General features: G+C 49.6%; 2 protein-coding genes across 9 annotated transcripts; one reads left to right on the top strand and one right to left on the bottom strand.

The window, feature by feature from the left end:
- Positions 1-51090: 51090 nt before the first annotated feature.
- YPEL4 (yippee like 4) lies at positions 51091-63038 on the bottom strand. Of its 3 annotated transcripts, none has more exons than XM_038407783.2 (5): positions 62908-63038; positions 59440-59763; positions 59080-59123; positions 52950-53058; positions 51091-52608 (listed from the first exon to the last, which is right to left on the bottom strand). In XM_038407783.2, the coding sequence occupies exons 2-5, from the start codon at positions 59578-59580 to the stop codon at positions 52519-52521; spliced, it is 384 nt and encodes a 127-aa protein (XP_038263711.1). In that variant the 5' UTR covers positions 59581-59763; positions 62908-63038; the 3' UTR covers positions 51091-52518. The 3 variants fall into 3 exon arrangements, with proteins under 3 accessions (XP_038263711.1, XP_038263710.1, XP_038263709.1); XM_038407782.2 differs by lacking the exon at positions 62908-63038 and adding an exon at positions 62692-62888; XM_038407781.2 differs by lacking the exon at positions 62908-63038 and adding an exon at positions 60677-60888.
- CLP1 (cleavage factor polyribonucleotide kinase subunit 1) lies at positions 62853-68044 on the top strand. 6 transcript variants are annotated; one of them, XM_043515973.1, is made up of 3 exons: positions 62853-63209; positions 64235-64857; positions 66943-68044. In XM_043515973.1, exons 2-3 carry the CDS (start codon positions 64252-64254, stop codon positions 67612-67614), a joined length of 1278 nt encoding a protein of 425 aa, XP_043371908.1. In that variant the 5' UTR covers positions 62853-63209; positions 64235-64251; the 3' UTR covers positions 67615-68044. The 6 variants fall into 6 exon arrangements, with proteins under 6 accessions (XP_043371908.1, XP_043371909.1, XP_038263451.1 ...); XM_038407523.2 differs by having other exon boundaries at positions 63082-63205; XM_043515975.1 differs by lacking the exon at positions 62853-63209 and adding an exon at positions 63225-63625.
- Positions 68045-70960: the final 2916 nt, after the last annotated feature.

Here is a 70960-nt window from a genome sequence, read left to right as displayed (position 1 = left end):
AAAGGACACTAAGCTATCTAAACTACTATATGCCACAAGGGGCCACAACAATGGTTCCCGTAACCCACCCAGCAATATTGTTAATCTATCCAACTATACTCTTAGCCCAGCAGAAGAATCTGTCCTATCTCGGGGCCTCTCCTTTTGCCCCTCCACCCCCACGAACATGATACAGTTCTGTGGTGACCTAGAATCCTATTTTCGACGTCTCAGACTCAAGGAATATTTCCAACACACCTCTGACCAACATATTAACCCACAGAGACCTTCCTGCCAACACTACAAAAAGAAGGATTCTGGGTGGACTCCTCCTGAAGGTCGAAACAGCAGCCTGGATTTCTACATAGACTACTTCCGCCGACGTGCACGAGCTGAAATTGTGGAAAAGCAGCATCGCTTACCCCATAACCTCAGCCATGCAGAACACAGTGCCATCCACAGCCTCAGAAACAACTCTGACATCATAATCAAAAAGGCTGACAAAGGAGGTGCTGTCGTCATCATGAATAGGTCGGAGTATGAACAAGAGGCTACTAGGCAGCTCTCCAACACCACTTTCTACAAGCCATTACCCTTTGATCCCACTGAGAGTTACCAAAAGAAACTACAGCATTTGCTCAAGAAACTCCCTGAAAAAGCACAAGAACAAATCCGCACAGACACACCCCTGGAGCCCCGACCTGGGGTATTCTATCTGCTACCCAAGATCCATAAACCTGGAAATCCTGGACGCCCCATCATCTCAGGCATTGGCACCCTGACATCAGGATTGTCTGGCTATGTAGACTCCCTCCTCAAGCCCTTCGTTACCAGCACTCCCAGCTATCTTCGAGACACCACTGACTTCCTGAGGAAACTACAGTCCATTGGTGATCTTCCTAAAAACACCATCCTAGCCACTATGGATGTAGAAGCCCTCTACACCAACATTCCACACAAAAATGGACTACAAGCCGTCAGGAACAGTATCCCCGATACTGTCACGGCTAACCTGGTGGCTGAACTTTGTGACTTTGTCCTGACCGATAACTATTTCACATTTGGTGACAATGTATACCTTCAAATCAGCGGCACTGCGATGGGTACCCGCATGGCCCCACAGTATGCCAACATTTTTATGGCTGACTTAGAACAACGCTTCCTCAGCTCTCGTCCCCTAATGCCCCTACTCTACTTGCGCTACATTGATGACATCTTCATCATCTGGACCCATGGAAAAGAAGCTCTTGAGGAATTCCACCATGATTTCAACAATTTCCATCCCACCATCAACCTCAGCCTGGACCAGTCCACACAAGAGATCCACTTCCTGGACACTACGGTGCTAATAAGCGATGGTCACATAAACACCACCCTATATCGGAAACCTACTGACCGCTATTCCTACCAACATGCCTCCAGCTTCCACCCAGATCACACCACACGATCCATTGTCTACAGCCAAGTGCTACGATATAACCGCATTTGCTCCAACCCCTCAGACAGAGACAAACACCTACAAGATCTCTATCATGCATTCCTACAACTACAATACCCACCTGCTGAAGTGAAGAAACAGATTGACAGAGCCAGAAGAGTACCCAGAAGTCACCTACTACAGGACAGGCCCAACAAAGAAAACAACAGAACGCCACTAGCCATCACCTTCAGCCCCCAACTAAAACCTGTCCAACGCATCATCAAGGATCTACAACCTATCCTGAAGAATGACCCATCACTCTCACAGATCTTGGGAGACAGACCAGTCCTCGCTTACAGACAGCCCCCCAATCTGAAGCAAATACTCACCAGCAACCACACACCACACAACAGAACCACTAACCCAGGAACCTATCCTTGCAACAAAGCCCGTTGCCAACTCTGTCCACATATCTATTCAGGGGATAACATCATAGGGCCTAATCACATCAGCCACACTATCAGAGGCTCGTTCACCTGCGCATCTACCAATGTGATATATGCCATCATGTGCCAGCAATGCCCCTCTGCCATGTACATTGGCCAAACTGGACAGTCTCTATGTAAAAGAATGAATGGACACAAATCAGACGTCAAGAATTATAACATTCAAAAACCAGTTGGAGAACACTTCAATCTCTCTGGTCATTCGATCACAGACCTAAGAGTGGCTATACTTCAACAAAAAAGCTTCAAAAACAGACTCCAACGAGAGACTGCTGAATTGGAATTAATTTGCAAACTGGATACAATTAACTTAGGGTTGAATAGAGACTGGGAATGGATGAGTCATTACACAAAGTAAAACTATTTCCCCATGGTATTTCTCCCTCCCACCCCACCCCCCGCTGTTCCTCTGATATTCTTGTTAACTGCTGGAATTAGCCTACCTTGCTTGTCACCATGAAAGGTTTTCCTCCTTCCCCCCCCTGCTGCTGGTGATGGCTTATCTTAAGTGATCACTCTCCTTACAGTGTGTATGATAAACCCATTGTTTCATGTTCTCTGTGTGTGTGTATATAAATCTCTCCTCTGTTTTTTCCACCAAATGCATCCGATGAAGTGAGCTGTAGCTCACGAAAGCTTATGCTCTAATAAATTTGTTAGTCTCTAAGGTGCCACAAGTACTCCTTTTCTTTCTACCCTTCAGCGTATCTACCTCTCCTCCCAGTTTAGTGTCAACTGCAAACTTGCTGAGGGTGCAATCCATGCCATCCTCCAGATCATTAATGAAGATATTGAACAAAACTGGCCAGAGGACCGACCCTTGGGGCACTCCGCTTGATACTGGCTGCCAACTAGACATGGAGCCATTGATCACTACCCATTGAGCCCGACAATCTAGCCAACTTTCTATCCACCTTATAGTCCATTCATCCAGCCCATACTACTTTAACTTGCTGGCAAGAATACTGTGGGAGACCATGTCAAAAGGTTTGCTAAAGTCAAGGAACAACATGTCCACTGCTTTCCCCTCATCCACAGAGCCAGTTATCTCCTCATAGAAGGCAATTAGATTAGTCAGGCATGACTTGCCCTTGGTGAATCCATGCTGACTGTTCCTGATCACTTTCCTCTCCTCTAAGTGCTTCAGAATTGATTCCTTGAGGACCTGCTCCATGATTTTTCCAGGGACTGAGGTGAGGCTGACTGGCCTGTAATTCCCAGGATCCTCCTTCTTCCCTTTTTTAAAGATGGGCACTACATTAGCCTTTTTCCAACAACAAATGCAAGTGAGGTTTCTACTGTGCAGTCTCTGGGGGAGGTTCTCTGGACTTGATGAGCTTGCAGTCCCGTCTGGCCTTACAATCCATTAAAACATTTTTACTCAGGATATTTCATCTCATTGATTTTAAATGATATCTTGCTCACCTACCCACCCGCCGCCAAGAAGGCTCAGAGTGACCATTGTGGAAAATGTGTGAAGGTATTTCATGGAAGAGGATCATAAATATTCACAGCCAACCAAACACCAAACTCTTGTATCTCCCCTAACTGCAAGAAGTGAAATTGACTCACAATGCAGGAGTGAAACTGAGTAGCACACATAAAGCCCCCCAAAATAGAAAGAAAACAAAGCTAGAAATGCCTTTTTCATTTCTTCCATCTCATTCAGTTTTAGCAATCTCAGGTGTTGCTATAACTTAGGTAATGACTCAACATCTAGCACATGGCTGGGTACTGTCAGAATAATAGTAGTGATGAATGATATTAACAGAGCCACGTTTGCTGACAAATGTGGGATGGAGCCATAGTTCGATAAGACAGATATAGTAGATGAGATATTCATGCAGACAATTATCTTGGCTTTCTTAATGGCAAAAAGGGAAAGATTTGGGTTTAAACCCTGTCTTTAACCTCATTAAAGTCAACATGAATGAGCTGAGAAAGATTTTAGCAGACCAAATCTAACCTACATTCTGGGATAACTTTTCTGAGCCATTTGGAATCACAGTGCTGCCAACTCTCCTGATCTGATATTAATTATCTGTATTGTGGTAGGGCCTGAAAAGCCCCAGTCTGGGACCATTGTGCCAGGCGCTGCACAGACACAGAACAAAAGAGAGCAGGGCCACCTTGGTTTGCTTGGCCTCTCCTCTCCCCTCTGAGGCCTCTAGGTCTCCCTTGTATGTATTACACCAGCTCTTTCCATCTGACTACTATGTTTCATTTCTGGATGGGTCACAGCCTTGACTTTCACACCACCCCCATCATAGTCCCATGCAAATCCAGCATCTTGGATTGTTAATGGTTATTCACAGCAGAGAGACAGACCCATGAAGCAGAAGTTTCAGAGAGAGAAGGAAGGAATCTCTCCGCATCTTAACTCCCTGGCCTGGGTAATTTTTATGTGCACGTCCCTCTAGATACTTTTACAACCTGCCTAGCTGTAGCATCAGAGCACGTCACAATCAGAAATAGATTTAGTCACTCGTGAGACAGCAACAGATTCTCTCCGCTCTACAGCTTGAGGAGAAGGAAGATTCAGATCTTACCCAAGGTTGACGCTGGGATCAGAACCCAGGTTTTCAGAGGCCCATAGCTCCATTGGAGTCAATGGGGCCAGATCCCCAGCTGGTGTGAAAGGGCCATAGCTCCATTTGCACCAACTATGAGGAATTCACCTGCCAGCCTTGCCCCCACTATCACAGAGCACCTCTCCCCCGTCCCCCAGGGAACTGGATTATGGGCCAAATGGGGAGGGAGCATTTCTGCATGGCATTTCATTCATTGGCCCAGGCAAATCCATAGACTTTTGGGGGTGAAGGAGGGGTTGAGAAAAAAATCTGGCCCTTATGGGACCGATCCTGAGCTGCTGACACAGGATCAGGCCCTTCATCTATAAGATGGAGGGGTGCAAGGAGGTACCTCTTGGTTATTCCATGACTCATCTATTGTCCTGGGCTGAGCTCCCGCCACACCTGCCCTACCCCTCCCCACTGAGGGATGGCATGGGCTCACCACAGAAGGGATCCCTCGGGAGAGCAGATCCCAGCCCAATGGGATCCTGCACGATCATAGCCCCTCGCCCCGGCCAAGGTGAGATCACAGCACCCACCCAGAGTGGGGCAACTGCTTTGCCTATGGATGCCTACAGAAGTGCCAGTCCTGGTTCCCCTGCACAGGACACTGCCTGCCCGTTGCATTGAGAAGGAAGGAAGGACAGAATACAGCCCTGGCATGATCCCAGAGCAGGGTCATGATGCCCCTCAGTCCCAACCCACAGTCCCCTGCTAACCCAGCCCTGGGATTCCCCCTTCACAGTTCTGCAGCCCTATGCCCTGTTCTAGTGATGGGTCAAATGCACTAAAGTCTAGGGGGAGAAACTTGCATCCTGAAGGCGGAGCTGAGTCAGGTGCTTCTAGGGTAGCTGAGCTCCTTCGACCACCCAGCCCAGAGTGAAAGCCCTGGAGTGACATCCCCTTTCCTTAACACCTGCTCCACTGGTGTGCCCAGCCTCTGTGTAATGCTGGGGTGAACCCTTCCCCTCCAGCTGAGCACAGACAAACTCCTCACACCAGCAGCCTGTGCAACTGATGCTGGGGAGCAGCACAGCCACTGGCACAGTGGAACACAACCCTTCTTCCCCTGCAGCAGCCCCTACTCACGCAGCCTCATCCTGTGTCCTTCAGGGCAATTCTAGGAGGCGTCGCGATCCTCTATCTGGAACTTGGCTAAGGCCTTTATATCCCACCTATTGGCTCAGATCACACCCCCAGGCCTTGTGACTCACCAGCTTCCTAGGAAGACTGAGAAATCCCAGTTCCTCAGCACGGCAAGGAAAGTCCTGGGGAAGCTGGAGAGGAGGCAGAGAAACTGGCTACAGAAGCCGTTGGGGTATTGCCATTGAGGGATGCGGGGCATGAGCCAGGGGGCAGTGGAAGGGATGAGCTTGGGCATCAGTTCAGAGCTACACCCATCTGCAGATACACTGCTACTGTGTGTGAGCCCTGGTGCAGACAGCACCCAGCAGAACAAGCCACCCAATCAGCAAAGCTAAAAACTGGGGGAGCAGACAGGGGTACCTTGGGAGCCATGGGGTACAGACGGGGGCATCCCAAGGACTGGGGGGGTGCAGATGGAGGCATCCTGAGGACCAGGGGTGCAGACAGGGCATCCTGGGCACTGGGGAGGAAGCAGATGGCGGGGTCATCCTGGGTGTTGGCGGCAGCATACGGGGGTATACTGAGCACTGGGCGGGTGCATATTGGGGGTTCAGTCAGGTCTCCTGGGCACCTGGGGGGCACAGAAAGGGCATCTCAGGTGCTGAGGGGAGGAGACCGGAGTGTCCCAAAGACCAGCAGGGGAGAAGAGGGGGACATCCCAAGTGCAAGGGGGAGCAGACAGGGCATCCTGAGGACCTGGGGGAGCAGACATAGGCATCCTGAGGACTGGGTGGGGAGCAGACAGGGGTGTCCTAGGCATTGGGGAGGGGGGAAGATAGGCGCTAGCGAGGGAACAGATAAGAAGAATAAAGGGGATTCTGCAGCCTATGCAGAGCTGGTGGGGGGCAGTACAGTTGTAGCTAGAGAATTTCCATTGGCACTGCTGAAGTTCCCGCTGGTTATGTGGTCGGGAAAGGACCCACCCCATAGCCCATCTCCTGGGGGAAAGAAAATCAGACAGGGTCAGGCTCCCAATCAGTCCTCCGTGGTTGGCTTTCTGCTGGCAGGCAAGAGGAGCAGGTGAATAGCATCCACTTTAGAGACATCAGGGAACATAGCTGCTGGGCCATGGCAAGAGCTTTTAACCTCTAGGGGGCATCAGCTCTAATCCAGCCCCAGAGCAGAGCGCTAACTGGATCATGGGGGTGAAGAACGGGACATGTGGCATTTCCCCTCTAGGGGGCACTGGCTCTGATCTGGGCCCAGGGCGGGGCACTGACTGGCTCAGGGGGGTGAAGAATGGGATGCTAGGCCTTTCCCCTCTAGGGGGTGCCGGCTCCAACCCAGCGCCAAGGTGGGGGACTGGTTGGCTCAGGGGCTGGGAATGGGACATGGGCCTTTCTCATTTAGGGAGCACTGTTCTGGTGCCAGGGCAGGGCAATGGCTGGCTCGGGGGGCAGGGTAGGGGACTTGGTTCTCACTGGCCCTGGTTTTCCCTGCAGGAAAAAAAATGAGGAGGACTTGTGGTACCTTAGAGACTAACAAATTTATTTGGGCATAAGCTTTCATGGGCATCATCGGATGCATACAGTGGAAAATACAGTAGGAAGATATATATACACAGAGAACATGAAAAAACGGGTGTTGCCATACCTACTGTAATGAGACCAATCAATTAAGGTGGACTATTATCAGCAGGAGAAAAAAAACCTTTTGTCCTCATAATCAAGATGGCCCATACTCACACCTTCTTGTCAACTGTTTGAAATGGGCATCCTGATTATCAGGACAAAAGGTTTTTTTTCTCCTGCTAATAATAGCTCACCTTAATTGATTGGTCTCATTACAGTGGGTACAGCAACACCCATTTTTTCATGTTCTCTGCATATATATATCTTCCTACTGTATTTTCCACTGCATGCACCTGATGAAGTGAGTTTTAGTCCATGAAAGCTTATGCCCAAATAAATTTGTTAGTCTCTAAAGTGCCACAAGTACTCCTTGTTTGTTTGTTTTTTTGCTGATACAGACTAACACGGCTACCACTTGGAAACCAGTCTGAACAGAAAGTCCAAGGGGCGTCTGGAGCAGTCGAGGGGGAGCCCCAGAGCCATGCGTGCAGGGCTTGCAGTCAAGTGGGATCTCCAGGAGGATCCAGCCCTAGAGCACGATTCTCCCTTCTCCTCATTGAGCAACACTCTTCCCTTCTACCCCAGCTCCTTGGGTGCATGCCCCCAACCAGCTGCCAACACATCCCTAATACGTAACTGAGAGTCAATGCTTGGAGCTCAGCACCAGCCCCGCCTATCCGGGAGCTGCCGGGGCCTGTTGCCTGCGTCACAGCAACAGGGGGCTCAGTAGGCCTGAAGGGATCTGCCTTCCCCTTCTCGGATCTGCTGTTCCAGGAGGGAAGGGGGGAGCTGAACTGCAAGGATCTACCTCACCCCGCACAGCTCTGCCAGTGCTCCTCAATCCCAACCCACAGCCCCCTGCTATTCCGGCCCTGGGCTCCCCCTGCAGTTCTGCTGGTGCCCCTCAGTCCTGACCCACAGCTTCATATCATAGGCATAGTTTGACTTCTTTATTTGGGGGTGGGGAACAAGGGGCTTAATACTATTAATAATAAGTAGAGGTCTAAATTCCAGATTTACCGCTGGTTAGTGGTACTAAATTACAGTGTACTTAATGAGTACTCGGGGGCTGGAGATGGCGCTCCCCCCTGCCTCCCCCGAGCCCTGCCGCATAGGGCTGGCTAGCTGGACTGAGCAGCCTGGCATCACTGCTAACCCCAGCAAATGTTCCTCTGTGCCCCACTAGGGGGGCACACCCCACAGTTTGAAATCTCTGGTATACAGTTGTGGGGGCAACGCCCCTACATGTGCCCCCTCAATCTCTGCCTATGCTCCCTGCTAAGACAGCTCTGGGCTCTCCCACCCCACAACTCCGCTAGTGCCCCATAATCCTGACCCACCGCCCCCCGTTATGCAGCCCTGAACTCCTCCTCCAGCCCCAGCTCTGCCAGTGCCCCTCAATCTTCACCTGCAGCCTCCTGCTCTCCTAGTTCAGAATCAGGCCCTTTGCTGAGCCCGGGCCAGGGCTGTGAAACGCTCCCATGACCTCTCCCTTCCTTGCTAAGGGGAGTGGAGGCAGTCGTACCCCGGGGCTGGGGGTTGCTCATACACGCTCTCACTGACGGTAAGTGTGGGGCAGGATCTGGAGCTGCCGTTCTGCTTTTGGCCCACTGGCAGGCCTGGGGAGGATGGGCTGTTCTGCTACCTCCTTTTCCCAACTGATGTAATCAGGAAACTGGCACCTGCCACCCTGGCCCAGGTCCCCATGGGGTGGGGGAAGGGAGAAAGGGCCCTTCCCCCATACAGTTTCCCTTCCCTTTCCCCTGAGTCTGTCTCTACCTACGCCCCAAGCCGCACCCCAGCCTCCCCATGGCTCACACGCTTGCTCTCCCTTGAAGGATTATGTGAGTGTTTGAGAGCGAGGCTGCAGTGAGCTGGGATAGCAGCAGGCTGGGGGTCAGAAGTGAGGGGCACCAGCAGATTTGGGTGTGGGGGAGCCCAGGTCTGGGATATCAGGGGACTGATGGTTCGGGGCTTGGCTTGTTTTTATGGGGCAGACCTAGGCAGCTCTGTCTGCTGCACCCCTCCCCCTCCCCCTCCTGGCTGGCTCAGGGGTAAGGGCTCTTAGCCTTGATCCCTGGCCGGAGGAGCCTGCCTCTGGGAAGCTGGTATAGGGCACAGTGTGTGCATCTTGTGGCCCTAGCCGATTGCTGCCCTGAGCCCCCTTGGTGTTGGCTACCCTCCCCGAGCATCAGCCCCCGACCTGGTGAATGATCCAGAGCAGGGGGATGGTAGGGGGCTTATTCCTTCACCCGCTTACTTCCCTAGTCCTTCTCGCATGAACAGAGAGCAACAATACCCGAAGTCCAAAGGTGCAAACAATTCAATGTTTATTGGGGTGAACTGCCAGCAGGCATGAATCCAGTTTCCTTCCTTAGTGACCCTCTTCCCAGCTCTGACACCACAGAGCTTTATCTGTGTCCCTGTTCCCATTCCCACCCCCTTAACAAAACATGATTCCAATTTCCCCATTCCCTGTTCCCATTTCCTGCCCCCCCTTACTTCCTGATTGACTGCAGACTATATAGTAAAACTTGAAAAAAGAAAAGGAGTACTTGTGGCACCTTAGAGACTAACACATTTATTAGAGCATAAGCTTTCATGAGCTACAGCTCACTTCATCTCACGAAAGCTTATGCTCTAATAAATTTGTTAGTCTCTAAGGTGCCACAAGTCCTCCTTTTCTTTTTGCGAATACAGACTAACACGGCTGCTACTCTGAAACCAGTAAAACTTGAGTTCAGCTTAGCTATACCTTAACCAATCATTTTCCTGAAATTTAACTAACCAATCCTAACATATTATAGCATGATTATTTAACCAATTATATCCCACCCCTTTAGTTTTCACTCAGCAAAATTAATTATACAGCAGACACAATCACAGAACCAGAGATTATACAGACCACCAAATGCATCCGATGAAGTGAGCTGTAGCTCACGAAAGCTTATGCTCTAATAAATTTGTTAGTCTCTAAGGTGCCACAAGTACTCCTTTTCTTTTTGCGAATAGGGAAATGAGGACTACAATGACAGAACACCACAGAAATGAGGATTTCATACCCCAGATCTTGATAAGCGAGTTCTTGCCAGACAGGATGCTATCAAACTAAGTTTCCTTTTACATTTTCTAGGCACTTCCCTTTCTCTGGAGGTGATAGGCATTATCAGGACAGGATTGTATCCTAAAAGCCCCATAGCACCTTATTTCAATATGACTAGTTTGGAATGTGAGGATGTGACCGTTGGCTTCCCAGTTTATGGCTGTCTCTGCTGCTTAGCCAAAGATGTTAACCTAAGACCGGGCCTCAGACTGTCACAGTGAGAGAAGGCCCTTACACCAGCAGCCAGTGATTTTGATTTTCTTTCTTTCTTTCTTAACTAGCTAAGTGATAAGAATACACCTACATTCTTAGAGTATAGGCCTTTACAGACAGGTCTGAATATCTATATCTTAACACTCCACCCCCTTTTTTTCCTTTTGGGATGCTCCTGCCCAGGTATCCCTGGAAAATCATAGGACATATAGCAACAGATTTCCTGATAAGGCCAGGCATCAAAGTGGAAGGTGTCGGCTCAAGTGATCATGAGCTAATTCAGTTCAAACTAAATGGAAGGATTAACAAAAATAAATCTGCAACTAGGGTTTTTGATTTCAAAAGGGCTGACTTTCAAAAATTAAGGAAATTAGTTAGGGAAGTGGATTGGACTGAAGAATTTATGGATCTAAAGGTAGAGGAGGCCTGGGATTACTTTAAATCAAAGCTGCAGAAGCTGTCGGAAGCCTGTATCCCAAGAAAGGGGAAAAAATTTTTAGGAAGGAGTTGTAGACCAAGCTGGATGAGCAAACATCTTAGAGAGGTGATTAAGAAGAAGCAGAAAGCATACAGGGAGTGGAAGATGGGAGGGATCAGCAAGGAAAGCTACCTAATTGAGGTCAAAACATGTAGGGATAAAGTGAGACAGGCTAAAAGTCAAGTAGAGTTGGACCTTGCAAAGGGAATTAAAACCAATAGTAAAAGGTTCTATAGCCATACAAATAAGAAGAAAACTAAGAAGGAAGAAGTGGGGCCGCTTAACACTGAGGATGGAGTGGAGGTTAAAGATAATCTAGGCATGGCCCAATATCTAAACAAATACTTTGCCTCAGTCTTTAATAAGGCTAAAGAGGATCTTGGGGATAATGGTAGCATGACAAATGGGAAGGAGGATATAGAGGTAGATATTACCATATCAGAGGTAGAAGCGAAACTGAAACAGCTTAATGGGACTAAATCGGGGGGCCCAGATAATCTTCATCCAAGAATATTAAAGGAATTGGCACCTGAAATTGCAAGCCCATTAGCAAGAATTTTTAATGAATCTGTAAACTCAGGAATAGTACCGAATGATTGGAGAATTGCTAATATAGTTCCTATTTTTAAGAAAGGAAAAAAAAGTGATCCGGGTAACTACAGGCCAGTTAGTTTGACATCTGTAGTATGCAAGGTCCTGGAAAAAATTTTGAAGGAGAAATTAGTTAAGGACATTGAAGTCAATGGTAAATGGGACAAAATACAACATGGTTTTACAAAAGGTAGATCGTGCCAAACCAACCTAATCTCCTTTTTTGAAAAAGTAACAGACTTTTTAGATAAAGGAAATGCAGTGGATCTAATTTACCTAGATTTCAGTAAGGCATTTGATACCGTGCCACATGGGGAATTATTAGTTAAATTGGAGAAGATGGGGATCAATATGAACATCAAAAGGTGGATAAGGAATTGGTTAAAGGGGAGACTGCAACGGGTCCTACTGAAAGGCGAACTGTCAGGTTGGAGGGAGGTTACCAGTGGAGTTCCTCATGGATCGGTTTTGGGACCAATCTTATTTAATCTTTTTATTACTGACCTTGGCACAAAAAGTGGGAGTGTGCTCATAAAGTTTGCAGATGATACAAAGCTGGGAGGTATTGCCAATTCGGAGAAGGATCGGGATATTATACAGGAGGATCTGGATGACCTTGTAAACTGGAGTAATAGTAATAGGATGAAATTTAATAGTGAGAAGTGTAAGGTTATGCATTTAGGGATTAATAAGAATTTTAGTTATAAGTTGGGGACGCATCAATTAGAAGTAACAGAAGAGGAGAAGGACCTTGGAGTATTGGTTGATCATAGGATGACTATGAGCTGCCAATGTGATATGGCTGTGAAAAAAGCTAATGCGGTTTTGGGATGCATCAGGAGAGGCATTTCCAGTAGGGATAAGGAGGTTTTAGTACCGTTATACAAGGCACTGGTGAGACCTCACCTAGAATACTGTGTGCAGTTCTGGTCTCCCATGTTTAAAAAGGATGTATTCAAACTGGAGCAGGTACAGAGAAGGGCTACTAGGATGATCCGAGGAATGGAAAACTTGTCTTATGAAAGGAGACTTAAGGAGCTTGGCTTGTTTAGCCTAACTAAAAGAAGGCTGAGGGGAGATATGATTGCTCTCTATAAATATATCAGAGGGATAAATATAGGAGAGGGAGAGGAATTATTTCAGCTCAGCACCAATGTGGACACAAGAACAAATGGGTATAAACTGGCCACCAGGAAGTTTAGACTTGAAATCAGACGAAGGTTTTTAACCATCAGAGGAGTGAAGTTTTGGAATAACCTTCCAAGGGAAGCAGTGGGGGCAAAAGATCTATCTGGTTTTAAGATTCTACTTGATAAGTTTATGGAGGAGATGGTATGATGGGATAATGGGATTTTGGTAAGTAATTGATCTTTAAATATTCAGGGTAAATAGGCCAAATCCCCTGAGATGGGATATTAGATAGATGGGATCTGAGTTACTATAGAAAATTCTTTCCTGGGTATCTGGCTGGTGAATCTTGCCCATATGCTCAGGGTTTAGCTGATTGCCACATTTGGGGTCGGGAAGGAATTTTCCTCCAGGGCAGATTGGAGAGGCCCTGGAGGTTTTTCGCCTTCCTCTGTAGCATGGTTGACTTGAGGGAGGCTTCTCTGCTCTTTGAAGTCTTTGAACCATGATTTAAGGACTTCAATAGCTCAGACATGGGTGAGGTTTTTCATAGGAGTGGGTGGGTGAGATTCTGTGGCCTGCGCTGTGCAGGAGGTCGGACTAGATGATCAGAATGGTCCCTTCTGACCTTAGTATCTATGAATCTATGATATTCCATTTGTTCCACTGCCCCTTGTGCACTATCGTGCCCTGCACCTTCTCTCCTACGGGCATACCACACCTATTCCAATTAGGTGTTCCAGACTTCCCATTATAGTGGGTCAGAGAAGGTTGGGTGGGGGTTGCCTAGTACACTGCATGGTGGGGAGGGTTTACTACATTTCATATAGAGCTAGCCTATAACATAAGTACAAAAAGAAAAGGAGTACTTGTGACACCTTAGAGACTAACGAATTTATTTGAGCATAAGCTTTCGTGAGCTACAGCTCATTTCATCAGATGCATTCAGTGGAAAATGCATCTGATGAAATGAGCTGTAGCTCACGAAAGCTTATGCTCAAATACATTTGTTAGTCTCTAAGGTGCCACAAGTACTCCTTTTCTTTTTGCGAATACAGACTAACACGGCTGCTATTTTGAAACACAAGTACAGTTAACAATACAAAATCCACAGCAACACCGAGTCCTGACCACGGCAGTATGGTCCAACAGCCAAGCCACCATCAAAACACTGCCTCTCCTCCTTTGATAGGGTCATGATCTTGTGTGTCTAGTTGCTGGCAGTTGCAAGAAGCTGCCCCTGCAGGTTTTGCATGCTTTTGTCCATATCATAAGTCTATTGAATATTCACAGAAAACTGGGATATTGTCCAAACCAGCTTAACCACTTGGTATGGAATCACATAGTATGCCCTGGTTTGATTATTCACAGCAATAAGATTCACATGTCCATTTGTGCACCAAAGTCCAGATAGCAGCGTGTAGAGGGGTTTAGTTTGGTTATGGGCTGGTGTAATTGTGCCCCCAGTAACATGTACATTCCCAACAAAACATCTTATACACAGTACACCTAATTGTCCACCCCTTGCATAGGCCATTGATCCGGCTCCTCCATAGTCATAGGAGAGGGGCACATCCAAACATCTTCTGTTGATTTACACTATTTTACATACCCCTCCATTGATTCCCAGTGAGCTCCTCCCCTTCTCATTATTTCCATAGGGCTTGTGGGGACCACCTTAGGTGCTATTCCATTTCCAGGTACCACACTAGCTCTTACACAGGTGCTAGCCTCCTAGTTGAGCATTTTGCATTCCCATGCACATCTCCCCACCAAGGTCAGCCTTTTGAAGCCCTTCCCCACCCATGTCATGAGGTCTTTTGTTTATTGAAACACAACAATGCTAGCAACAAGACAAACACCACAGACAAACAACATAAAACATAGATCCACCATATTCTGGTTATTCTTCCACTGGCGCCAGCTTGCTTACAGAGTATCTGAGAAACAAAAGAAAAAACTCCCACCCCTCTGATGGGGACAGATTATTGTTTAATAATAATACCACCACTTTCTTTTACAAATGTCCTTGCTTATTGCAGGAAAAAAAGAAGAATTACCTCCAGGCTGTCCTTATTTTGTTCTATAGTCAGGCTAGTGAATTACCCCACTCACTGGTCATTTATGAAATTCATGAGGTGGTGTACCTCAGTTTGCCCTCTTGTACAACAGGCCAAGTTCGCAATAGTTTCTCTCTAACCTTAAGGGGTGTGTGTGAGTGAATCTGTCCCCGTTATTTTCAGGCTTGACTTGTTTTTTCATCTCCCTTTCCTGGAGGGCCATAATCTGAGTCTTCTAGTAGCTTGTTTGCTGATCAGATGTATTCGTTATTTGCAGCTCCTTTGTGCCCATCAGCTAGGTAATTTGCATTTATATAGAGCTTTCTAGCTTGCTTTTGCTTTTGGGTTTTTTTTCCACCAAATGCATCCGATGAAGTGAGCTGTAGCTCACGAAAGCTTATGCTCTAATAAATTTGTGAGTCTCTAAGGTGCCACGGGTACTCCTTTTCTTTTAGCTTGCTTTTGGATCCAAAGCCATTAGCAGTTCAGAGACTGCCTTAAAAGGGACACATTCCACTTCCACTAGAGTTCTGATTGCTTTCCACTTTCCTCTCCTGCTCCAAGTCATACAAAGATCTGAAAAAAAAAAAAGCACAACCTATTGTGGCTCCTTTTGGAGCCCTAATAGGATTTTAATTAAGTACCATGTTTTGTTTGCATTTCTTTTACCCCTTCTCCAATATACACTGCACACGTCTTGGGAAAATGCACATTCCTTCCATAGTTTAACCTCCATAACATTAGCTATATTAATTTTACACAAGGTGTAACTGCCTCCCCTGTGCCCACAGAGTTTTTATGCACACCCACCACAGTGACAGTCCGATCCCCCAGAGCCATCCCAAGGCTTAGTGTTCCCATCATTGCTCCCCTTTTCTTTTCTTTTTCCTTTGCGTATGCACAAAATTCTCTTTTGCCTAACATCCCTTGCACTGTGATTACACTCCCATCTTGTACAACTTGACACAACCAGGGGCAGCCAAATTAAGCTCCAAGAGAAACCCCTTACATTCCTTTAGTGATTTTGATTACATTACTAAAGTCAAATAATTTTGATCAGATTCTCTCTCTGCCTGCAGCAATCCCTTATAGACCATTTCTGTGGGAAAAGGGCCCATTTTCTCCTCAGAATAGCTGTAAAGGCTTCTGGGGACAGAAGCATAGTGGTGGTAGTAGCCACTCCACCTGACCCCCTTGGATAATTTAATTACCAAGCTTCCATGCAATGTAAGTGTACAAAGTTGCACATACAGTTACATTTATATAAACTGGGTTTTATCATTAAACAAAAACTTCCCTCTTGTAACACCACAACTATTACTCTTTCACATCTTTAAAACAGTTACCTTTTACCATTTCCACAACTTCCAAATGTTTATACTTTCCGCTAAACTCTGTATTGTTAATATCTGCAAAAAAGATATTTGTAACTTTTCACTCACTTCTTTAAATCACTTACTCCTACATTTAGTTCTTTAAGGTAGAGCAATTTGTCTGTAACAACTTAGCCACTAAGTACAATTATCGCCAGACAACTGCCTTAACCTGTGCTGTCTTGACCTTGAGACTCTTCAAAGAGGCAGTAAAACATTTGTTTCCATGAATGCCCATGGATCTTTTACTCCAAAAATTCCAGTGGAATACAGCAGACCTCCCTCCTACTTTGTCCAAAAAAAAAAAAAAACAAAAAAAAACAACCACCAAAAACATTTCACATAGGTATCCAAAGTACCCTCCATTAAAACTTCAGAAAAACAAAAAAGTGTGGAAAGGCAGGGGGAGAGGATGGGGGGAAGAGGTGGAAAGAAACCAATTAAGCCCGTCAGGTCAGTTTAAAGTATAGGCTACCAGGAGCAAATTAAGTAAATGGAGAAAAAGAAGAGGAGGCTATAGTTAGCTCTGAGCCAAGAGTAGGCTCTCTGGGTTGAAACAGTTGGGAACCCTTATCCCCAGGTTCTCATTCTGGCTCTGGGAGAAGAGTGGGGGTTGTTACCTGCTCCTGCAAACCCTGTCATTTTGCACTTTGAAACTCTCCCCCACCCCTTCCTTTCTTTCTCTTCACTCCCCCAGGACCAAGTCCCAGCTCCAATCTCTAAAGGTAGTCTGTTACCTCTGCTTTTGACTTTAAAACCCTGTTGTGCCAAATCATCTTTAACCACTCCTAACTAAATTACAACCCTTCAGCAGCCCTTGCTGAAGCAGCACCAAACTTGAAAGATTACTGGCAGCTTCCCATAATGCTGCTCTTACTTCAAATCTCTCACAAGAGGACTAAAGTGCCTCTTTTCCCTAGAGAGCATTCAGTCCCCATGGGCAGGAACCTCCCCCCCTACCCATATACCAAAGGAGGGTGAGCTCCTCAGCCACCCCCCATCCCTCTGCATCCCCCTCTGTTTCCTTTTTAATCTCATCCCAGATTGACCCTGTACCTGGTATGGGACCTGGTTTTTCCTTAGTCATTTATTCAAAAAAATCCTTTATCCTGGCTTTCCAGAACCCACAACTACCATCACAAGAGTTCGCTATACCCCCTCCAAGCGTAGACTGTTGGGGAGGGGGACTTACAGGCTGCCACTCACCTATCCAATGCAATGCATCCAAGTCACAGCACCAAGATGTTAGGGGGCTTATTCCTTCACCCACTTACTTCCCTGGTCCTTCTCACACAAACAGAGAGCAAAAATGTCAAAAGGTGCAGACAATTCAATGTTTATTGGGGTGAACTTCCAGCAAGGCTGATTCCAGTTTCCTTCCTTAGTGTCCCCCTTCCCAGCTCTGACGCCACAGAGCCTTACCTGTATCCCTGTTCCCCTTGCCTTGCCCCACCCTTAGCAAAACATGATTCCAATATCCCCATCCCCCACCCTTACTTCCTGATTGACTGCAGACTATACAGTAAAACTTGAGTTCTGCTTAGCTATACGTTAACCAATCATTTTCCTGAAATTTACTATAACCAATCCGAACATATTGTAGCATGATTATTTAACCAATTATATCCCACCACCTTAATTAGTTTACACCCGGCAAAATTAATTATACAGCAGACAGAAACAATCACCGAACCAGACAGAGATTATACAGACAAACAATAGGAGAATGGGGACTACAGTGATAGAACAAACACAGAAATGGGGAATTCACATCCCAGTTCTTGCCAGACAGGATGCTATCAAACTAAGTTTCCTTTTACATTTTCTAGGCACTTCCCTTTCTCTGGAGGTGATAGGCATTATCAGGACAGGATTGTATTCCCAACAGCCCAATAGCACCTTATTTCAGTGTGACCAGGTTGGAATGTGAGATGTGACCGTTGGCTTCCCAGCTTATGGCTGCCCCTGCTGCATAGCCAAAGATCTTAGCCTAAGCACAGGGCCTCAGACTGGCACAGTGAGAGAAGGCCCTTACACTGGCAGACAGTGATTTTGATTCTTTCTTTTATACCGCTATAACTAGCTAAGTGATAAGAATACACCTGAATTACAGACAGGCCTGAATATCTATATCCTAACAGAGGACATGCCTGGCTGGGCTGGGGGTAAGCCAGGCCTGAGGACACCCCCATCCCCTGCCTGCTGTTACGGTGCCCAGCAGGGTGATGGCACTAGGGGGCACAAGCCTGGGCTGCTCTAGGGTCAGTGGGTCACTCTGTATATGTCTATGCTGCAAAAGACCCCCTGCAGCTGGCCTGGATCAGCAGACCAGGGCTAGAGCTGCTGGACTATGAAATTGCAGTGGATACGTTCACCCTCAGGCTGGATCCCGGGCTCTGGGACCCCACAAAGGGGGAATGTTGCAGAACCCAGGCTCCAGCCTGAACATCTACACTGCAGCCCCAGCCCAAGTCAGCTGTCAGGGCCAGCCAGGGTGTTCTAGTGCAGTGTAGACTCATACTTTGTGGCTTAGGGACTAGCTGCACCTTAGAGTCCTAACTAGCCCCCATTCTTGGAGCTCCTCTGCTTCTCAAAGCCTCCTTTGGCCGTCCCATCTCCAGGATGCAGCTGAGACCCTCTGAGGAGCTCCCCTGACTAGGGTTGCCAACCCTTCAGGATTGTCCTGGAGTCTCCAGGAATTAAAGATTAATCTTTAATTAAAGATTATGCCATATGACAAAACCTCCGGGAATACAGCCAACCAAAACTGGCAACCCTACCCCTTGCCGTGTCTCACAAGGGGGGAAGTGGTTTTGGGACATGGGTTAGCTACTGCTTGTTGAAGCCTCAGTCTTGCCATGTAATTTCAGTGTGAACAGATGTTAGTATAAACTGGGGAGCCAGTAAAAATAAAGAGGAGTCCTTGAGGCACCTTAGAGACTAACAGTGTTTACCTCAACCAGTGACCACCGGTTAAAACTCCTGTTGATCATGTCCACACTACGGTTTGAACACGGGTTGGATTTAGATTGTCAGCTCTCTGGAACAGGAACCTTCTTTTTGCTCTTTGTCCATACAGCATCCAGCACAATGGGGTCCTGAGCCATCACTGAGATGCCTAGGTGCTACCATAATACACCTAATAAATAATATACAGTGCCCAGCACAATGGAAACCTGGGCCATCACTGGGGCTCCTAAACACTACTATAATACACCTAATACATAATGTACAACACCTAGCACAGTGTCCTGGGCCATGACTGGGGCACCTAGGCGCTACCATAATACACCTAATAATAATGTCCAGCACCTAGCATAATGGGGTCCTGGGCCATGACTGGGACTCTTAGACACTACTGTAATACACCTAATATATAATGTAGCTAGTCCTGGGCCATGACTGACACTCCTAGGTGTTATTGAAATATACCTATTAAATAATGTACTGCGCCCAGCACAATGGGGTCGTGGCCACAGTACAAACTGCCAAGGATAATAACAGGCTAGCTAACAAATCGCCAACACACCTTTTCTCCTAGCATAGATGTGGCCAATGAGCATTTGCCTAGACAGGAGTTTGTGGTTGTGTTTTAACTAGGGTTGTCAAGCAATTAAAATATTAATCATGATTAATCGCACAATAAAAAAATTAAATACGATTAATCGCACTGTTCAACAATAATAGAATACCATTTATTTAAATATTTTTGGATGTTTTCTACATTTTCAAATATATTGATTTCAATTACAATACAGAATACAAAGTGTACAGTGCTCACTTTATATTTATTTTTGATTACAAGTATTTGTACTGTAAAAAACAGAAATAGTATACAAGTACTGTAGTGCAATCTCTTTATCATGAAAGTTGAACTTACAAATGTAGAATTATGTACGAAAAAACTGCATCGAAAAATAAAACAATGTAAAATTTTAGAGCCTGCAAGTCCACTCAATCCTACTTCTTGTTCAGCCAATCACTCAGACAAACAAATTAGTTTATGTTTGAAGGAGATAATACTGCCCAGTTCTTGTTTACAATTTCACCTGACAGTGAGAACAGGCGTTCTCTTGGCACTGTTGTAGCTGGAATCACAAGATATTTACAAAAAGAAAAGGAGTACCCGTGGCACCTTAGAGACTAACAAATTTATTAGAGCATAAGCTTTCGTGAGCTACAGCTCACTTCATCGGATGCATCCGATGAAGTGAGCTGTAGCTCACGAAAGCTTATGCTCTAATAAATTTGTTAGTCTCTAAGGTGCCACGGGTACTCCTTTTCTTTTTGCGAATACAGACTAACACGGCTGCTACTCTGAAACAAGATATTTACGTGACAGATGCACTAAAGATTCGTATGTCACTTCGTATGCCATCACTGAGATGCCTAGGTGCTACCATAATAAACCTAATAAATAATATACAGCTTCAACCACCATTCCAGGGGACATGCATCCATGCTGATGACTGGTTCTGCTCAATAAGAATCCAAAGCACTGCAGACCGACACGTTCATTTTCATTAGCTGAGTCAGATGCCACCAGCACAATGTTGATTTTCTTTTTTGGTGATTCGGGTTCTATAGTTTCCACATTGGTGTGTTGCTCTTTTAAGACTTCTGAAAGCATGATCCACACCTCTTCCCTCCCAGATTTTGGAAGGCACTTCAGATTCTTAAACCTTGGGTTGAGTGATGTAGCTATCTTTAGAAATCTCACATTGGTACCTGTGACATTCACCTCTGTTCGTTATCTGGACTGGTGATATGCTAGGTCACTCCAATCATTGACTCTGGGAGGCAACATTATCCTGCTGTGCTGTGAGAACCCCCACTCCTGGGCTGTTCACGCATAGCCTCTGGCATATAAGATGCTCCTTGGATTGTGCAACCAAATGACACTAGCCAATATCTCCAGTCCCAGACACAACCCTAGGAACTTCCATCTTGCAGTGTCCAGTAATGCCCGCTGGACGCTGCAAGCTTATATGAGTTTGTCAATTTAACAAAGAAATTGATATGTACCAGGCTTGTTATCCCAAGGGGAGTCTCTGACATGCTTCAAACCAAATGCATTGCTTCAGATAGAATAAACAAACAGATTTATTAACCACAAAGATAGATTTTAAGTGATTATAAGTCAAAGCATAACAAGTCAGATTTGGTCAAATGAAACAAAAGCAAAACGCATTCTAAGCTGATATTAACACTTCCAGTGCCTTTAAAAACTTAGATGCTTCTCACCACAGGCTGGCTGGTTGCCCTTCTGCCAGGCTCTCCACTTCGGTCAGCGCTTCAGTCACTTGTTGGTGATGTCTGTAGCTGGAGGTGGAAGACAGATAGAGAGAGAACATGACAAACCGTCTCTCCCTTTTATCATGTCCTTTCTTCCCTCTTGGCTTTGCCCACCCACCGCTTCAGAATCAGGTGAGCATTACCTCATCGCAGTCCCAAACTGACCAAAGGAAGGAGGGTGACTCACACAAGAGTCCAATAGATCCTTCATTGTCGCCTGTGAGACTGGGCTGGGTTTGTCCCATCCATGCCCTGATGAGGTGTGAACTGCTCCTCTACTTCTGGAGAGTTTTTGCCTGGGCTTGCTTTAAGCCACGAGGACACATTTTTAGCCTCATAACTATATATATGACATTACAGCCTATAACATTACTATAACATTACCATAACAACAATGCTCAGTACACCATGAGCCTTCCAAAGACACCTGACATGACAAACTTTGCATTAGATACCACACAATCGTATTATAAGGATGAACATGGGGGTGCTGGGTGTTTCCCCTAGGTTCAGAAAGTCACACCTCCCTCCTTAGTTTACTGAAAGAAGGTTAGTCACTGACTATCTTGAAGGCGGTTTGTGTTATCGTTCTTTTGGCATCCATCCATTAAGACCATGAGGCAGTGTGCCTAAGTTTCACCATTTACACACAGCAAAATAGGTTTGTGATGGTTTCTCTGCTGTGATAAGCTTTAAACCTGTTTCCAGGTATTAATTGAAAAGTAGCATTATCATAAGGTTTAACATCAGTAACAAAATTCTTATCCCAAAACTTGACATTAATACAAACATTTTTATCACAGATGGGTGTTTACAAGTATTTTTATGATACCATGCCCTCTGTTCAGATAGTGTAGTTTAAGGTTAGTTTATTCATTACCCATGGTGTCTTTTGACTCTCCCATGTAATCAGTTACTGGCTTTTCTTTCCCTCCAGTGTTCCCCTCTGTGTGGGCTCTTAATTTAATCATGTTTCTGGAATTTTGGTGCCTCAGGGTCTGGCAAGATAAGGGTCCAGGGGGATCCTGCACATTGGCTGGCCCTTTGCTGAGCGGTCTCCCAACCTCAGGACTGTACATATGTAGAAAATCCAGCTCCCCTCTTGGGGTTATCCTGTGTTTCCCCCTCCCAGCACTGAGTCCTTCCCTGCCCCCTTTTCCTAGAGGACTATGATCTGTGCTTTGTGGGCGAGGTGTGTTTACTCTTCGATCAGATACACCTTTTCCCAGCAGCTTTCCCATAACTGCTCTCTGTGTCTCAGCAGCCTGGGGGAAAACACCCCCTTCTCTGTCAGTTGGGACAACCTATAACAACGATGACTGTAAGATTACCATAACAACAATGCTCAGTACATCATGAGTCTTCCAAAGGCACCTGACATGACAAACTTTGCATTAGATACCACACAATCATAGAATCATAGAAGATTAGGGTTGGAAGAGACCTCAGGAGGTCATCTAGTCCAACCCCCTGCTCAAAGCAGGATCAAAATCAATTAAATCATCCCATCCAGGTCTTTGTCAAGCCGGACCTTAAAAACCTCTAAAGATGGAGATTCCACCACCTCCCTAGGTAACCCATTCCAGTGCTTCCCCACCCTCCTAGTGAAATAGTGTTTCCTAATAGCCAACCTAAATCTCCCCCACTGCAACTTAAGACTATTGCTCCTTGTTCTGTCATCTGCCACCTCTGAGAACAGCTGAACTCCAGCCTCTTTGGAACCACCCTTCAGGTAGTTGAAGGCTGCTATCAAATCCCCCCTCACGCTTCTCTTCTGCAGACTAAACAAGCCCAATTCTCGCAGCCTCTCCTCATAAGTCACGTGCCCCAGCCCCCTAATCATTTTCGTTGCCTTCTGCTGGACTCTCTCCAATTTGTCCACATCCCTTTTTTGTGGGGGGGACCAAAACTGGATGCACTACTCCAGATGTGGCCTCACCAGTGCCAAATAGAGGGGAATAATTACTTCCCTCAATCTGCTGGCAATGCTCCAACTAGTGCAGCCCTATATGCTGTTAGCCTTCTTGGCAACAAGGTCACACTGCTGATTCATATCCAGCTTTTCATCCACTATAACCCCTAGGTCCTTTTGTCATATTATAAGAACGGCCAGATTAACTTTTTGTGGGCCTGTCACCAAACATATTTGTGGGTCTTCATGGGGCAAGGTGCAGGGGGGGCGGGATAGTCAGTCTCATAGACTCATAGATGTTAAGGTCAGAAGGGACCTTTATGATAATCTAGTCTGACCTCCAGCACAATGCAGGCCACCGAATCTTACCCACCCACTCCTGCAATAAACCTCTCACCTATCTCTGAGCTATTGAAATCCTCAAATCATGGTTAAAGACTTCAAGGTGCAGAGAATCCTCCAGCAAGTGACCCATGCCCCATGCTACAGAGGAAGGCGAAAAAACCCCAGGCGAAAAATCTTCCAATCTGCCCTGGAGGAAAATTCCTTCCCGACCCCAAATATGGCGATTAGATGAACCCTGAGCATGTGGGCAAGATTCACCAGCCAGATACCCAGGAAAGAATTCTCTGTAGTAACTCAGATCCCACCCCATCTAACATCCCATCACAGGCCATTGGTCCTATTTACCATGAATAGTTAAAGATCAATTAATTGCCAAGATCATGTTATCCCATCATACCATCTCCTCCATAAACTTATCAAGTTTAATCTTGAAGCCAGATAGGTCTTTTGCCCACACTGTCTCCAGAGTGAAGGGCGGGCTGGGGACAATGAGGCACAGTGCGACAGGAGTAGCCCTGCTTTGCGCAGCCCAGCAGAAGGGCACTGTTTACAAACCTGCAGCTGCCAGACACACATTGGCCTGTCCAGCCCTGTGCTGCCAGCATGCCCTTTCCCCTTGAGGGTGGGTCCACACCACACTGCCCACTGCCCAGTGCCCCACCCTTATGCCCAGCACCCCCTCTCCCAGAGACCAGCCTAGCTGGCCTCCCACAACAACTGCACACAGCCTGCACACCACACCGCTTGCCCAGCAACCCCCACCCATAGACCTGCCCACCACCTTCCTCACAGTCCCACCATCACAGCTGCACAGCACCCCATATTCCTGAGGGGATTCTGCACCAAAAAATTAAAAATTCTGTGCATAATATTTTAAAATTCTGCAAATTTTATTTGTCAATAAATCAATGTGGAGGCTCCAATATGGCAGTGGGGAGCACAGGCCACTGATTGTTTGGAGGTGGGATGGGGCGGTTCCCAGCACGCACCGGCTGGGAGCTGGCAGAGCGGAGCAGGCTGGGGCTGGGTCGCTCCACTTCCCGCTGCCTGCTGAGTGCAGGGCACCCGTCCCCTGCTGCAGTCCCCCAGGATGCGTCGCTCAGGGGAGGAGACTTGGGGGGGGGGAAGGACGGAGTGGGGGTGGGGCTGGAGCGGAGCAGGAGAGGGAAGGGGGTGGGGGCAGAGGTAGAGTAGAGGCGGGGGAAGCTTTCCTGGCTGGCTCAGCAGGCCGGGAGATTGGGCTGGCTGGGGCCCCTTCTGACTCTGGGCCCAGTGGCACCATGGTAATCCCTGTACTGATTATAAGGATGAACATGGGGGTGCTGGGTGTTCCCTCAAGGTACAGAGCATCACAGGTACCTTCTTTGTGTTTTGTGAAATCTGCAGTGAAAGTGTCCTTAACATGAACAGCATGTGCTGGGTCATCATCCAAGACTGCTATAACATGCAATATATGGCAAAATGCAGGTAAAACAGAGCAGAGGACATACAATTCTCCCTCAATGAGTTCAGTCACAAATTTAATTAACACATTATTTTTTTAACGAGCATCATCAGCATGGAAGCATGTCCTCTGGAATGATGGCGAAGCATGAAGGGGCATGCGAAAGTTTAGCACATCTGGCACTTAATACCTTGCAATGCTGGCTACAAAAGTGCCATGTAAATGCCAGTTCTCACTTTCTGGTGACATTGTAAATGTAAACAAACTTGTTAGTGATTGGCTGAACAAGAAGTAGGACTGAGTGGACTCGTAGAGACGAATTGTTGCTGGTTAGGAAATCTCACTCTGCTGCTGCTTTGTGGTTGGTTTAGTTGGGGCTAAAGCAGACACATTTCCCTGAAGCCCAGTGATGCTGGCTGTTAGTAACCAAATTATGCTTTATGTCTCAGGCACTCTCCTTTGCTTGCCCTCAGAGAGCACCTGAAAGCTAAGGTCCAGGAGCAGGAGCTGACTGTGCCCACGGGCTCACTGATCCCGTGACTTCGGCTGCAGGGCTTCAGAGTGGGCCCAGGAGATCTGGGTTTAATTCCCAGTTCTTTGCTGACTCCCTCTGCGACCCTTGCAGTGTCCCAGCTCTGAGCAGAGTGAGGGTGAAAGCCTGGGGGGTTCCCACCTGCACCCTCCTCCATCGCACAGCTCAGATCCAAAGGTTACGGGTGGGACAGGTTGCTCTGAAAGCCTCCGGGCTCTGAAGAGGGACCCACTCCCTCCTGCTTGGCAGGCCAGGAATGCTCATCAGGAGAAGCTGTCACAGACCTGTGAGCTGGAACTCACCCTGTCTACACTAACCCCTGAACTACTTCCAAGGAGACTCATGGGTGACAAGTGTCATCCACAACTGAGGAGTTTCCTGCTGTGGAGGAGGCTGTAGTTCAGGACCACTCTCCTGTATTTCCATTTCTCTGATCCTTCACTGGGCCCTAGCTGTGCCCTCTCATCTGGGGTCCCATCCTGCTGTGCTCAGCACACGGGTGGATGGAGGCTAAATCCACCTTGCTCCTTTCCTGATCCTCTTTCCAGCCTCCAGAGTAACTTAGGGCGAGACTGCACTGTGTAGTGTACCCAGGTCATAGTGCCTGCACCTCAAAGCAACGCCCTGGATCCTCCATATTCACTATGCTGATATAATTATTATATATTCTTTGTTCAAAACATGCCTTGTGAGGTCTTGATCTGTGGAACATTAATATCCTGTTGGATTGTATGTGCTATCTCTGTAGGTGAGGTTACGAAGTATTGCTGTATATGTTACTGAACTATGTTCTGAAGTTGAGAACACCCACAACCAGCCTTTCACATACAACAATGATAATGGCCCATCAACACACATCAAGAAAAGAATCCACTATCCCAGGAACTGTATACTGTGAAAACTTCTCAGAGAGAACATGTAGACAATGAAGATGGCTTGACCAGTGGGGACAGACCCCCACGTCACAGCAAAGGACTTTCCAGCACACTGGAAGAAAATATAAAAGAGGGAAAGTGACATTATCACTTCACCTCTGTGTCCCCCCCACCAACTCATATCTGGAATAAAAATCTGGAGGACAAAGACTCTGAACTGGGGGAGGGTGATCCCAGGCCAGGAAAGAGTCCCAGCCTGTGTATTGAGGATCTGTAACCTGCTTGTGCCATTTGTAAGACCTTTCATTTTCCGTTTAAACCAATTTTTACCCCCCAAAATTCCCAGATTTTACAAAAAGTATTATTTGTTTTTTTCCACTTTTCACCCTACTTTTGAATCATTCAAATATGTATTACAATAATCTATTAGTCTGTGTGTATATGCAAAGCTGCCTGTTGAAGTAAAGCTATGCAGTAGTCTAGAAGATACACACAATAAACGAGCACACATGCAAGCTCTGAAGTGTGTGCAGATCTGCATGTACTGATGAATCACACACCCACCACGTACATGTTTCAAGCTGTTAGCAGATAATGTTTTAAAGATCTGATGCAATAAGATGGGAAGAAAATGAAAATCTGTATCAGATATGTTTCAGAACACAAAGAAGTATTCAAAAGTTTTTAAAAAAACTAAAACAGGAGAAAAGGATGAAGTTGAGTGTATCCACTGCCAATGGTCTGGGCCAATTATTAAATGTAAATATTATTTTTAGGCTACTAATTCTAAGTCTACAACAGTAAACTGTTTATTCAAATGAAAAGTTTTATTTGGGGATTAGAGATCTATTGTTTTCTTAAACTCAGAGGTGGCATTGTGTTTTGAGTTCTGTTTCAGTTCTGACGTAAACCACATTGAATTCCATTCATCAAAGCATTAATCTACTGAATACTTCCCCCCCCGTCCTTTTGTCCACCAAAATAAGCTCCGATATTTACCCAGAAAAAATATTAATCGTTTTTTTTTTTACTGATTTTGACTTGTTTTTGTTGTAGTAATAAACATTGCTAAATTCCCAGGGGAAATTAAATAAAATTAAAACCGAAAACGAAGAGCCCTAACCATCAGTCAGGGTGAGACACTGCTTGATTCAAATTCTGTTTAGTTTGTAGAACTCAGACTGTGAATTTATTTTTGTTTCTTAAATAACCAACTTTGATCTCTATGCCTGCTACTTTTAATCACTTAAAATTGATCTGTCGTTAATAAATCTGTTTTATATTTTACCTAAAACAGTGTGCTTTGGTTGCAGCGCTTGGGAAATCTCAGCTCAGGGTACAAAGGTTAGTGTGTGTCCACTCACATAGAAGAAGGGGCAGACTGGGTAATGAACCTACACTGGTCATGCTTCTGACCAGGGAAAGAAGAAAGTACAGCTATTGGGGGCGAGGCTGGGGGGAACTGGCTGGAACCTCTCTATTGATGGTTCATGAGTGGCTGGGAGATCATTCATGTAACTCAGCTGGGTGCGTCTCTGCCTGTGGATGTCTGTGTAAGTGCAGTGCCTTTCCAAGATTACAGAGTAGCAGCTGTGTTAGTCTGTATTCACAAAAAGAAAAGGAGTACTTGTGGCACCTTAGAGACTAACAAATTTATTTGAGCATAAGCTTTCGTGATGCATACAATGAAGTGAGCTGTAGCTCACGAAAGCTTATGGTCAAATAAATTTGTTAGTCTCTAAGGTGCCACAAGTACTCCTTTTCTTTCTCCGAGGTTAGTAGTTTGACATCTGCATTACAGCGTGAGACAGATACCCCAAATTGGTGGTACAGAGGGCTCAGCAGTCCCATCGTCCTGTTCCAGGAACTCCATCACACATACTTTCCAAGCTCACTTGCAAACATCCACATTACATTGGTATGCACACCTCCCAGACCCAGGTAGGTGCATCCCTCCCAGTGGTGCCCTGACAGGTGTCTGATGCTAGGGTTTCTGTGGGTGTTTCCCAGGGTTCTCAGCACCTTGCTAGCTGGAGCCACTTGAGGGCTTGGTTTGTGGTGTCTTGTCTGTCCATCCCCCGATGCTATGTGATCTTAGCCCACCAGTGCAGCCATGGCCCTAATGTATTTATGAGTTAAATTGACAAAGGAAACACTGGCATAGAGTGGAGAAATGAGCTGCTGCGGATCAGCTGGCGTGCCAGGAATAGAACCCAGGTCTTCTGAATCCCAATCCACAGCTCTACTCACTAGGCTACATCACCTCTCTGTTAGCCTTGGGGGGAAAAACACACTCTTTTGTTTCAGTGATCTTGTATCGGCCTTCCCTCTCTTCTCATTCACATCCCTGTTATATTTTACAGGATTATTTCCTGTATCTAGTTTTATTATCAGACCAGACACCCTTTTAAAAGTGGTGTCTCCCTTTTGTCTAAGGCAGGGGTGGCCAACCTGTGGCTCTGGAGCCACATGTGGCTCTTCAGAGGTTAATATGAGGCTCCTTGTAGAGGCACCGGCTCTGGGGCTGGAGCTAGAGGTGCCAACTTTCCAATGTACTAGGGGGTGCTCACTGCTCAATCCCTGGCTCTGGCACAGGCCCTGCCCCCACTCCACCCCTTCCAGCCCCCTCCCCTGAGCCTGCCATGCCCTAGCTCCTCCCCCCTCCCCACCAGAGCCTCCTGCATGCCACGAAACAGCTGATCAGGAGGTGCGGGGAAGGAGGGGGAGGCACTGATCGGCTGGGCTGCCAGTGGGTGGGAGGAGCTGGGATGGGGGAGCTGATGTGGGGGCTGCTGATGTATTACTATGGCTCTTTGGCAATGTACATTGATAAATTCTGGCTCCTTCTCAGACTCAGGTTGGCTACCCTTGGTCTGAGGGGATATCATTCTGTGATCATGTCTACGCTTGCAGTGATGTGTAGGGTATGTTTAGCTTCCCGCCGCAGTGAAAAGGCAGGCTGTGTTCACATTCAATGTGGCTTGTAGCCACATGGCATTCAGAGTACACTTATAAAGTCTGTGGTGGATACCAAGCTGGGAGGAGTTGCCAGTACTTTGGAGGATAGGATTAAAATTCAAAATGATCTGGATAAATTGGAGAAATGGTCTGAAGTAAATAGGATGATATTTAATAAGGACAAATGCAAAGTACACCACTTGGGAAGGAACAATCATTTGCACACAAACAAAATGGGAAATGACTGCCTAGGAAGGAGCACTGCAGAAAGGGATCTGGGGGTCATAGTGGATCACAAGCTAAATATGAGTCAACAGTGTAACACTGTTGCAAAAAAGCAGACATCATTCTGGGCTGTATTAGCAGGAGTGTTGTAAGCAAGACAGGAGAAGTAATTCTTCTGCTCTACTCCGTGCTGATTAGGCCTCAGCTGGAGTATTGTGTCCAGTTCTGGGCGCCACATTTCAGGAAAGATGTGGACAAATTGGAGAAAGTCCAGAGAAGAGCAACAAAAATGATTAAAGGTCTAGAAAACATGACCTATGAGGGAAGATTGAAAAAACTGGGTTTGTTTAGTCTAGAGAAGAGAAGATGCAGAGGGGACATGATACCAGTTTTCAAGTACATAAAAGGTTGTTACGAGGAGGAGGGGGAAAAATTATTCTCCTTATCCTCTGAAGATAGGACAAGAAGCAATGGGCTTAAATTGCACCAAGAGTGGTTTAGGTTGGGTGATAGGAAAAACTTCCTCTCAGGGTGGTTAACCACTGGAATAAATTGCCTAGGGAGGTTGTGGAATCTCCATCATTGGAGATTTTTAAGAGCTGGTTAGACAAACACCTGTCAGGAATGGTCCAGATAATAGTTAGTCCTGCGATGAGTGCAGGGGACTGGACTAGATGATCTCTGGAGGTCCCTTCCAGTCCTATGATTCTATGAGCTGCAATGAACTTTGAGCTCAGATCCTACAGTTAGCTCAATGGTGTTCCTCTGTTTGTGCATCTCTCTGAAATACAAGAACTTTGGAACACTACATCCAATCCATTCCAAAATTTCTGTGAATGTTCTAGGCATCAATGGACAGAACCTTACTGATTTTAGTGAAAATCAGAAAACTGGAAAAGCCTGATTTCCACTTGGGAATGAGAGGAAAATCAGGCCCATGGAGCACCCTTTTGATGCAGCAAGCAGAGGAATTGCTCTGATGCCACCTGCTGCTGTCCATTGGGTGTACAGCTCCGTGCACATAAGCCATGAAGTGTGCAATCTTCTAGTGCACAGGTTCTTAAACTTGGGGGTGGAATGTATTCTGGGGGGCATGAGATGCTTTCAGGGGTGGGGGGAAATCTTACTGCACACATTTTACCCACAGCAATCAATAACTAGCAACGCTGATTCCTCCAGACATATCAGGCCCTCAGATGGCGCTGTGCCTTTTGATGGATTTCTGTTAAGCTTGCCTAGCATTATACAAAGTCGTTGCCATCTGTATGTTAATCGCCATTACATGGTGTGCACATTTAATTGTAAGCATGGACCACACTCGCAGTTTTACTTTTGCTCTTATTACAATATCATTGGCTCATTTGGGCAACAGAAAAAAAAACCCAACTCAAGTGAAAAACAAAGAAGCCAAAACTGATTCAAGTGAAGCACTGCTGCCCCATATGTCGGCATATGTACTTGTGTGGTGGAGGGTGGAAGGGGCATAAATTACTACAGATACAAAGAAGGGGGGACGCAATCAAATAAGTTTGAGAACCTCTATTTGAATAAACGTCTCCTTCTTCTATGGAGTACCCATCTCCACAGTAGAGCACCACCTGCTGGCTGCAGCTTTCACTGCACTATTATGCAGCTGGGATAGAGATGGCAGGAGGCAGTTGGTACCTTTCACTTCAGGAGGCCTTTTTAGAGCATAGGATTGGACCAAACTCACAAAGCCCCCTCAGCCTGCTTCCCCCCAGCCTCTTGCTTCTCAGGGGGCATCACTAAGAAGCTGAGATAACCTCGCTGGCAGCTGACCAAAATGACCAATGAGGAGACCAGATACTTTCAAAGCTGGAGGGGGGGAAACAAAGGGTCTGTCTGTCTGTGGGATGCTTTTGCCGGGAACAGATCAGGAATGCAGATGCAGAACTTCTGTAAAGTTAGTAAGTAATCTAGTTAGAAATGCCTTAGATTTCCTTTTGTTTAATGGTTGGTAAAATACGCTGTGCTGAATGGAATGTATATTCCTGTTTTTGTGACTTTTTGTAATTTAAGGTTTTGCCTAGAGGGATTCTCTATGTTTTAAATCTGATTACCCTGTAAGGTATTTACCATCCTGATTTTACAGAGGTGATTCTTTTACTTTTTCTTTCATTAAAATTCTTCTTTTAAGAACCTGATTGCTTTTTCGTTGTTCTTAAGATCCAAGGGTTTAGATCTGTGTTCACCTATGCAAATTGGTGAGGATTTTTATCAAGCCTTCCCCAGGAAAGGGGGTGTAGGGCTTGGGGGGATATTTTGGGGGGAAGACATCTCCAAGTGGGCTCTTTCCCCGTTCTTTGTTTAACACGCTTGGTGGTGGCAGCATAGGGTTCAAGGACAAGGCAAAGTTTGTACCTTGAGGAAGTTTTTAACCTAAGCTGGTAAGAATAAGCTTAGGGAATCTTTCATGCAGGTCCCCACATCTGTACCCTAGAGTTCAGAGTGGGGAAGGAACCTTGACATCATCCTTTGCTCAATTCCCTACCAAGCATCTTTCCTATTTCCCTGCCAATGGAGCTTTATAATTCTTTGTTGATACTTGTCCAACTTGTTCTGCCAATCAAGTCTCATTGCATCAAACCGGGTGGCTGAGTGTGACTGGAATGGCTGGTCTATCCAGGAACATCATTCCAGAATAAGGTTGGGTGTGAATTTACAGTGAAACCTCGTTTCCAGAATAGGTTTCAGAGGGGTAGTCATGTTAGTCTGTATCAGCAAAAACAATGAGGAGTCCTTGTGGCACCTTAGAGACTAACAAATTTATTTGGGCATAAACTTTCGTGGGCTAAAACCCACTTCATCGGATGCATGAAGTGGAAAATACAGTAGGAAGATATATATACAAAGTACATGAAAAGATGGGATTTGCCTTACCAAGTGTGGGGTCAGTTCTAATGAGATAATTCAATTAAAGTGGGCTATTAACAACAGGAGGAAAAATCACTTTTGTAGTGGTAATCAGGGTGGCCCATTTCAAAGTGCTGACAAGGTGTGAGTAACAGTAGGGGGAAATTAGCATGGTTTTCCCCCATGCATCCGCTGAAGTGAGCTGTAGCTCACGAAAGCTTATGCTCAAATAAATTTGTTAGTCTCTAAGGTGCCACAAGTCCTCCTTTTCTTTTTGCGGATACAGACTAACACGGCTGCTACTCTGAAACCTGTAAAAGTTTATGCTATATGTGTGAATGAGCCTTGACTACAGCTGGGAGAAATTTTACAGATTACACTTTTTTTTCCTGGCAATAAATGTAGATTCAGCGACACTGGAATGCATCAGATTTGTGTTGAGTTTCCTGAATTGCTCATTTGGGGGGACTGAAAGAATTAGAACATTTCATTTGGAACATTTCTGGAAATTAATTGGGTTATTTCTCGTTTTGAAACAAGCTTTGGTTCCAAAGCATTGTTTCACTCGCATTTAGTTCCATGATTCTACTTCTTTTAAAACTCAAAAATGGTTTAAAGCCGCTGAAATTGAAATGAAACTTTTTGATTCGGTGCAAACAAAACGTCTCGTTCCGCCCAGAACTTTTTCCCTTTTATTGGCCAAAATTTCCGGATCTGCTTGGAGCTGATGGGAAATTTCTCTCGCAACTTTTCTAAACTGCCAACGAACCCCAGAACCCAACTGGGTCCTGCCTTGGCCTGGATTCCAAACCAGAGCAGAGCAGGGCAGGTCGCCAGCCCGCCGTGGGCAAAAGCCTTTTGCCAGGGGCAAGATTTCCCCTGGGGTAAGGCCGGGAGAATCGGACCTCGGACATGGGTCAGGAGGAGGGGAGGCCTCTGAACCGAACACCGCAGCTTCTGTACTGGGGGGGCTGAGCTGCGGGTAGCCCCGATTCCCACAGTGGACGCCGGTGGGAATCTCTTTGGCGGGGCAGATAGCTCAGGGTAGGGGTTGGGGGCCCCAGCTATGGGGCGGGGGGGGATTTGTTTGTGGGGGGGGGGGTGGCCAATGGGGAGGTGGCTGCTGTTCCCGGAGGGGCCAGGGGCGGCCAATGGGAGCGGAATCCCGCAGGCTCCATTCAGGAATCCCAAGTATTCAAGATGGACGGCAGAGGAAAGGGGGGGCGGCGCGGCGGGAGGGGGCGCTGCCTTCCTGGGGGGGGGGGAGCTCAGGGAGAAAGTTTCACCTCGGCTGGGGAAGGAGCGCGGAGCCCCGGACGGAGAGAGCGAGGTAGGGGCCGGCGAGCCGGCATCGTTGTGCCGTGGGGGGGGGGGGGACACCCCTGCCCCCAACTCTCCTCCCCGCTCCTTGCCCCATCCCTGTAACCTGGCTGCCCTCTCTTCCCTACCCCGCACGTCCCTGCTCGCCTCCGCCCCGGCCCCAGCTTCCTGCAATCCTCCCTCTGTATCCTGGCCCCTTCTTTCTCCCTCCTCCCCCGTAACCCCTCTTCGCCTTCCTGACCTCATCCCTCCTTCTCATTTGGGGCGGGGGGGGGGATCATGCAGGGGATGAGGGTTCTGGTTTGCATGGGGACAGGGTGGGGTCTTTTTTTAACGGGCCAGGGGCTCTTTATGTGTTGGGAGGAGCGTCATGGGGCTCGCCCTCCCGCCCCGTCCCTCGGAGTGAGGGGGGGGGGGAGAGAGCACCGGGCAGGAGCGGTGTTGGGATCCCTCTGCCCGCTCTTGTTCCCCACAAAGTCTCCCTTCCCTACCTACCCCTGCCACCCCACTCAGCGCTCTACCTCTACGCCTGTCACCCCACGCTGCACCCTACTCCCCTATCGCTAGGTCTGCCCTTCCCCTCCCCTCCACACCCGTCCTTCCCCTCCCCTCCACACACAATCCCCCAGCCAGGTCAGTTCAGTTCGGTAACACTATACTGGTGCCTCCTGCTGCTGGCTGTGCCAAGCGTAATCCCCCTCCCCTGCCCCACACACACATAAGCCCAGCCTAACTTCCCCACAGCCCAGTCGGCTGGCTGCCAAAGGGTGCGGGGGAAAGGGAGACTATGGGGCGGGACAGCAGGGGAAATCAGAGCTGGGGCTCACTGCTACAGGAGGCTTGTGAGGACTCAGCCCCCCTGATGGGTAGGCCCTTTTGCCCTGCTCTGGCAGCATAAAGGGTTTTATGATGGGTAGAAACCGCTCCTGAGAATCCCTCCTTCCTGGGAGGTGTCCCTGGCTGGTGTGGAGCTGGCCCAAGGGCCCTTCTCCCAGTCCTTGGCATAGGGGATTGCTCTAGCTGACATCAGGGACAGGCTGGTTTCTGCCCCACCTCAACCTGTCCCTGTCCCTAAAGTGGCTGGCTGGTGGCTCAGTGAGCTCTTCCTGGAGCTTCTGGACACGACAGCTCCGTGGCCAGCCTCTCCCAGCCTGCAACACCCCTTATTAACTCCTCTGCCCCCATCATCCCAGCAGCTCCCTCTGGGGGCTTGTAAACTGCCTGAGAAGGGACGCCAAACTGCTGGGAGCTCGCTGCAGGGGGGAATCCTTTGACCCAGCTGCCATGTGCTCCCTGGCCTGCGTAGCTCATCGCTGCCTATAGTTCCTGGAATGGGTCTGGCACTCTCCTAGCGGCCCTGACCGTGATCAGATCCCCCATGGTGTGAAGCAGGGGGCATTGTCCATTACTCTCCTCCCTTCCCTAGAGAGCCCCCTAGGATAGAGGTCTGTCAGTAGCAAACACCTCTGAGCCTTGTTATGAGAGAGCTCTGTGTCTGTATATATGTACATAGTGAATAAGTAAATTGCCAGGAGGTTGCACTCAAACACATGTAGCATAGTTCCTGGGTTCTGTGGGACCAATATGAATTGCCCTGTGCTACCAGTAGCTTCCTCTGTGCAGCTCCTAAGGAATCTCCATTGCATCCTGGTCACACGGCCGCTGCTTCTTCCGGCCGCTGCTTCTTCCTTCGCTGCTGAGCTGGATCCAGCACCTAGAGCCTCTGCTCACTGCTCCTGCTGTTTCTTATCACCGGTGTCAGTAGTTCTGAGTGTCTGCTGAGCCAGCATCCTCCTTGGTTCCACCTAGGTGTATCTGCTCCTTGTGTAGGCGTCACCAACGGCTCATTCTGTGTGACCTGCTGGTCCCTTTCTCTTTGGGATCTCCCAATTTCACTGTAGCTGTGCACTAAAACAACAACTGTAATCTAATCTCATGCTTCAAACCTTCAACTGATCGCCTGTAGGGGTCAGGAGGGAATTTTCTCTCCAGTGCACAATTGGCCTCATGTGCAATATCATAACACAGTGCTCTCTATAGAGAGCCCCATCCCATGCAGCTCTTTCATCTCTGTGGTCCCACTGAGTTCTGAAGCGTGGAGGTGGCTGGTTGGTTTTCTTTGGCTGCTCATCTAGAATTGCTCTTGCCACCTCTGTAAGTTTGGATCATTTTCCCCACTTAAGCTTGCTTGATTTGGGAAACGAGTGGCATCTGGGGCACATTGACTTGATTTGCCTCTTCTATCAGAACTCTTGCATTCTTGCAAACATCTCTGCTAAAGGAAGCTTCCCTTATCATGCCTGACGGGTACTCTTCGCAATTTTCCCCCAATCCCTTTCTGAAGTTGCAGTGCTCCCTTGCACAGCCCGCCAGTCTATCTGTTTTATCCTGCTGCCCATCACTGTTGTATCTGGGCGCCTTCCACATAAAATCAATAACAGTAGCACAGCCCCTAATGATTTTCATGGAATTTCTGGTACTTTACAGTGTCAAAACTCTGTTTGAGGCAGGGGTTTGTTTTTGATGGTTGGAGTTTGGGTTTTTTAAAAGATTATTTATTAATTTCCACTTTGGTTGGTAGGTGTAGAAGGGGGTTTCTGTGCTATGTCATTCTTACAGTTCATAGATTACAGAGCCAGAAGGGACCATTGGGATCACCTAGTCTGGTCTAGTATAACACAGGCCAGTGAACTTCCCTGAATTAATTCCTGTTTGAACTAGAGGTGATCTTTTAGGAAAACATCCCATCTTGATTGAAAAATTGCCAGGGGTGGAGAATCCCCCACAACCCTGGGTAAGTTGTTCCAATGATTAATTTCCCCTCTACTAAAAATGTACACATTATTTCCAGTCGGAAATTGTCTGGCTTCATTTTCTGGCCATGATGCTCTCCCAGGAGCATGAGTTGCAGGCACTGCTGTGGGGACTTTGGAGTGTGTCTGTTGTGGGGGGACAGGGAGGGGAGTAGACCCAGGAGCTGATGACCCAATAGATCCTTTTCATCCCTGGTCTGTTTCTGTGACCCAGGATAAATCTGATTGTTAAACAAATGCAGTTGTTCTTTCCCCCTCTCCTGCATGCAGTGTGTTTTCGTTCTGTTTCCCAAAGGCCACTTACTCTAGATCTGAGCACAAAGTCCAGCCCCACCAGCAGGTCACTGACCTCAGGGGCGGGAGGGCATCCCAATCTCTGCGGACAGGAAGCCTCGCTCCCTGGAGGTGACTGGTGGCCGACTCCCCCCACCCCCAGGTTTGCAATGGTGCATGTGGTCCTGTGTTTGCCAAAGACTTTAAACAAATGCAACAGGGGGGTTGAGGGCTGGAGTGCACACAGAGGAAATTCACAGCCAAGGACATGCACAGCCATGCCATGAGGTCTGATCCTGTCCCAGGAGAGGCGGAGGGGCTTGGCCTGTTTATGGGTGCAGGGCTAGCCCCCATCTGGTTTCTCCGAGTGCCCCCTCTCTGGACCCTAGCCTCATGTCATTACCTCTCTGGGGTGGAATCCAGTGAGTCTCCCAGTAAGACCCACCTCTGGGCTACAATTGCCTGTGGATCAACTGTGCTTCCCCAGCAGGTCCGACTGGATTCAGCACCCATGCTTCTTCCCCTCAGAAGTCTGTGCCTAGTGGTGTATAGGGACCGGGAAGCCTTCTCTGACCAAAGGATTGTTTACTTTAACAGTAGGAGCAAAACAGTTAGAGAAAAGGACATAGAGGTTGCTTTAAGATCCTATCTCATATAACGGCTTCCCATCCCCTGAGAGTGGCTTGCACAGGCCTAACCACTTCAGACCCCCCAGCCCCAGCAACTCATTGGCAGCTCAGCTGGCCGGCGGCTCGGGGAGCTCTGTCCAGTCCCCAGTATGTCAGGGGTGCTCTGCAGGCTCCAGCAGTAGGCGGGATGCATCTGTCTCCCCCTGTCTCTCACCTAACTGAGCTGTGGGGCCCGCCTTTTATACTTCTTTTTCCTGTCCCACCCTTCCACTTCCGGCAGGGCAGGCTGGGCTCACTTGGCTCTGCCCACCAGAGGGCAGGCAGCGGCCATCCCTCACCATCAATCTTCAAGGGAGGCCACGCTGTCTTGCTACAGTGCTTAAATGCCTTTGGAAATTTGGCCCCAGGAGACCAAAGATAAAGCTGGATACTGCGTCCCACCAATCCCATTGGTCTTGCCCTTTCATCAGTTCCAGGGGATGCTGGTCAATTTCATTGTGGGAAACACCATTTCCTGCTGCCTACTCAAGCTATTCCAGGGTGTGAAATCCCAACCCGTTGGGCCCCTGGGGAAAGGGATGGTGAGATGGCTCTGAGTTTGCCTGGAGAAGGTGCTTGTTAAGGTTTTGCCATGACTTTCTCCCGTTTCCCCTCCCAAATCCAGCAGATCTGAATGGGAACAGTCAGAGGGAGGTGGGTGTTAGAAAATATCCAGGAGAGAGTCTTGGGGGAGGAAAGGATGGTTAAAGTACAGGCTGAGGCATGGGTTCTTGTCTTGCTCCAACTCTTTTTGACCTCAGGTAAGGCCTTTCTGTGCCTCAGTTTCCCCAGTTTTAAAATGATGCCCCCTCCATAGGGGATTGTGAGTCTAAATTCACTCAAGCATGTTAAGTTCCTTGGCTGGAAGGTGCTATTAGTGGCAGTGCTGTCTCCAAAAGTCTGACCCCACTGGGTGGGAGTTGAAACCACTGGCATCTCTCATGGAAGAGGCGCTCGGTCAGTTGATATAAAATATCATTTTCTTTATTACCTGGCCAATGCTGGTACCTGTACCAAGAAACAGAGCCCAGAGAGTGAGTCAGATCCACAGCCAGTGTAAATCAGCAAGGCACTATTTACTTCAACAAAGCTGTGCTGATTTACACCAGCTGGGGATTTGGCCCATTGAGTCCGTAGAGCTATTGATGCCAGCTGGGGATCTGGCCCAGAAGGGGAATTCAGTGAAACACAGTGTTTAGGCAGGACCTCACAGCTCCCTTTCCTTGAAACAGCAGATTTGGCAACAAATCTCACCTTTGGGAAGGAGAAATTGGTGACTTCAAGTTTTTTCTGTTTCTGGTAAGGGCTCCCTCAACAATGGGTGAGACTTTTGAGGATGTGCATGGATGGGAGGAATCAGGGCTGAAAGGGCCTGTCTACATGGGGAAAGGTACTGGCATTACTGTATCGGTATAATTATAGCGATATAGATCATAGAGTCTAAGGCTGACGGAATCTCTATGATCATCTACTCTGTCCCCTTGTACAACACAGACCATAGGGCTCTCTGAAATAATTCCTATTTGAACTAGAGCTGGTCTTTTAGAAAAACATTCTATCTTGATTTTAAAAATTGCCAGTGATGGAGAATCTACCACGAGCCTTGGTAGATTGGTTCAATGGTTAATTGTACTGCTATAACTCCCTGTGGGGATGCTCTTATATCCCTTCCAAAGGGATATGAGCTAAACTGGAAAAAGGCCACTATTGTTCCAAATGAGTGTGTCCACCTGGCGGGCTATAGTGGTGTAACTATAGTGGGATAATTATACAGGTGTCCCTAAACCTCTGAATGCCAGAAGCTGGGACTGGACGACAGGGGATGGATCACTTGAAATTGCCCTGTTCTGTTCATTCCCTCTGAAGCATCTGACAGTGGTTACTGTCAGAAGACAGGATACTGGGCTAGATAGACCACTGGTCTGACCCTGTATGGCCGTTCTTGTGTTCTTATAGTAATGCTGGTAAATTTCCCCATGTAGAAAAGCCGTAAATAGACCACTAAGTCCCCTTGTTTATCCCTCCAGGTGAGGCAGGACTGTTTGCCGCTAGGGATGTATCTGGATGTTAATTACAGTTAGAAAATGGATAATCAGGTTCTGTCTCCAGGGGAAATGTTGGCATTGCCTGTGCTTAGAAGGGAAAGAGTCTGGCTGAAATGAATGTGGTTTAAAGTGTGTGTGTGCGCATGCATGTGTATGGAGGGGAGAGGTTGTTCTTTGCTCTTCTTTTTTTCAGATCCCTTTGTGATTTTTGAGCACTCTTGTTTGAGAGAAATTCCTGGATTTTGTTGAGCAGCGAATGAAAAGGACGATATAAAAACGGGTCCAAACAAATTGCTCAAAAGGTTCTTCAGAAACTGGTGGTGAAAATGATTATAGAAGGTCAGGAAAAGAAAATGAGGGGAAATCCCTTGTTTTTAAACTGTTATCAGAGAAACTGAAGTGGGTCAAAGATTAGGGAATTTGAAGCTTTACTCCCTCCCCCACATCAAACAGATCCAAACAAATAAACCAAAATACTAAGAGTTGAACACAGCCAACTTTTATGCAATCAGGAGACATTTTGTAGCTTGCAAATGTTAACGTGTAGACAGATTTTTACTGTTTTGAATCTAAACAAGATTTGATCATTGCCACGAAGCCTTGCTCCATTGTAATGTTCAGCATGCAGTGTCAGGGAAGGGGCACTAGAGGGAGAAGGAGGCAAGAAATACACAAGGCCGGTAATTCAGGGCTGCTGCTCCATAGATTTGCTGTAATTATGATGCTGCTGTGCAGTTATTCTTTGTCTCCAGTCTTGTTGAGGGCTGGGATGGATTTGTTGCTATTTTCCCTCTCGGAGCAGCGAGCTCCTTGAAGAGGAGATGCCGCTCAGTGTATTTAGATTGGTAACAAATGTTTCTATTAGTGGTCACCACCGAATAGCATCAGTTTGGAGGATTAGATTATTTGGGGAGGAGGAATGGGATACGGGGCCTTTCCGCTAAAGGGGCAGCGCTTCCAATCCAGCCCCAATGAGGGAATGGCTGGCTCATGGGTGGGGAATGGGCTATGGATCCTTTCCCCTCTAGGGGGCGCTGGCTCTGATCCAGCCTCAGGGCTCGGGGACTGGCTGACTCTGGGGAATAGGGAGTGGGATTCAGATCTCAGCAGAGTGATCTAGGACTGAACAGACCCTGGGACTGAGCACCTCTTCCCCACAGACTGGGGAACGCAGAGGGGTGTGGGTGTGTGTTGGGGGAGGATTTCTGGCTCTGGGGCACACAGAGATGGAGAAGGGGGGGTTCCTAGCTGTGGAGCATACAGGAGCAGAGGAGGATTTCTGGCTTTGGGGTACATAGGGTGGTTGGCTCTGGGGCGCACAGAGGGGCCGGTGGGGGTAGAGGATTCTGGCACTTGGGCACACAGAGGGGCTGGTGGGGGTAGAATGATAGAATATTAGGGTTGGAAGGGACCTCAGGAGGTCATCTAGTCCAACCCCCTGCTCAAAGCAGGACCAACATCAACTAAATCATCCCAGCCAGGGCTTTGTCAAGCCTGACCTTAAAAACCTCTCAGGAAGGAGATTCCACCACCTCCCTAGGTAACGCATTCCAGTGTTCCACCACCATCCTAGGGAAAAAGTTTTTCCTAATATCCAACCTAAACCTCCCCCACTGAAACTTGAGACCATTACTCCTCGTTCTGTCATCTGCTACCACTGAGAACAGTCTAGATCCAGCCTCTTTGGAACCCCCTTTCAGGTAGTTGAAAGCAGCTATCAAATCCCCCCTCACTCTTCTCTTCTGCAGACTAAATAATCCCAGTTCCCTCAGCCTCTCCTCATAAATCATGTGTTCCAGCCCCCTAATCATTTTTGTTGCCCTCCGCTGGACTCCCTGCAATTTTTCCACATCCTTCTTGTAGTGTGGGACCCAAAACTGGACACAGTACTCCAGATGAGGCCTCACCAATGACGAATAGAGGGGAATGATTACATCCCTTGATCTGCTGGCAATGCGTCTACTTATACATCCCAAAATGCCATTGGCCTTCTTGGCAACAACGGCACACTGTTGACTCATATCCAGCTTCTCGTCCACTGTAACCCCTAGGTCCTTTTCTGAAGAATTGCTGCTTAGCCATTCGGTCCCTAGTCTGTAGCGGTGCATGGGATTCTTCTGTCCTAAGTGCAGGACTCTGCACTTGTCCTTGCTGAACCTCATCAGATTTCTTTTAGCCCAATCCTCTAATCTGTCTAGGTCCCTCTGTATCCTATCCCTACCCTCTAGCGTATCTACCACCTCTCCCAGTTTAGTGTCATCTGCAAACTTGCTGAGGGTGCAATCCACACCATCCTCCAGACATTAATGAAGATATTGAACAAAACTGGCCCCAGGACCAACCCTTGGCGCACTCCACTTGATACCGGCTGCCAACTAGACATGGAGCCATTGATCACTACCCGTTGAGCCAGATTACAGCTCTAGGGTACATGGAGGTTACGGTGGAGTTAGAGGGTTCCAGCTCTGTGGCACGCAGAGGTGCCGGTGGGGGTGGAGGGTTTCGGCTCTGGGACACGCAGAGGTGCCGGTGGGGGTGGAGGGTTATGGCTCTGGGGCACGCAGAGGTGCCGGTGGGGGTGGAGGGTTATGGCTCTGGGGCACGCAGAGGTGCCGGTGGGGGTGGAGGGTTATGGCTCTGGGGCACGCAGAAGTGCCGGTGGGGGTGGAGGGTTCTGGCTCTGGGGCATGCAGAGGGTGTTTAGGGTTCCAGCTCTGGGGCATGTGGGGGGTGTTTAGGGTTCCGGCTCTGGGGCACGCAGAGGTGCCGGTGGGGGTGGAGGTTTCCGGCTCTGGAGCACGTGGGGGGTGTTCGGGATTCTGATTCTGGGGCACAAAAAGGGGCTGGCCAGGGTGCGGGGTTCTGGTGCTGGGGCCAATGACCAGGCTCCCTTTTCTTTTCCAGCTCTGGTTCCTGAGGCGTTACTCCCGAAAAGCCCCAGCAAAAGAAAGTACGAAGAGCTGTGAAAATGGAGTCTTGCTCCTTCCTGCAGCTGTGACCCCTCCATGGCCTGGGACACCTCAATACCTCATCCTGCTCCTGTGAGGGGCCCTACCTAGCCCAGGCCCCCTCAGCCCTGGGCCCCCTCAGCCCTGTGGGGGTGGGTGAGAAGGGGCGATTTCCTAGCTGCTGAGGAGGAGGTGAGAGGGGACGAGGGGTACGGCAGATCCCCACCACCACCACGCCGCCATCCTGGGCTCTTTTCACATTGTGCTACTGTCTGAGCCCCTGCCAAGCAGTGCAATGTCAAAAGGGCATCGGGCGGGCGGTGCCAGCAGCACCTTGCCCAGTGCCTCCACCATTCTGCCTCTGGGGGTCTGGGAGAAGGAGGGCAGAGTGGGATCTGCAGGGGGACACAGACAACCCCTCCCAGAGTGGGGCAGAGGAGGGGAAGAAGAGGGGGCTTTGATGCTAGGGCGGGGTGCTGTGCTTGGGGCAAGGGTGTCAGGAACTCAGCGGCCTAGCAACCTAATGAGCTCATTTAGTTCAATAAACCTAAGTGACCGTGCTCCCTGATTGGTCTGAAGGGCCATCAGGTCACCAGTTAACCCCTGTAGCAACAGTAGCACAGTGGCTGCTCAATGCATTCTGTGCTCCCAGCTGCGCCAGACCCACTTCCTGCTGGCCCTTGCCCCACTCTTTGCAAGCTCCACTCCAGCTCTTCCCTCTGGACTCCTGCCCCCTGGTTCAGATTAATGGCTTGTCCCCTGGCCACAACTCCAGTTCTGCTCTCTGATTCCACTCCAACCGCCAGGCCAGACTCCTGCTCTGACCCCTTGGTCTCACTGCCTACCCCTTGGCATGTGACAGTTTGAGCAGCCTGCTAGAAGGTAGCCAGGGCTTTGCCGCACAGCATGGAGCGTCCATCCAGAATGGCCCCAGCAGGAGCTCACCCCACCTTTGCAGACATTGTTGGAGTCCTGCAGGAACTGCAGGCTCAAGTTGACCCGCTACGTGAGAAGAATCGCAGCCTTCCAGGCCCAGGTATGAGCTCAGGCAGCGTCTTCTGTCCCCACTACATTGCATCCATTTTCCGTGAGCCCGAGTTGCCCCCACCCAGTAAGTTGCATGGGGATTGTGCCAAATGTCATGGGTTCCTTAACCATTGTCATCTCCAGTTCGTGTTGTGGCCAGTCGGACCCTAAGCTCAGTTCCAAGTGGAATTAGTTGTCAGTCTGTTCCAAGGAGAGGCCCTGACGTGGGTGTCCCCTTTCGTGGAAGGGGACAGTCCTCTCCTTGAACACTGCGAGAGCTTTGTACAGGCAGGGTGGGCATCTCCGTGAACCCTGATGGAGAATGTACATTAGAAGCTGCTCTCCACACCCTTTGGCAGGGGGTCGGGACTGTTGCCAAATATACAGCAGAATTCCAGCGTCTGGTCGCAGCCTCTCATTGGAATGAGGCTGTGCTGTGATACCCCTTTAGGCAGGGGCTCAACAATTCTATCAAAGATGAATTAGCACGGGTGGAACCTCCATCTAGTCTAGCAGCTTTAATTGATATTTGCATCCAGATTGATGGTTGACCAATGAAGCAATCTCAAGAAAAGCGACACGCCACCCAATCCTTGCTGGCCGGAACACTTCTGTCTCCACAGTCCCAGTTGTCCTACCAGATCCTGAACCAATGAAAGTCAACCAAATCCTGACCCACCTTTCCACTGATGAAAAGAACGGTTGTCAGGCATTGGGGTTGTGCATGAATTGGGGCGAGTGATGAGTTGGACCCCTTGGGAAGCCACCTGATGTTCTGAGATATCACTGAGTCTACCTGTTCTGCTACCATGGGCCCCCTTAACCTGTCTTGCTGAGCCAGGCTCTTAAAGCTTCCTCTAACACACACAAGCAGGGCCACACCAGCTGCAGATCAGCTCTGGGAAGACTAAGGGCATGGCTACACTTGCAGATGTAGAGTGCTTTGTATTAAACCAGCCTTCGGAGAGTGCAGTAGGGAAAGTGCTGCAGTCTGTCCACACTGACAGCTTCAAGCACATTTGCGGCACTTGCAGCAGCATTGGGAGCAGTGCATTGTGAGCAGCTATCCCAGCTTGCAAGTGATTTCAACGTGGTTTTCAAATGGGGGGAGGGAATATGACAGGGAGTGTGTTGTGTGTATGTGGGGGGAGAGAGAGTGGGTTTTTGGGGGGGCTGAGAGCATGTCAGCACGCTGTCTTGTAAGTTGAGACTGCAGCAGCCCCCCTCCCCCCACGCCTCTCTCTCTCACCCACAGCATTCCACACTAATGGTTGCTTTGTCTCGGAGCAAATAAGTAGCCAGCTGTTAGAAACGGAGCTTTCAAAGGGCACATCCATATTCCTGCAGTGATTCAAAAACAATGACAAGAGTGGCCACTTGACTTAAGGGGATTATGGGACGTTTCTGGAGGCTGATCAGAACGCAGTAATGCAACACCTCGTCCACACTGGCGCTGCGGCGCTCCAGTGGGGGTGCAGCAAACTTTATTCCATTCTCCAAGGTGGAGTACCAGCAGCACTGTAGCTGCGAAGTCAGAGCGCTCTACTTGCCTTGCCAGTGTGGCAGGGGAATGAGCTAGTGCGCCCGGGGATCCTTTATTGTGCTGTAAGTCACAAATGTAGCTAGCCCTCAGCTTCAGGGACATGCTCCAGCACTCAGATGTCCACCTCTCTTGGAGTACAGACCCAAAGACGTATTATGAAATTCACCCCCTCCCCAAAGTGGAGAGAAGTGTACACACTTCTTTCCCCCCCCCCAGTTAGAAATTACAGAAACTGGGTTTAATAATAAAACAAACTATAAAAGGCAGCTTTTAAGTGGTAAAAGGGGTAACAAATAGAACAAAGGAGATTACTAAGCAAATGAAATCAAACACGCAAACTAAGCTAGTTTCACTAAAGGAATTGGTTGGAAATAGTATTTCTCACCCTAGATATTGTTGCAGCAAGGTTTCTGTGGTTCATAGTTCCAGTTATATTCCATTTCAGACTGGACCCCTGTCTCAGTCTGGACTCCCCCTTTGCCTTCCCTTTTGCAGTCTTTCTTGGGCAGACAGGCCATGGAGGGGAAGAGTCCTGTTTGCCTTCCTCCCCGCCCATTTACATAAGGTGGGAATCCTTTGTTTCCCAAACTTGACCCCCCTTCCCTTACAGTGGAAAGTTATCAGAAGTCCCAGGTAATGTTTTAGTATCAGGTGACAAGACCATCTGACTCTGTAGTATCTGAATGCATCGGATGAAGTGAGCTGTAGCTCATGAAAGCTTATGCTCAAATAAATGTGTTAGTCTCTAAGGTGCCACAAGTCCTCCTTTTCTTTTTGTAGTATCAGTGTGTCCATATAGTCAGTGGCAGTAAGGAGCATCCAAAAGAAGACCAAGCTTTTCACAGTCCATTGTCCTTGCTCATGGGCCATCTGCCCTGTCTGGCTTTTCCATTGTTGTACCTGAAGTGTTAGCAGTGAGCGTCACCCAAAGTAGATTAGTTGAAATACAGATATATAGTCAATATTCCAAACTTCAGATACAGAAATGGTACAGGCATACAAATTGGATAATCAATTCAGTAAAACATAACCTTTCCAATGATACCTCACATGACCCATCTTGCATAAAGTGTATCTCAGCTATGTCATATTAATGTCATAAGCATATTTTCGTAAATAATATGGAATAACACATCACACAGGGAGCCTGGGCACATTGTATCAGAGTGCCTGGCCAAGATCTGGGCCACCCTGGGTCAGGAAATGCCAGAACCCAGCCGCAGTAGGGGAGCTAGGGTTGAGTCAGTGCTCCGCTGCTTCCCACGGTGAATCATGCTGCTGCCTATCTGCCTGAATCTTGGCGTCCTTTAACCAGCAAGCCACCCCACCCCACTGCATCTGGCTCTTCAGCTTCAGCATTCTGCCATGCCAGATATCCACCTAGGAGCCTTGGTCGGCTTGGGCTCTTCTGGCAATTTTATGGACCAGAATTTGAAGGAGCCTCGAATTCCCCATCCTCTGCAAGGACTTCCCCGAGCGTGTTGAGCTTATAGACAGGTCATTCCTATTTTTAGGCCCCATCATGCATCAGACAATCCATCTAGAGGGCATCAGCATTGGCAGTCACCTGAGAGATCTTGCAGTTCAGGGTCATCTGCGCTTCACTGGTCGTCCTTGGGGTCCCCTGGCTCATTGCCCATCATCCCCAAATTAGCTGGCGCTTGCGATCTATACTTTTCTGTTCCCTGTAGTGCCGATGAGCATGCCTTCTCAATCTAGTCAATGGCTGGTCAGATTCTGTGGAATGTTCCAGCCCCTGAAGGATCCAGAATTGCTAACCAAAGTTTCATTGGCAGTGCCTGGAATTCCTGCCGAATACATAGAATATGTCACAGTATTTCACAAACAGAGGGCAGACACTCTACTTCCTCAGCACAGTGATGATTGCACAATTGACCTTCAACCAAGAACAGGAGTTCCTTTTGGGTGCATTTACACCTTATCTGTACCCGAGCTGCAGACTCTTGAGGAAAATCTGCGGAAGAGGTTCATTCTCCCTTGACTTCCCAAGTGGCAGCACCTATCTTCTTCATGGCCAAGAAGGATGTCTCCCTCTCTTGTATTGATTATTAAACCTTTAGCAAGATCACAGTCTGCAACTGATGGCCCCTTTCATAAATGAACTCCTGTAAAGTCTCCGGGTCGGATCTTCACAAAGCTAGACTGGCATGGGGCATACAACCTGTCAGAATCCAGCAAGGGAATGTGTGATTCTGATGAACCAGGGGCCAGCTCATGCCAAGACCCTTAGGTCTCAACTGAACACTGGTAAATATGTAGCTGGAACCAGTCTGGCTCACCCATGTGTTAGTATAGTTAAAGTAGGTATTAGAGTTATAAAAATGTGTTGCTGCAAGCACCGATCCAATATAATATCTGTACCCTATGTTCCAAGGTAACAAGTGTTCGCTCTGTAACTTTAACTCACCAGACAGACAAGAAGCATTACCAAGTGTGAAATACTAGCTTGCCATAGGAGGTGTTCTCTCTTGCCCAACAAAAGAAATCCCATCAACAACAGAGGAACTGTTGTAGAACATCAGAGGATAATTACTTTGTTGATTGCCGTCCCTTTGCCCCCCGCCTTGAAGAAGAGACCAACAGCTGGGCAGAAGGGGGAAAGGAATAAAAAGCCCTAACAGGGAGGAACTGTATCTTCTGCTTGGAGTCTGAGGAACTGGAAATACTAAGCATAAGCAAAAGATCCCCACTGGTTGGCCTGGATTAGCCCCAAGGGCATAGAGCTTGCTTATTATAGAATCTTCTATTACCTTTTGAAACTTAAGACAGGAACACATTTGTGTGTACATTTACTTGCTTTAACCTTGTAAATAACTCTATTTCCTTTGCCTAGATAATAAATCTTTAGATAGTTTATTTTAGGATTGGTAAGACCCTTTGTTTTCAATTTAAACCGATTTTTATTGAAAAATTCCCAGGTTTTAAAAATAGGATTATTCAGTTTTTCTGATTTTCACTCTGCTTTTGTATCATTCAAATATATTAAAAAAAATAACTAGTTTTATTACGAAAATACTATACATTCCATGAGCTATATGTATTACGATAATACATTAGTCTGTGTGTATATGCAAAGCTGCCTGTTGAAGTAAGGCTATGTATCGGTCTAGAAGATACAAGCAAAGAGGCACATACATAAGCTCTGAAGTGCGTGTGCATCTGAACGTACTGATGAATCTCACACCCACCACCAGGTACCTGTGTCAAGCTGTTAGCGGATAACAGTTTAAAGATCTGATGCACTAAAATAGGAAGAAAACGAAAATCTATCAGAATATGTTTCAGAACACAAGGAAGTATTCGAAAGTTTTAAAAAAAGAAACAGGAGAAAAGGATGAAGGTGAGTGTATGTGCTGCCAGTTGTGAGGCCCAATTATTAAATGTAAATATTTAAAGACTAAGTCTACAGTAGTAAACTGTTTGTTCAAATAAAAAGCTTTATTTGGGGATTAGAGAGATGTTGTTTTCTTAAACTCAGAGGTGGCCTTGGGTTTTGAGTTCTGTTTTAGTTCTGCAGCAAACCACACTGCTGACCGGAATTCAAAGCATTAATCTTCAGAATACTTTTTCCCCCTGTCTTTCTGTCCACCAAAATAAACCCTGATATTTACCCAGAAAAATTTACTAGTTTTTTCTTTTTTGCACTGATTTTCACCTGTTTTTGTGGTTGCGGTAATGAATATTGATAAATCCTTGGGACAAATTAAATAAAATAAAAGCTGAAAACGGAGGGCCCCAAGGATTGGCTACAAGCCTTGTCTTTGGTGTGAAATCTAAAGTGCTGTTGAGCGGCCGTAAGAGACTGGGTCCTTTGGGACTGGGAGTAACCAGAACACTTGTGGTATTTTTGTGTAGAGGATCATCTGTCACAAAGGCAATCTTACATAGGGGCAAAATAGAGCCGGGGACCCATGTTAAGGCTGTTATAGTACCTGAGACATTCACACTTGATATTTGGATGGTAAAATCTAAGTCTAGAATTTCCAGACAGTTTGGGGTTTGTGCCCTGCCTCTTAACAATCTGCCTTAGGTTGGTATTCACGCTCCTCAGCCACTGCTGGATGACAGGATGAATGTCATTTTGAACCAGATATGGCCACTTTGACTTTTTCGTCGTGTCATTTGGTCTATGGCACACCCCTGCTGCCTTCCAGCATTTCACGAATGATGTTTTCAGAGACATCCTCAACCAATTCATGATCATCTATTTATATGAAAGACTCATTTTTTCAGAGAATCAAGAATTCCATGACCACCCAGCGCACACTGTTTTTGAGTGGCTTCGCCAAAGTCAACTTTATGCAAAACCTGAGAAATGCAAATCCCTGCGCCTTTTTCTCTCTGAAACTGATTCCCACTGAGAGAAACTATGATGTGGGACAAAGAACTGCTGGCCGTCTGAGCTGCCTTTGGGGAATGGAGGCACCTCCTCAAGGAGGCCTAAGTCTGAGCCGATCAAAAGAAATTGGAGAAATGCAACAACTCAACCAATGTCAGATTTGCTGGGCTCTTTTTCTCTCCCAATTTGACTTCATGGTTACGTACTGTCCAGGGACTAAGAACGGGATGGCAATGCCTTGTCACACAAGGATGAGTAGCATGAAGTGGAGCAGGAAACTTTCACCACTGTCATTAAACCCTCCCACTTTTGTGTGCAGGAGCCTCACAGTTACTTGATGACCACTTGCTACCCTTGCTTACAAGTGACCTGTTTGCGGCCTAAATCTGCTGGAGTCCCCAGATTCAAAGTTTCATCTACAACACAACCTGATTTATTGTGGGGCTTGTCTCCACATGCCCAAGGGAAGCTCCTGGCTTCAGGTGCTAGAGTTATGCCATGACTCACTCATGGCTGGACATTTCGGCCCATTTAAAATCTGGACCCTAGGTACTTCTGATGGCTGATCTTATGAACGGATGTTAAAAACAACGATAGATCATGCAACCTGTGTGCCCATAGGGAGATCCATGAGCCAAGTCAAGCCCATGGGCTTCCCTCAGCCCCTCCCCACACCTCTGTGTCCTTGCTCTACCCTCTCAATAGACTTTATTGTGGAGTGCCAAGGGCACTCAGTTATACTGACCATAGTGGACCTCCTGACCAAGCTGCCTCATTTTATTCCCTGCGACGCTGTGCCATCTTTGATTTGCTCTGCCCACTGGCTTGTCTCCTGAGCACTTCTGCCCTCTGATTCTGCTCTGCCCACTAGGCCAGACTCCTGCTCTGCCCAATAGGTTGCACTGCCTAGACCTTAGTGTGTGATGGAGGGGCTCTGATGCCAGCAGGGTGTGCTGAGCTTGGGGAAGGGGGGGCTCTGATGCTGGTGGGGGCTACTCTGACACCACTGGGGTGCTACTATGCTCAGGGTGGAGGGTTTTCTGATGCCATAAGTGGGTGCTGTGCTCAGGTTGGGGGGGCTTCCGATGCCAGTGGGGTGGGAGTGGGAGGGGGAGGTCAGGATGCTATTGATGCCAGTGAGGTCTGCTCTGACACCAGCGGGGGGCTACTATGCTGGTAGGGGTGAGGGCTCTGATGCCAGAAGGGGGTGCTGTGATGAGGTTGGTTGGGGGTCTCTGATGTCAGTGGGACATCTCTGATCCATCTCCCACGGTGATTCTCTCAGACCCAGTGCCCTTGGAGATGAGTGGGGGGTCCACGCTGCTCAGACACCACAGCACCCTCCACCTGTGCCAGCCCCTCCCGCAAAAGGCCCAGGGCTGACAGGGCCAGGCATGAGCCTCATCCACTAAGGGGTGCCCCTGCTGGATGGCGGAGGACAGAGGGAATGGACAGGCCTTGACCAGCTCCCTCCCCCAATAACAGACTCTATCTTCTATAAAAACACCTTTATTTATAATACAAAACCCGCGTGCGCTGGTGCTGGTGCCACAGTGTTGGGGCCCCCGGGCCAGGCCCCATGGCAGCAATGAGGGGGCAGGGATGGGCAGTGCCCAGGGATCACCAAGGCAGGGCGACCCACAGAGCCAAATGGCCCAGAGCAGATATGGAGGAGTGCGGAAGAAGGCCCAAGGGAGGGACGTGGGAGCAGGGAAATGACCAGCAGAGTCCCAGGCCCAGCTCTGGACCTTCTTACCCCAGGCCTGGGGGAGGGGAGGGGGGAGCTCCAACCTTCCCAGGCCAGGGGCCCAACTCCCACCCTCTCGCCCCTCCCACCCGCCCCCCCAAATCCAAGTCCTAAACTGGGGGGGCTGGCTTGGACCATCTCATCCCCTCACTCCAAGCCTAGGGCCGGGAGGGGCCAGCTACCACCCTCTCGCTCCAAGCCCCAGGCTGCTCTGACCTTCTCACCTCCCATTCATAGTCCTAGACCAGGGGTCCAGTTCTGACACCCCCCCCAACTCCCCACTCCAAGCCCCAGGCCAGGAGCTGGACTCTGATCCTTCTCCCACCACACACTCTGGGGCCAGGGGGCCTGGCTCTGACACTCTCTTCCCCCACCCCACACTGAGCCCCAGTCCAGCTCCTACCTTCTCTCCCCCAATTCCACCCTGAGCCCCAGGCTGATCCCATTGACCTCCCACCCAGAGCCCCATGTGGGGAGGGGGCCAGTTTTGAGTCTGTTCCTGTGCCCACTGTGGAGTGGCAACTCTGACCTTCCCTCCTCCGTCCCAGAGCCCCCTGCCAAGGGGGCCTGGCTTTGATCCTCATCACCAAGAGTGGGAGTGAAGCCCTCTGATGCTCATGGCCCCCACCCCACACCAGGGGGCCAGATTTGATCCTCTTGGCCTCTCCCCTCACAACCCCACACCAGGGGCGGGGGTGGGTGGACACTCAGCTCCCTCACCCCACGAGTTCCCCTCAGCACCATACCAAAGGAACTGTCTCCTTGCTCCCCATCTCACAGGGCAGGCTCTAACTAAACTCCCACTCCCCCTGACTGGGGAAGACACTAGCAGCAGGAGTCATGCTCCCAGGTGTCTGTGCCCCACAGTGCTAGCAGGAGTCATGCTCCCAGGTGTCTGTGCCCCACAGTGCTAGCAGGGGGTCGGTGCCCAGCAGGATGCCCACCCCGGGGCTGGCCTCACTGTCCATGCCTGGTGCTGGCCCCAAGGGGGAACAGGGCGTTCCCGTGCTCAGTGCACACTCAGGCTGGGGGTGGTGCGAGGGCCCTGGTTCCCATGCTCCCGAAAGGTGTCCTTTGTGCAGGGGAGTTCTCGTGCTGGGATGGGCAATGTAGCAGCGTGATCAGGGACGGGGAGGCCATGCTGCTGGGGGTGTGGCTGCAAGCCCCCCCCTCCTCAGTCCCAGCCGTTGTCCTTCACCATGTGTGACATCTCAATGATGAACTTCCCCTCCTTGTACTTCTGGCTGGTCTCAAAGGCCTGTTCCTGGGGGAGGGGAGAGAAAGCGGAGGGTCTGAGCCAGCCCCGTCCTCTAGGGCATGTTCTTCTCCCCAGCAGAGGGCACTGTGACCCCAGGGAGGGGGAGGAGCCTGCACTGCCAAGCCCCCACAACAGGAGGTGCTATTACCCCAGGGAGGGGGAAGCCTGTACTGCCCTCCTCAGCTGGGGACACTGTGACTCCAGGGACAGGGAAGACCCTGCACTGCTCAGCCCTGCCCTGCGCAGCAGGGGGCATTGTGACACCAGGGAGGGAGCATAGTCTCTACTTTCCCAGCCGGGGGCACTATGACATGGGGGGATTCCTGCAGGGCTGGAGCAGTACTCACATATTTCCACCCCAGGGTGGTCTTGCAGCTCTCACAGAAAATGTCGGCCACAGAGTGGAGCCCAGTGAGCAGGAGGCGCTGTTCAGCTGGCCCGCAGCCCACGTTAACCCTGGCACCAGAAAGAGAAGCAGCATGGGACAGGGTCACATACTGCCTTCCACCCCCAGATCCCCACAGCCCTGCCCCTGCGGGGCTAAGTTCCCTCTAAGCCGCGCAGCCACCCAGCAATCTATCAAGTGTCATACACTTCAAGTGCCCCTCACTCCACTGCCGTGCTGCTCCTGCCCTCTGCTTTGGGTTGGACCCCCTGGCCAACTGCTCTTGGGAGCCTCCTCTTGCTGTGTAGAGCAGAGAAGGGGAGGTGGGGATACTGATGTCAGGGTGTCCCCCTCCCCCTGCCTATGTACCCCATCTCCACAGAGCAGGGGGAGGGGACATGACAGAGCTCAGGAGTGGGACATGGAACGGAGCTTCCTGGCAGCTGTTTCTCCGTCTGAACAAGAAGGCTGGAGACTGCTGATCTACTTAAAGGGGCAACACGTCTCTCTCTCACACACCACACTGGATATGTGTCACACACACACACACACACACACACACACACACACACACACACCACCCTGTGTATCTCACATACACACCACACTGTCTCTCTCTCTCTTTCACTCACACACACACCACACTATGTCTCACTCACACACCACACTCTGTGTCTCTCACACTCACCTCCCAACACATACTTGTATTGTTATTGATGTTCTTGATATTTCCTGCAATGCACATATATTCTCTGTAATTTTATTCTTTCAAAGTGCTGTTATTTTAGTTTCTGGACTGGTCTATGCATTTCATAATTTTTATTTCTCTCTTACACTTAAATTTAATTTTTGAGTAGTGAGTCCTAAAATGCCTAACCATTATCCCTATGGTAACTTAAAATATATATATATATGTGTGTGTGTTTTGTTTCTACTGGTGGCAATGCACATGCACATGACCTCAATACTGGTGCACATAAAATTCATTTCACACATGGATGGAAAAAATTAAGGAGAACATTGCTGGGGGGAGTGGGGGTTGAATTCAGCTGCCAGGTCCCCTAGCAGCTGTGGGAGAGTGTCGTGGTGTCCTAGCAAACATACAGCCCATAAAAGATCAGGCCATTCAGGCTTAACCCTCAGGCCCTGCTGTGATCAAAGGACAGGAGCCCAGCCCTTCCCATGTGCTGGGCCGAGCTCCATACACACCCACACTCCCATGCTACATACCCACAGCCAGAGCAGCCTCAGGCATTCAGACACCAGGCACTGGATGCCAAAGCAAATCAAGAGCGTGTCTTTTAAATATTGTCTGGTTTTGAGCCAATATTGGGTTCTATTTACTACCCAGCTGGCGTCCTTAGGGACCACTTGCCCCAGCTTTTCTCCCTTACAGGAGAAAGAGGAATGCCCCTTTTAAAAAAAAAAAAAAAAAAAAAAAGGAAGCTGAGGTCCTCCCAGCACTCCAGAAGCTGGGGCTTTAAAAGAAACTACCGTGTAACTTGACACCTCTGAGGTGAAGTGGGACGAGGGCTGAGCTGGTGTCTGCACTCAGGGCTTACTCAGGTGGGGAAAGAGACCCATGAGTCTTACAGGGGGACAGGAATTCAAGGGGGCAGAGGCTGTGGGAGTTTGGGATGGGATGGCCTCAAGGGGGAATCAGAAGGGGCTGACTGGGGGGCAGAGGCTGTGAAGGATTGAGGGCGGATAAGGTCCCAGTCCTCTCTCATTCTCTCCCCACATGAGCTACTGCCCATGCCTGTCTTTCTTCCCCTCCTCATACACCTGTGCACCTGCAGGGAAAGCACAGATAACTGGGGAAGAGCCACAGAAGCTCCTGAGTCTCTGCGGGGCAGCTGGGGCTGGCTCTGGCCAGCTTGCAGGGGGATCCCAAGGAGATCACTGTGGCCCTATTGCTGCCCTCCTGAGACACTGTCCCTGCCCCATGGGCCCAGGCAGGCTCCCATGCCCCCCGCTGCAATCTGGCAACCTGCCCCATTACCACAGCTGGGATGGGCAATTAACCACAAGCCTGACCCACTATGCATGATGCCCTAGGGACCCTCAGAGCTCACAAATGGCAGCCAGCATTGGCATGCCCCAGGGCCAAGAGAGCTCTGCTGCCCCCATCGTAGCCTCTCCATCCCAGCCACCTGCCATCTGGCCCATCTTAGCCCCTATGTTGGGGTCTCTAGCACTGTTCCCTCTAAGCTGTGCACGCACACACAGATCCTAAACCCCGCGCACACAGCAAAACAGCACACGCACAATAATTTGCACAGAAGCACAAAAATTTGCAGAGAAAAATATTTTTGCGCACACAGCCTGTCAAAACTTAGAGGGAACATTGGTCTCTGGCAAGAGGCGTCTCTCAGAGAGCCAAGCTGCGGTGCCATGTGCTTCCCGGGCAGCCTGGTGCTGCAGCCAGCGCTATGCCTGCCTGCTCATCCATGAAGGAAGGAGGCCAGGGTCCAGCCTGGATAGCTGCAATGGGGGCCCTATCACTGAGGGCTGGGCAGTCAGCACCGGTGTCCAGGGGATTAAGGAGGATGATCTAACAGGACCTCAAGACTGTCACCGTGACAAAAGGCAGTCACACACCCACTTGCTGGATGGGGCAGGTGCTGCTTTTTTGGCCAAGACCTCCCCCTCCTTACCCCACATCCAAGGTTTCCTCTAATCTAGGCTGAGCAGTGACCATTCCCCTTCCCTGCCTCACTGGGTCAGATCCTATCATGGGTGAGCAGCTGTGAGAGCCTGGCTCAGGGATGTGGGGCAGAGTTGAGTCTCACTGATGCACTGGAGATGCTGCAGATCCCCAGTGGCTTCATGTAGAGCCTGAATGGGAAGGGGGGACTAGCTGGGCTTTGGTGCGGAAAGCTCTGGGGAGGAGCAGGCTCCCAGCAGGGCCCATGGAACTCTACCAGGCACAAATCGAACTCACCCAAGGGTCCCTCCAGCCATCAGCCCCCACCAGTGTGTGAGACAGTGCCACCATGTGGTCAATGATAAGAGCTACTCCTAGATCAGGGGTGGGCAAACTTTTTGGTCTGAGGGCCATATCTCGGTATGGAAATTGTATGGAGGGCTGGCTAGGGCAGGGGATTGGGGCAGAAGGGGGGGGGGATGAGAGCTCCAGCTGGGGGTACAGACTTTGTGGTGGGGCTGGGGATGAGGGATTTGGGGTGTAGGAAGGTGCTCCAGGCTTGGATGGAGGGGTTCGGAAGGCAGGAGCAGGGTCTCGGCTGGATCGGGGGATTGGGGCACTCAGGGGGGTGAGGCTTCGGCTGGGCATGCAGACTCTGGGGTGGGGCTGGGGAGGAGGGGTTTGAGGTGCAGGAGGGTGCTCCAGGCTAGGATCAAAGGGTTTGGATGGCAATCAGGGCTGGGGCAGGGGATTGGGGCATGGAGTGGGGGCTCAGAGGTGCAGGATCTGGGCGGCGCTTACCTGAAGCAGCTCCTGGAAACAGCAGCCCATCCCGCCTCTGGCTCTCATGCAGAGGCAGGGCCGCTCCGCTGTGCGCACTGCCCTGTCCGCAGGCACCACCGCCGCAGCTCACATTGGCCATGGTTCCCAGCCAATGTGAGCTGCAGAGCTGGCGCTTGAGATGGGGCAGTGTGCAGAGCCCCATGGCTCCCCCTGCTTCTGGGAGCCATGCGGAGCTGCTGCACGCGCAGAATGGAGCAAGGCAAGCTCCTGACCCTGCTCCCTGGTGGGACCTCGTGGGCCAGATTATAAGGTCTGATGGGCCAGATGCAGCCCGTGGGCCATGGTTTGCCCACCCCCGTCCTAGATCTAATGGCATCACTAGGAGTCTCTGCTCCTGGGGAATTCTGCACCACTGCGGATGTATAGAATTCATGTGTCCCATAGTCTTTTTTTTCCCCCCGCAGAAAATACATTTCTGCCCAAGATGTGCTACAGTTCTGCCTTTAGCCCAACAGAGGCCACTGTGGTGCCAGAACAATCAGCAGCATGAACGCAGCCAGCTGTTCTGGCACCACAGCAGCCTCTGGTGGGCAAAAGGCAGAACTGCAGCACTTCTGGGGCAGAATGTATTTTCTGTGGGGAAAAAAAATTCTGTGCGTGCCCAGTGGTGCAGAATTCCCGTAGGAGTAGAGTGAGGAAGGCCTGGGAGTGGCCTGCTAAGAGCAGGGAACAGAGATGACTTTATTTTGGGACTTTGTGAGTTTTGTTTTGCACATTGATGTTAATAAATCCAGCCCCTAAGAAGGGGTGGCTGAACAGACAGCAGCCTGTTTGTAGCATTTATTGAGGAGCCCTGAAGAGGGGAAAGTGAGGCACGCTGCTACAGAGCCTCCCCTGGCCACAAGGCGGCACTTGGGAGCTTGCTGACCCTGAAACACCCTCCCAAAGGGTGGCATTAACAACCTTGCCCATCATTAAGCAAAACTGTGAGAACCAGCCAGCAAAGAGGGCATTTCTGTTGTTCCCACAGATCAGTCTCTGATGCAAAGCAGACAAACTCATAGCAGTGAGAACCACCTGCACTACTGAGCCAAGGCAGCAAGGAGCCACCATGCCACTCACAGCCTCAGACAGCAGCCAAACCACGGCCCTGGGAATCCTAAATCCTTAGGGCATGGTCTGTCCAGCTCTGCCTTCTCTCTGCCATATCGTTCATAGATTCCAAAGCCAGAAGGCACTGTTGTGAGCATCTTTTCTGACCTCCTGTGTAACCTAGACTAGAGCACTTCCCTGAATTAATTCCTGTTCAACATAGAGCAGATTTCTCAGAAAAACATCCAATCCTGATTTTAAAATGGCCAGGCATGGAGAATTCACCATGACCCTTGGGAGTTGTTCCCTTGGTTAATTACCCTCACTGTTAAATATTATTTCCTTATTTCCAGTCTGAATTTGTTTATCTTCAGCTTCTAGCCATTGGACGTTATACCTTTGTCTGCTAGCCCAAAGAGCCCTCTGTTCTCACATTTTTGGACCAGAGGTAGGTACTTCTAGACTGTGATCAAGTCACCCCTTAACCTTCTCTTTACTAAGCTAACTAGATTAAACTCCTGGAGTCTATCACTAAAAGGCAGGGTTTCCAATCCCTTAATCATTCTTGTGGCTCTTCTCAGACCCCTTTCCAAGGTATCAACATCCTTCTTGAAGTGTGGGCACCGGAACTAGACATAGGATTCCAGCAGCGATCACACCAGAGCCACATACAGAGGTACAATAGCCTCTCTACTCCTACTCGTGATTGCTCAGTCATGTTTGGTCATTGACCATGGCCACCCATAAGCCAGGGACCAGACAAGGGAGAAGGCTCCTAGATACTTCTATGTCAATAGCTATTGCTGTTGGCAATGGGATGGCCCATTGGCTGAGTGGTAGAGGTTGTGATCCCCTGCCAGAGTTGACAGTGGTGTGGCTGTGGTGGATTTTCATCACCTCCCCATTACAATCCCAGCCCCTTGCTGGGATCACCCTGGAGTGGACTGACAGGGAGGATCCTGGGCTTGGAGTTGAGCCAACCCATATGAGACATCTTTGGGGAGAAAGACCCCAGCGTAAGAAGTTTTGGAGATGGGGCCTGACAAGTTACTGCCAGGTTGAGCAGGGAATTGTCTGCTGGGGAACAGTGCCGAGACATGGGGTGTGGTATGCTCTAGTGGAGCTCAGAGAGTGAGGCACATTGGGGCAGGGTTATACATCACCATGACAACTGCTGTGATTCTACCCCAGGACTCACCACCAAGAAGACCTCATTCCAGAGACTCCACCTTTGGGATGGGGGGGCCCTTCGTGCCTCTTAGTTCAGATGCCAACAGTCACCCTCTCTTGGGTCATGTAGAGCAGTGATGGCCTAGATTATCAGCTCTTTGGGGCAGGGACCATCTCTGGTCTGGGTCTGTACACCGCCTAGCACAACAGGGTCCTGCTCCACAGCTGGGTGACCGAGACACTACCGTAATACATCTAATCAATGATAACAACTGCTAATATAGCTCTAGCTGCTGCCTGCTCCCTTCTGACTGGCTGCAAACTCCCCACCCTCCCATCCCCACCCGTACTCTCCCCCCCTTGTAACTGATGGAGTGATGGATCACGGAGGGGCACTCACACAGAATTGAACAGGTAGGCTCGGCCATGGCTCCCCTGGAAAGACTGCAGAGACAAAGGACAGGAATTATACCCTGCCCGCCCCCGGCCAAAAAAACCCCAACCCTGGCCCCCACCATCCACCTTCATTCACTGCTGTGGGGAAGTTACAGCACCCAGGGCCTGGCTGGGCACCGAGAGGGCATTGCCATGGGTAAGATTGGCAGTGGAAAGGCATGGCTGTGAGGAAGCTCACAGTGGTGGGGTCCTCAGCTGGGCACCAGCAGGCAGCAGCCTTGCAGAACCTCATAGTGCCAGGGTGCATGGCCTTGGGGAAGCCTGGTGGCTGGTGCAGGTCCCTGGCAGGCTGGAGTGGCTGTACCTTGGAGATGAGCTCATCATGCTTGGCCAGGTGGGCCTGGCAGTGCACACAGCTGTAGGTGCGGTGGCAGTGTGGCAGGTAGCTGCGGAAGGTCTTGGTGGGCAGGCAGGCAGCAGGCGGCCCTGGCTCACAGCTGGGCATGACAGGCTGGAGGGCGATACCCTGGCGGGGTGGGGGGGCGGGCGCTGTGCACCCCCCACACAATCGGTCGCAGGTGAAGCAGCGAAGCAGGTTGGCTAGAGCCGTGTTTCAGGGTGGGAAGAGTTTGGGGGGGCTGCACAGCCAGGGCCCCCCCAGATGAGAACCAGGCCGAAAGGGAGTCACCTGCAGAGAACGAGAGAGAGGAGGGCAATGAATCGGGGGGTCGCCCCTATGGCCTGCGCTCCCTCCGCCTGGGAGACTGGGAAGAGCGCCCTCTGATGGGGAAGGACCCCCCAGCCCTCAGTGCCAGCTCTCTTCTCCCTCCTGCGCTGTCCCCCAAACCAGGAAGCACCCGCCACTGGAGCTAGAAAGGAAGTGCATAGTCCTGGGGAGCCAATTCTCCGGCTCGCCAACCTATGCCCCTGTGCTGAGGACAGCACCCCCTTCTCGGACAAAGGGTTGGTTCTTGTCATGTGGTCTCTTCTCCCCATGCTGCTGTCACTGCCCGATGGGAGTGCCCCATGCTGGGGCACACCCATTCCCACCACTGAGCCCCAAGTCTCCCCAGCTCCCAACCCAAGCCCAGAGACAATGCCCCATGCTGGTCATTGCCCAGAACTGCCTTTTAAAAAACCCATGCCTGAGTTTGGCGCCAGCCTGAGACAGCCGCCAACTCACTGCACAAGTGTCACGCTCCCTCCTTGCTAGTGGACAATGGGCTCACAAACTGGGGTGGCCCAGTGCTAGAACCCCACAAGGTCGGTCCCCTCTTTCCCACCCAGGAAATAACATAAGGGACCAGAGGGGGGTGTGAGGTGGAAGGTGACACCTGGGGGAGGGGGAGGGTTCCCAGGGATGAGCTCCCCGCAGTCAAGGGAAATGGAGGAGGATCTGGCTTGGGAAAGTTGCAAGTGGGATGGGGCGGGGGGGGGGGAGGCTGGTCTCTCTCGTCAGGGGCTGGATTGATGGATGATGCACAGGAGGGGAGAGACCCAGGCTGCGTTTGCGGGGCCTGCTGCAGCGGGAGGGCAAAGTTTCTCCGCGAAGCCCTTTGCGCTCAGCCCCCCCCCCCCCCCCCCCGTCCGCCGCCCCTCACCTTGAAATCTCGTCCCAAGAGCCCCGTCCGTCCGTCCCGCGGCCGCTCCTCCGGCGGAGGGGGATCACCCTGGGGCTGTGCGGGGCGCAGGGGGCCCGCTCAGGGGGCCGGGGGACCGCGGCTGGGGGGCGAATGGGGCCCTGGGGCTCGGGCTGGAGCCGAATGTGGCTGTGTGTTGTGGCACCGCATCATAACATTGAGTCATTCCTCCCCCCCCCCCGCTACGTCAGAAAGGGGCTGGGAGGCGCGGGGAGGGAGGGGGCCGGGGCCATTGGGACTGGGCTGCGGGGGTGGGGGGCGCAGTGATTGGAGGGGGTGCACATGGGGCAGGGTTGGAGCGGCGGGGGGGAAGGCTCAGGGCCAACAGTACCCCGGGATGCGCGGGGGCGCACAGGTAATAAATCATGTATTGCGCCTCTGACGCAGGGAGAGGGGAGCGAGAGACAGCTCGGGATCACGGGCTGCAAATCTGCATGCCTCTCAGGCCAGCGTGCGCCCCCCAGCACCCAGGCCGGGGATCCCCGCTGCACAGAAACTGCGACCTACCTGGCTGGAGATACCCAGCGCACTAAGAGCCCCAAACCCTGACACCCCAAATCTGTGACAGCCCCAAGCCCTGTCCCCCTGATCTCAATGCCCCAAAGCCTGGCACCCACACGGCATGCTGCTCCCACAAACACTGGGACCCCCGATCTCACTCCCCCAAACTCTGGCACCCTTTGATCTCACTGCCCCAAACATTGGCACCCACATGGCATGCTGCTACCCCAAACACGGGTACACCCTGATCTCACTCCCGCAAACACTGGCACCCACATGGCATGCTGCTCCCACAAACACTGGCACCCTGTGATCTCACTGCCCCAAACAATGGCACCCACACAGCATACCATTCCCCCAAATACTGGCACCCCCTGATCTCACTGCCCAAAACATTGGCACCCACATGGCATGCCACTCCCCCAAACACTAGTACCCCCAATATCACTGCCCCAAACACTGGCACCCACATGGCATGCCACTCCCCCAAACACTAGTACCCCCAATATCACTGCCCCAAACACTGGCACCCACACGGTATGCCACTCCCTCTAACACTGGCACCCCCAAATTTCAGTGACCCAAACATTTGCACCCACATTTCATACCACTCCCCCAAACACTGGCACCCCAATCTCACTGCCCCAAACATTGGCACCCAGGTGGTATGCCACTCCCCAAACAGTGGCATCCTTTGATCTCACTGCCCTAAACACTGGCACTCACATGGTATGCTGCTCCCCCAAACACTAGCACCCCCAATCACACTCCCCCAAACACTGGCACTCACATGGTATGCCACTCCACCAAACACTGACAGCCCCTGTTCTGTGACAGCTCCAACACTGATAGCTGAATCTGCAACATCCCCAAACACTGACTCAGTTTTTGCTCCCCCAAACAGTGACTGGATTTGTGGCCAATTACAAGTCACGGGAGCCCTGATCTATGACACTTCAAGTGGTGGCCTTCCCAATCGCTACCAAATACAGTAGCAACATTGGCTAATGGTTGCCAGGTATCCGGCATCTTGTGTGACACTCCAGCATCAGGCACACCCCCCACCAGCCCACCCTGAATGTCATGCATCTTCTGAGAGGCTCCAGTACCAAAAGGCTTCAGGCAGCTGACTCAGGTAGCAGGGACAAAAGATGGGTTGGGGGAGACTCAGCGGGCTGCGTAAGCCAGAAACCTGCCCCGCAGAGACCCCGTGTCCTCCACAAAGCCTACCCTCCAAGAGAGACACGCAGTCAGACCCTGGCCAGAAAGGCCCAAGCCAGAGCCCAGACCCTGAGAGCGATCCCCTGCCCCACCAGCACCTGCCCAGCTATCTCAGTGCTCCCAGATCTCTCAGCACCCACCCAATTTAGGCTACACCCATCCCCTCAGCCACCCACCCGCACCTACTGAGTTAGACATACCCAGAACCCACTGAGCAATCCAGCCACCCACCAGCACCGTCTCCCCATACACACCCTCATACACCGCTCCAGCCTCGCTGCTGCTAAGTATTGTGTGGCTCCATGTCCCAGCCCCGTTATTGCTCGGGAAGGGGGGGTCGACCATGGGCTGCAGTTTACAGCCATGTGCGCGTGATTTGCATATATGCAAATCCACCCGTAAATGATTTGCATAATATGTCGCTCTTGCGGCTGTGTAAAGCTGGGCAGCTGTGTGGCCCTGACACACACCTGCCCACGGGGCTGCAGCCGGACCCTGACCCTCCAGGTCCCAGATCAGGACCGTTCTCCGCATCGTAGTTTGGCCTACAGTTGGGAACTTCATCTCCCGGCAGGCCCTGCGCTCATCCGCCATTCCAACACCCTTCTTCCGGAGTCGGCCTACACAGGAGAACTACATCCCCCAGCGCCCCTTTCACTGCACTTCCGGGGCCGGCCATTTCTCCCGTCAGGCATTATGCCTTCCCGCACTTCCGGCCCCAGGGCCGGATGTGCGCGTGTTGGGTCTGCCGGTTGGTTGGCGGCGGCGGTGGGTGACTCTTCTGGGGCCCGGCTGGGTTTGGCCCCTCTTCGGCCCGCTCCCTAGCGCCGTGCTGTTGTCAGGGCGACACCCCGTAACGCCCTTTGCTGCCTTTAAGCCCGTGGTGGGCGGCACGTGGCCCCGCAGCGCAATTCGCTGGCGGGCCGCGCGCGGCTGCCCGTGGCCGCGGTTCCCGTTCCCGGCCAATGGGCGCTGCGGGAAGCGGCGCGGGTTGCAGGCACGTGCTGGCCGCCGCTTCCCGCAGCGCCCATTGGCGGCGAGCAGCAGCCGCGGGCGGCGGTGCCTGCCGATGGTCAATGTAAACAAACTGGCGCCCGCCAGCGGATTACCCTGAGGGGCCGCCTGTTGCCCACCACGGGTGAGGGGGCGGCGCCGCCATTCTGGGTGGGAGCCCTGGGCACGCCGCAGGCAGGTCGCGGCGGGTTCTGGGCACAAGAGGGGTGTTGCTGCCATTTTCCGGGAGGTGGAGGGGGATATCATCATCATTCCTTGCCGGGGAGGAGCCTGGCCACAGTGCGGGGGTCACTGCTGCCATAGGAGGGTGGGGGTGCTGTCATTTGTATGAGTGACGCTGTAGTGACTCCTGTTCACACACTGGTTTGTTTTCTCATATGAAGCTGCACTGACCAAGCTGTCTTGCCTGGGGCAGTGTCTAGAGGGCGAAGCAGTAACATCCCAGTTCTGGTCTGACTGTTTCCATGGCCATCGTCTCTGTGGCCCAGTGCCATGGCCTGACAGCCTTGGTGCTCTTTGGTGTGTGGTTCCTGGGGGCATGGTAAGGAATATTGTTTAATTAGCGGAGTTCCAGAATAACCAATCGCATCAGAGTGTGGGGAGTGGGAACGCTCCTCTCATCCGTATATAATAATGCCTGGGTCTGTGTGACAACGTAGCGCACCGTAGGGAACAGAGCCCTCTATCAGCTCCAGATAGGGATTGAGTAGAGTAGAACTGGGGGGCTGATGGGAGAGCATTATACTCCCTGTGATGTGACCTCTTTCCTTGTGTCTGTTTCAGGCCTATAAAGGATAGAGATGGCAGAAGAGGCCGGGGATGAGAAGAAGCAGGTGGCAAAGTTTGAGCTGGAGCGGGAGACGGAGCTTCGCTTTGAGGTGGAGGCCTCGCAGACTGTCCAGCTGGAGCTGCTGGCAGGCATGGCGGAGATCTTCGGCACTGAGCTGACCCGTAACAAGAAGTTCACTTTCGATGCTGGTGCCAAGGTGGCTGTGTTCACGTGGCATGGCTGCACAGTGCAGCTGAGCGGCCGCACTGAAGTGGCTTACATATCAAAGGACACGCCCATGCTGCTCTATCTCAACACCCACACAGCCCTGGAGCAGATGCGGCGGCAGGCAGAGCGTGAGGATGAGCGGGGACCCCGAGTCATGGTGGTAGGACCTACGGATGTGGGTAAGTCGACAGTGTGCCGGCTGCTGCTGAACTACGCTGTGCGGCTGGGGCGCCGACCCACCTTCGTGGAGCTGGACGTGGGCCAAGGCTCGGTCTCCATCCCTGGCACCATGGGGGCACTGTACATCGAGCGGCCTGCTGACGTAGAGGAGGGCTTCTCTGTCCAGGCCCCCCTGGTCTATCACTTTGGCTCCACCACTCCTGGCACCAACATCAAACTCTATAACAAGGTGAGCTGTGGCGGATCTGGGGAGTGAAATTCAAGGCAGCCAGGGCTCTTTCCCACACACACAGATGTTTCTGGAGACACAGCAACCTTTAATGAGCAAAGCATCTGGTTCTCAGTGAGGGAGGAGTAAAGTAGTCTGTACATGGAGATGGGATGCTGATTTGTACACGTATTCTGGTTCCACTGGAGAAGAGGGTAGGTGGGCACCTTCTCCACAATCCAGAGTATTTTGGAAGGAGAATGCCAATATGCACACCCCCCTCACACCAGGGGCTGGCACAGGCATCTCCATCCTCCCTGGGCTAGACCAATCCAGCAAGATGAATTCATATATGCACACTTGTCGGTGGGGAAGGGCAGAGACTGCTCCATGCTAAGACTTTTTCTTAGGTCTGAACTCACATGAATAGAGAGTTGGGGACCGATCCAAAGAAAAAAGAATTACTGGGAGTAAAGGGCTGACATTCCCTTGTCTTCCCACCCCACAATCCCCTCTGGCCCTGCTCAGCTGCATTTTCATCATCTAGTCTGGAGGAAGAGAGGAGGCTGTTGCTTCCCCTTTTATCTTCTCTTATCATCAGTACTCTTTAATCTGTTTTGCGCTACCTTGGAAGGAAACAGGCTTGCATCATGGACTGGAAGTCACGGCTCTCGGGCCAACTCTGCCACTGACTTCATTTGTGACCTTGGCAAGTTAATACACTTTCACATAACACAAGAACCCGGGGTCACCAAATGAAATTGATAAATAGCAGGTTTAAAACAAAATAAGGAAATAATTCTTCAAACAGTGCACAGTTAATCTGTGGAACTCTTTGACAGAGGACATTGTGAAAGCCAAAAATATACCTGGGTTTGAAAAAGAATTAGATAAGTTCATGGAGGTTAGGTCCATCAAAGGCTTTTAACCAAGATGTTCAGGGCCACAATCCTATGCTCAAGGTGTCCCTAAGCCTCTGATTGCCAGAATCTGGGACTGGACAATGAGATGGATCGCTTGGGATAATTGCTGTGTTCTTTTAATTCCTTCTGAAACAGCTGGCACGGGCCACTGTTAGAAGACAGGAAACTGGGCTAGATGGACCATTGGTCTGACCCAGGATGGCCATTCTTAAGTCACTTTCATATCTGCAGAATAGGGACAGCAATGAAACATTTGCATGGTTTGAGATGAACATTGACATTTAATAATCCAAGATATAAATATTGTCCAAATACAGAGAATCTTCTTAATTACACATCCTTGCAGGTAGCATATTATCTTCACTGAGATAAACTTTTATTAAAAAATAGAGCTTGAAAAGACTTAAGATGGCAAAAAAAAACAACAACAACAGTGAATAAAAAGGATATTCTGTTTGTTTAATTATTTGGCAACTTCTGTGTTAAAAGAGCAGAGTTTAGCATTTCACACCTTCCTGTTCATTAGGGGTGATGCTAATACTGTCTCTCTAAAGCAGCAATAACTCACTTCCTATATTTCATTGTAGACACAAACGTACATTGTTTTTCTGAATCTCTGTATAGTTACATACCTTCTGACTGTCTCCTGCACGACAATCAGCAAATGTCTCCTCTGTGACCTCAGATGTAGAGGTCTAGAAGAAATGATCAGTTACCTTAATACCATTCAGTAAGCAGGGTGTTAAATGTCCAATGTGATTAGCCTTCTAGAAGCAAATAAATGCACTGGTGCTTAATAGTTGTCCAAGTAACCAAACAAAATACAGTTATTTTTATCCCTTGCTTCATTGGTTAAGGACAAGACACAGTTTCTTGATGGAGAATGTCTCTCTTATTAAGCTGGGCTCTGCCATGCTTAATTTGCTATGCCAAGGGATCTAAAGCGAGATGCTTCGACAGAAAGAGATTTGCATTTCCATTTCTCCTCCACTGAGTAAAATGTCAGTGTCAGGGCTGCTCAAGGGCAATTTATATGTGATCAGGTTACCATCTAGTTGCAGCCTGCAAAGGATATAAGCCCCACCTTGAGAAAGGGAAAGACCATAGGTGGAGCCACTTCAGATACTACAATTGCCATGCATCTTACTTGGGTTCCAGTTAGCCATGCTGCTTCTCTCTACAGATCACATCTCGCTTGGCTGACGTCTTTAACCAGCGCTGCGAAGTGAACCGCCGGGCTTCAGTCAGTGGCTGCGTCATCAACACGTGTGGCTGGGTGAAGGGCTCGGGGTACCATGCCCTGGTGCATGCCGCCTCAGCCTTTGAGGTGGATGTGGTGGTAGTGCTGGACCAGGAGCGCCTCTACAATGAGCTGAAGCGGGACCTCCCCCATTTTGTGCGCACAGTGCTGCTCCCCAAGTCGGGTGGGGTGGTGGAGCGCTCCAAGGACTTCCGGCGGGAGTGCCGGGATGACCGCATCCGTGAGTACTTTTATGGCTTCCGGGGCTGCTTCTACCCCCACGCCTTCGATGTCAAATTCTGTGATGTCAAGATCTACAAGGTGGGGGCTCCCACCATCCCTGACTCATGTCTGCCCCTGGGCATGTCACAGGAGGACAACCAGCTCAAGCTTGTGCCAGTGACGCCGGGCCGTGACATGGTGCATCACCTGCTGAGCGTCAGCACTGCTGATGGCAGTGAGGAGAACATCTCCGAGACCAGCGTGGCTGGCTTCATCGTCGTCACTGGGGTGGATGTAGATCGCCAGGTCTTCACAGTGCTGTCACCGGCACCTCGCCCACTGCCCAAGAACTTCCTGCTGATCATGGACATCCGTTTCATGGACCTTAAGTAGGGGCTGCAACGGAGCAGAAGAGGTGGAGTCCACCAGGCCTATAGTGTCTCTGTTGTGGACAGAACTTTTACCAATTGAAGGGGGTGGAGACTGCCACACAGACTGAATCATTTGAAACCAGTGTGGGAAGGGGTAGAGGCTGCTGTCCAGATCAAACCATTGGGAGAAACCAAAGTGGGTCAGGTGAGGTTTGTGGATTAATTTGTAGACAGAAGCAGGGAGGGAATGTGGGATTAAATGTAACTGTAGATGGTTCACTGCCTACATCCTTCTCTAGGTTCTCTTCTCCTCCTTAGATTTCAGTCCCTGAAATCTGGACCCATTGTCCCTTTTACACAGCCAGTGCTTCATGGGCCTCCTCTTGTAGGAGAGGATCAATATTGTTTTATATTTTTGTAATTTTAATAAATTTCCTGGTATTTTGCTGGTCTCTAGTGACAGTGGATGAATTTTGTGTAACCTCCTGCAGTGTAAGAGAGGGATCTGTAGGGCACGCACACAGGAGGCACTCCTGGGGCTTGGAAAGGGGAATTTCAATGTGATGCCCACAGACAAAACTGGACAGATTGGAACAGGGCCGCACAAAGTACCCTGGGGCACTTCAGTACAGTGTGGATCATCCCAGGAGCCAGGTTAAGAAGAACCAACAATTTCATTTTCTAGGCCCTTCATCTCTCCTGTGCTATGGAGATGTCTGCTGCACATTGTTGCCAGCTTGGATCACCAATTTCTCTAATATTCCAACAAATAACTTCACGCTTCCCCTTATCCATCGAATGAGCTCCCTATAAACATTTTGAGTATTTCTCCTTCAACTCCCTCCTTAAAGCTTACCTGTGCAGTAATGCGTACAGCACCCATAGCTGGGCAGCTGGCATCCCGTGACTGCTCTTTGTGATCATTTTGTTGTCTCCCTTCCTGTTAGTTGTACAGTGTCTCATCTTATATTTAGAGTGGTAGAGTTGTTCTGTGTTTATACCACACCTCGGCCCTCATCTATGACTGACTGCTACTGCAATAAAAGAGGACAGTGGTTTTTACTGGGTATGAAGACAGGAATTTGCCACTGGAAGGGGAAACCATGGCAAGGAACTGCTGCTAGTTGGTGGAACTTCAGGGTAAGAGAGGGGAGAAACAGATTTGCAAATGGAGAAAGCGAGGAAGAAGAATGTAATGCTGAAGGCTGCATAGCAGGAGAGAGGGGTCTTACTGGAAAGGATTGTGGGAAGAAAAGATTGTGAATTTTGGGTTGAGGACTTTGGGTTGTCCTGACCTCTCTAGTCAGGAGGTGGCATTGTTGATTAAACCCATATAGTGACTTTCTGTCAAAGCAATAATGCTCCACTGATTATATGATTCAGTTATCAAAGAGGGTGAGTTAGTGGGGAACGGACAGACCTAAATTTCTCAGTTTAATTGGCGCACTGTGATCTGAGTTAATGGCACATACACACACACACACACACTCAAGCTTTCACTTATTCTGTGGATCAAAAATTTCTTCACAAGTTACAGGTCAGGGCCAGTTGCTTAGACAGATGCACATCCCAGTTGCCAGAGGTGTGAAAACTTCCTGTGTCCTGGGATTGCATCAGAACTGCTGCCTCAGAGGTGCAAATTCTGCATCTCCCCTCCCCTGATCACCAGCCTCTTTAACTTTCTGGAAGTTCTTTGGGCCTGGGGGTCAGCAGGGGGAGAAATAAAACAGGACATGCTATGCAAGTGTTACAAGAGGACCTCGTGGCTGGGATATGCATGATGCTGTGAAGACAAACCAAGGCTAAGAGGTGCATTTTGTGTCCCATAAGCCTGTGGGGTGGAACTTCAGTCAATCAGGTGTTTTCCTTGTTCCTGCCCCTTGCATGATGATTGGAGCTCACCCAGGTCAGTGATAGAACACCAGCATAAGAAAGGGAGGCTGGCCTTACCTGTGCTATGATTCAGGACATGTTCAATTCCTGGCTCTCCTGCAGACTACCTGTGTGACCTCAGGCAAATCACTTAGCATCTCTGGGCCTCAGTTACCCTCTGTAAAAAGGGAATAATGATCCTCCCTTTGTCTCCTGTCCATTTAAACTGTGACTGCTTTAGTGCAGGTTTCAGAGTAGCAGCCGTGTTAGTCTGTATTCGCAAAAAGAAAAGGAGTACTTGTGGCACCTTAGAGACTAACAAATTTATTAGAGCATAAGCTTTCGTGAGCTACAGCTCACTTCATCAAGTACTCCTTTTCTTTTTGCTTTAGTGCAGGGACTGTCTCTGCTATATGCATGTCTGTCTTACCTAACAGTTTCCCATCCCCTAATCATTACCTCATCTAACTTCAAATGCCCCAACCGGGGCCCTGCAGATTAGTCTACATAAGAATGGCTATGCTGGAGCACACCAAACAGCCCAATCTAGCCCATCTAGCCCAATATCTAGCCCAATATCCTGTCTTCCGACAGAGGCCAATGCCAGATGCCTCGGGGGGAATGAACAGAACAGGTAAGCACCAATGGTCCATCCCCTGTCACCCAGTCCCAGCTTCTGGCAAACAGAGTCTGATTTCCTGGAACAACTTCCCCTCTTGAGAGAAAAGGAGTACTTGTGGCACCTTAGAGACTAACAAATTTATTAGAGCATAAGCTTTCGTGAGCTACAGCTCACTTCATCGGATGCATTACATCATCAGATGCTGTAGTTCACGAAAGCTTATGCTCTAATAAATTTGTTAGTCTCTAAGGTGCCATTTATTAACAAATTTATTAGAGCATACGCTTTCGTGAGCTACAGCTCACTTCATCGGATGCATTACATCATCAGATGCTGTAGCTCACGAAAGCGTATGCTCTAATAAATTTGTTAGTCTCTAAGGTGCCATTTATTAACAAATTTATTAGAGCATAAGCTTTCGTGAGCTACAGCATCTGATGATGTAATGCATCCGATGAAGTGAGCTGTAGCTCACGAAAGCTTATGCTCTAATAAATTTGTTAGTCTCTAAGGTGCCACAAGTACTCCTTTTCTTTTTGCGAATACAGACCAACACGGCTGCTACTCTGAAACCTCTTGAGAGAGAGTTCCTTTTTAAACTGCTATAGTCCTTTTGAACTCTGGGGTATGCTGGTCTTGTCTTGTCATGCCATTGTCTCTTAACAACACTCAGGTGTTTGCAGAGCATAGTAGCACTATTCCTTCCTCCTCGTTTTTCTTTACAGCCCAGCAAAGCTGTTTGGCATCCTGCTTGGAGTATAAGGTGGGAGCAAGGAGATAACCTAGATGCTGGGCTGGGCTAGGGGGGTTCACACCAACTAGAGACTGGGCTGGTGGTGGGCTCTTATCATGGTGTCACTAGGATGGGGCTTCA

The sequence above is a fragment of the Dermochelys coriacea genome, chromosome 6 (assembly GCF_009764565.3).
Source record: "Dermochelys coriacea isolate rDerCor1 chromosome 6, rDerCor1.pri.v4, whole genome shotgun sequence".
NCBI classification, from domain to species: Eukaryota; Metazoa; Chordata; order Testudines; family Dermochelyidae; genus Dermochelys; species Dermochelys coriacea.
The sequence above is the reverse complement of the archived record's forward strand: the minus strand, read 5'-3'. Positions and strand labels throughout refer to the sequence as shown.

Excerpts from the sequence above, each read along its gene's own strand:
- YPEL4 (XM_038407783.2), bottom strand. The coding sequence starts at position 59,580 with ATGCCCAGCTGTGAGCCAGGGCCGCCTGCTGCCTGCCTGCCCACCAAG. Across the intron at positions 59,124-59,439 it reads ATGATGAGCTCATCTCCAAG|TCTTTCCAGGGGAGCCATGG; the intron begins GTACAGCCACTC and ends TTGTCTCTGCAG. Across the intron at positions 52,609-52,949 it reads CCACCCTGGGGTGGAAATAT|GAACAGGCCTTTGAGACCAG; the intron begins GTGAGTACTGCT and ends CCCCTCCCCCAG.
- CLP1 (XM_043515973.1), top strand. The coding sequence starts at position 64,252 with ATGGCAGAAGAGGCCGGGGATGAGAAGAAGCAGGTGGCAAAGTTTGAG. Across the intron at positions 64,858-66,942 it reads ACATCAAACTCTATAACAAG|ATCACATCTCGCTTGGCTGA; the intron begins GTGAGCTGTGGC and ends TTCTCTCTACAG.